The sequence below is a fragment of the Hippocampus zosterae genome, chromosome 16 (assembly GCF_025434085.1).
Source record: "Hippocampus zosterae strain Florida chromosome 16, ASM2543408v3, whole genome shotgun sequence".
NCBI lineage: Eukaryota > Metazoa > Chordata > Actinopteri > Syngnathiformes > Syngnathidae > Hippocampus > Hippocampus zosterae.
In genome coordinates, this window is record NC_067466.1 from 2,739,976 (window position 1) to 2,812,064 (window position 72,089).

The 72,089-nt window shown below is 40.9% G+C and overlaps 1 protein-coding gene across 1 annotated transcript; it reads right to left on the bottom strand.

Annotated features, from left to right (window-relative positions):
• Positions 1 to 693: 693 nt before the first annotated feature.
• LOC127588493 (gamma-aminobutyric acid receptor subunit pi-like) lies at positions 694 to 11,776 on the bottom strand. Its single transcript, XM_052047231.1, has 3 exons — positions 11,518 to 11,776; positions 3,297 to 3,487; positions 694 to 2,607 (listed from the first exon to the last, which is right to left on the bottom strand). The coding sequence occupies exons 1-3, from the start codon at positions 11,759 to 11,761 to the stop codon at positions 2,242 to 2,244; spliced, it is 801 nt and encodes a 266-aa protein (XP_051903191.1). The 5' UTR covers positions 11,762 to 11,776; the 3' UTR covers positions 694 to 2,241.
• Between the last annotated feature and the right edge of the window lie 60,313 nt (positions 11,777 to 72,089).

Consider the following 72,089-nt stretch of genomic DNA (forward strand, 5'->3'; position numbering starts at 1 on the left):
TTGATGCCTGCCTAAAAAAAGCACTTATCTTAAATCATATGACCATCTTTACTATGACAAAGAGTTAAGAATCTTCCGTAGTTTCTCTTCTGTCACTGTGGCTCAATACATAAGCATCAATTTCCAATCCTTTTCACGCGATAACTGTCCATTTTAAGAGAGAGGTGCTCTATATATAAAACCTGACCGAGTTAAATCATTTCTGTGATCTGTGATCCGTTTCAATCTCTCACTGTTTGCCTGCTTCCACGGGACACAGTTCCGTCCAATACTGTTGCAATTCTGAGGCTGAAGATGAGAACGGATCCCGAAAGAACCCTACCTTTTGGAATGAGATACAGCGACAATCAAAGCATCGGGTTTTTGTTTTTCTCCCCCCCATATTTAACCCAAGCAAACCAAGCAAAGCATGCACGCAGGGAGAACAAAGGTTATAAATGAAATTATTTGTTAGCGTTATCATCAGAAAAGGAGGGCTGAGTCAGTCTATTTAAAACTCATTCAGTACGAGCCAATTCAGGACCAAGTCTGAAAAGACGTTTAAAAACGTCTTTGGGAGTGAATGAGTTAAAACAGAGAAACAATGCAGCCGAAATAGTTTCTGAAGGCAATGAAGTTATATACCCACTTCATTCATCTCAATGCACATCATGGAAGAAACTTGCCATCTGAATAAATCAACTCATTTCCAGTCTATGTGAGAGCATATTATAGCGGTATAGAACACAACAACAAAATTAACAGGCAGATTTGCCCCATTGTCTGACATAGGAGCTGTCACGTTAATCTGCAGACCGACAGCATGCCGCCATGGTACTTGAGAATGCACTTTTAAATCTGATTATAATCTTTGGTCGACATATTCAGCCCATGGCCATCATAAATGTTGCTTCCTCGGACAAAGGTAGCAAACAGACTGTACAACAAACCGTACCGTCTAGGTTGTGGTCTACGTATGTGTCATTCAAACACATCACCTTGTCAAATGCATTGACAGTAAGTTTGAACTGAATAGTACCGGTAGTTTGCTTAAATGAAAACATTTCCATCTTGCATCTGTTCTTTTTCTACTCCTTCTTTCTGCTTTTCTCTAACTCTAGTGTGCTTTTTCCAGACTTGTTGGCGTAAGCAGTTATTAAATGTCATGTAGTATTTCTATATTTCAGTGTAAACTTATTTTACAGCGACCTCCTGATATAGTCCAGAAGATTCCATCATTTTGGAGCTGTTAAGAAGGTAAAGAGCATTGCCAGTAATAACATCTTCCAAAAACAGATCAATGGAAATGACATTTTCGACTCAGCTCTAAATAGCTGAAAAATTGAAATGACATATCTGGCGAAGATAAGCACTTCAGTACTAACCTACACCAACATCTGATAACATCACATGACCGTATTTTAAAAGAAATATTCCAGTAAGACAGCCAGCCAGAGTTGGTTAGCTGATAAGAAAGCATAGGCTTGGTGTGCTGTCTAAGGAATGTGAATTGTGACACCGAACAAAAACGGGTGAATGAATGGTGTAATTTTCTGATTTCGTTACAATCTGAACTATTCATAGCAGCCCCATTAAATGATGTATTTATCTGCTGTAATTTAGGTAGTATTGAGAGTTTTTGTGTAAAAGACAATTACATAAACTGTTTGTGATATTTCCCGGAACTGAAGTTTCCATCATGTTATTCTTTTGCATTGGGTCTTTTTCTTTTTTTCTTTTTATTTTATTTCTGCCACTGCCTATTCATATTAGCCAATTGTACTGAAGATGTGAACATTCAGGCAGAAAAGAACAATTAATAAAATATCACTTGGAAAAAGTCAGACAACGAGTAAGCCCATTCGCCCGTGCACAGCACCCCTGGATGTTTTGGCCAGCATAAATTACAGCTCCATCTTCTGTGTGTTCGCCACTTACAAGCTGAACGAGACACAATTACAATAAATGAGCTACAGTGGGAAATATGCAAACGGAATGGTTTTCATCTTTGGAAGCAATTACTCCTCTTCATGTCGAGCTTTGTAGTCTACCAGACCTCACCAGTCAGCATTAAGTATGCTAAAAGAGTGACGTTGAATTACAATAATGACACTTTTTTTTTTCTTCCTGAAAAACAATCTTTCTCATTCTCATTATGCTGCTGCTTAGAAATAGTAAAAACCCACCTCAGAACCACACCTAAGTCACACTTATTGTACATTGAGTGAAATAAACTCCCTGTCTAAATACTAGGGATAAATGCTAAAAGTACAAATAATACGTCCAATAAAGAAGATTAACAAGGACAAATGACAAAGGGAAAGTGACTCTTGAGTAGTTGTCTATGTGGTGTGGATTTTTTATGTGACAGCAGCTTATGAAACTGAGAAGTTTGCGAAAGGTGGCCAGAGCAATGAAACACCAGTTGGTGGGTTCTGGAGGAGAAGCCTCGGGCTTGGGCTCGCTGCCTGTCTGGCTGGATGGATCGACTGCCAATTCGCTGGTGGCGGGAGCAGCGGCGGGACCTGCGTCAGGTTCCTTGCGTCTCTTGGCCCTGTCACAGGGGCTGGAGATGGTGGTGACGATGCCGTTTATTTCGTCATCAAAGTTATGCAATTGGTGGCCATACTGTAGCAAAGTAAATGAGAATGTTAGCTGCGCTTGAAACAACAATAACACATATCATTGTTGATAACATTATCTTATTGATTAAGTGACGGGCTGACTAACTAACGACTGGTGTACTTTAATGGGAAATACTCTAGATATACAGTACTACAATATATTTTATGTTGCCCCACTACAATCTCAACACAGCATTCTTATTAATATTGCATTTGTAGGATGTGAATTAAGCATTAAAATCCACCCTCTTTTATCCATCTCAGGAGCGGCCATTTTGTCATTCGACTGAAAATGACATCACCGTTGCTCAAATGACCAAACCCAGAAAAGTGTGAGCCACAGTTGGTCGTTAATTGATCCCTGATCAACTCTGATGTGATTTTAAGTCAATGCCCGCCCCCTGAGATGGATAAAAACAGGTGCATTTCATAGCTTAATTCGTATTACACAGATCCAATATTAATCAGAATGCCGTGTTTATTCGAGTGGAGGCGCATAGAACAATATTAAAATAAAGAATATTTTTGCCTCGCTTCCTTTTAGGATTTGGTTTGTGAGTAAATAGATACAGTACCTAAAAATGAAAAAAAAAACCAACGCTCAAGCACAGTATCGAAAAACATCTTAATGATCGGTGAACAAAGAGCAACGACCACAACAATGGAAACAGAATAATAACAGGAGTGTCTCACCACCAGCATATGCGGGTCGCTGTAAGTGAGGGTGCAGAAATGAGCCACAGCATACTCAATGAGGGCTCCAAAAATAAAGCTGAAGCAGATTCCTAAGTACACATCAATCGCCTTGATGAAACAGTTGGCATTCGGAAGCGACGTGCGAGCTCCCATCATCAGAGTGGTCATGGTCAGTACTGTGGTCACTCCTGCCATGGAACACATACACGGACAAATGACAAAGGGAACACATTCTTTAATAAACAAGGTAAGCTAGAAACATTGTGGAAGGACGAGCCCCGCATTCCAAGCATGTGTGCAATGTCTTGAGCCAGAAGCCTGAATTCCCGTTCCCTTGAGATCAAGATTTTTTTCGAAATACAATGGCAGTGGACCAGTACAATGGAGGTGGATTACTTGAGCCCACAGGATCTTTTATTTTAAAAATGATCAATCTAGCTTGTCTCTGTGTCACTTGAACATGTTTGCCTCTTTGCCACAATGTCTTTGCCTGGTAAATTAAATCCATGATCTAAGCTTCCTTAAAATGAAGAAAATAATGAAGAAACAAATGTTTCTGGACAACTTTGAAAAAAGGACAATGTCAGAAAAAGAGACAGTAAAACACTGTTACTCCCAACCACTGGTCGTTCTAGACAATTTTGCCTCGGGTGGTGAGGGGGGAGCAGAAGGTTCAGTTAGGAGGGCGGATATTATAACATGCACACACGCACACACGCACACACACACACACACACACACACACACACAAAAACAACAAAATCTCATATTGTTAAATTGTCCCCCGCCCACAGTCTACACACTCCGCCAACACTTCCTCACCTCGCAATTGCCAGTTCCGTGTTGATATATTTTCCACTTCATTCTTGCTTTCACTGATGAAAAATCAAATAGAACAACAATCAATCCTTCTGACTTGACATCAGTCAGATCATGTCACAGGTGACCAGTGTTGCTTGACTTGTCTTGTGCTTGAATGTTTGCACAGCTTCACATTTGACAGGTTTGCTTTGACTGATAAAATAAATAAATCTATCTATCTATCTATCTATCTATCTATCTATCTATCTATCTATCTATCTATCTATCTATCTATCTATCTATCTATCTATCTATCTATCTGTCTATCTGTCTATCTGTCTATCTATCTATATATATATATATATTATATATATATATTATATATGTATATTATATATATATACACATATGTCAAACGATTACAATATTTAATCTAATTAAAAATGCAACTGTCATAATTAACTCGAATGAACTAAAAAATTAATCGTGATTACTTACACATTTTTTATCGTTCCTGAATTTCCTTTTACATTTTTGTCCTATTTTCCCCCCCATTTTAATGCTCTCATCAACATGGAATCATGAATCAGTTTTCTACGTGCCAAATGCAAATATTTACTGAAATAACAATTTCGATTTTCAATTTTACATGAACATTTTTCACTTTGTGCAGTTATTCACACAATCTCTCACACAATATTACTGTCCATCAATAACGGTGAAAAAAATATTTTGTCACACAACAGCTGTTTTAACAGCTTTTTTAATGAAATCAAAACAGAGCAATATAATATTATAAAGTGCACATCTAAGGCACACTAGTACTCAGCCTAAAGTGTATTTAAACCATGGTTGCATACTTCATTTTTCTCAAGTTTGCTTTCAACACAGCAGTCTGTTTCTTGTTTGTTGAAGAATAACAAGACACCGGACACTAGTGTTCATTATGTGCCGCTGTATTGGAAACTGCCGGCCATACAAACAAGCACACGCACTTCCCCCGTGCTGCAAGGGCAAACCATTCTGAAAGGGGGTGGGAGATTTCACTCCCCTTAGCACAGTCAGGCTATGTTGATTGTGTTGGTCCTTCTTGCGCGGAAGTCTCTCTACGGTTTTGTGTAGACCTCATTTCGAATGACTACACTTGGTTCGATGACAACACTGGAGACATTTTACTTTCGCTAGGTCGCTACCACTGCAGCGCACTGTCACTGTGAGACGAACACAGAGAAGCTCCACCCGCTCTATTTATATGGACACAGAACACTTTAACCTTCCACACAAAATAGTTCCAAACAACTAACAATCGCGTTAGTGGCATACATCGTATACCTGTACGATACAGAGAGAGAGAGAGAAGAACAGATAACTTTGGTCTTGTCAGTGGAGCAATATGGCAACTTTTTAAAAGTAAACTTTCCATTCATAAACTCTTTAAGTATCCGTTTTCGGTGTCTCGCACTGCCGTGGCTGGCAAAACGGACATGGGCGTGGACTTCTGCAGCGCGCTTGTTGTTTTGTTTCTGGTGTATTTATAGAGCAACGTAACATCCGCTTGTGACGTGTGCCGCGTTAATCTCGCGAGAAAAATTTTAATCCCGTTAAAATTCATTTAAATTAATGCCAATAAAAACGCGCTAAACTGACAGCTCTAATATATATATATATATATATATATATATATATATATATATATATATATATATATATATATATAGCTGGATAGCTCAGTTGGTAAGGCATCGGTTTGGCATACGGGAGACGGTGGTTCGAATCCCGCTTGGGGCAAAAATGAGCACATAACACCATCCAGTGTGGGTCCTTGGGCAAGATCCTTCACGCTAAAGCCTACCTCATACAATGATGAGAGACAATAAAACGAATGACATGCCGGCTCAGACGTCGCCCGGCCAAACAAGGTCTGCGTCAGGTGCTGGGGGACCAGAGCACCTTGATGAAAAATGGGCTACTGGAACAAAGCGGAGATGGGCGAGATGCGATAACATGGCTCTGTTGGAATGCTACTACTCAAGCAACCCTAGTCAGTGGGGTTAAATGCAGAGAATGTGGGCTAAATGGTTACTTCGAAACCCACAGTCACGGTTGACCAAGAAACAACTAGTAGCTCAGTGTTCCAACATCCACAAACGGCAACTGCTGTCACAACTTGAGATTGATGAGGTACAACGCAGGTTCCATGGTGAAGGGCCCCAGGCTTTCAGATCAGAGGAGGAGGTCATACAAGAGATTGGGAGGCAAGCCCCAATGAATGCAGATGATGAGATTGGGTGGCCAGCCCCAATGAATGAAATGCTGAGCGAGGCAGCAACTGACCTGAAAGCGAAGATCATGGCGAGAATGAAAGCTGGGCAACCTAGAAACCGATTACAACGACTATGTGAAGTACCATCTGAAAGTCTCATAGAAAGTGTGAATGCAGCACTGAGGGCGATCCCTACCGTAACGATCACAGAAACCAATGAGCTGATATACGCTTCAGCATCAGTGATCCTGGAGACTCTGGGCTATAAGAGCAACCATGAGATACGTTACCCACCATGGAAAAGACGGTTGGAGGCTAAGATCAAGGCGGCCCGGAAAGATGTGAGTCAATTGACGGAGGCCCAGAGAGGTGTGATGAAAAGGCCGATTCCCGAGAAGTACATCCAGATGACCATACCTGAAGCACTCGAAACTGCCAAACAAAGGCTCCAAGCCTTGTCCAGTCGCCTAAAGCGGTACACAAAAGAGAATGAAGCCAGACGAATAAACAGGCTGTTCGCAACACAACCTGCGAAAGTGTACGCTCAGTGGCAGGGTCCTAACAACAGAGCTGACCCACCAAGACTGGAAACTGAAAGGTACTGGAAAGGCATATGGGAGAAGGAGGTTGCACATAACAGCAGTGCACAATGGCTGGTGACCCTGAGAGAGGAGCACAGCAACCTGCCTGAACAGAACCCAGTTACCATAACAGTGGCAGACATACAGGAACGAGTCTCAGATATGAAGAACTGGACAGCACCAGGCCCGGACATGGTCCACACCTACTGGCTAAAGAAACTCACAGCACTCCATGAGCGCCTAGCAGTACAAATGAACCAGCTGCTGAGTGATGGGACTCACCCAGAATGGCTAACCGAAGGGCGAAAAATCCTGATCATGAAGGATCCCTCGAAGGGTGCAGCCCCATCCAACTATCGGCCAATAACCTGTCTCTCCACAACATGGAAGCTCATGTCAGGAATCATCGCGGCTAAGATAAGTGGACACGTGGATCAATACATGAGCGAAGCGCAGAAGGGCATTGGTAGAGATACCAGAGGAGCCAAACATCAGCTCCTGGTTGACAGAACAGTCGCACAAGACTGCAGGTCCCGACGTACCAACCTGTGCACAGCCTGGATTGATTACAAGAAAGCCTATGACTCGATGCCACATACATGGATCACTGAATGCTTGGAGTTGTATAAGGTGAACAGGACCCTAAGAGCCTTCGTTGCGAACTCGATGAGAATGTGGAAAACCACACTTGAAGCCAATGGCAAGCCACTTACCCAAGTGTCCATCAAATGTGGCATATACCAAGGTGATGCACTCTCCCCACTGCTGTTCTGCATAGGACTGAACCCCCTAAGCCAAGTAATCACCAAGACAGGCTATGGATACCGCCTCAGAAATGGAGCTACAATCAGTCACCTCCTCTACATGGATGACATAAAGCTGTATGCTAAGAGCGAAAGGGACATAGATTCACTGATCCACACAACCAGGATCTACAGCAGCGACATCGGGATGTCATTCGGGCTTGAGAAATGTAGTCGGATGGTGACTAAGAGAGGAAAGGTAGTCTGCACTGATGGGGTCTCACTCCCTAAAGGAACAATAGCAGACATTGAGGACAGCTACAAGTACCTTGGTATACCACAAGCCAATGGCAACCTCGAACTGGCAACAAGGAAAGCGGCTACGGCCAAATACTTCCAGCGAGTGAGGCAAGTCCTAAGAAGCCAGCTCAATGGCAAGAATAAGACCCGGGCAATAAACAGCTATGCCCTGCCAGTGATCAGATACCATGCAGGAATAATAAGGTGGCCAAAGGAAGAGATTCAGACCACGGACGTTAAGACCCGAAAGCTCCTAACCATGCATGGAGGGTTCCATCCCAAATCCAGCACCCTGAGACTGTACGCAAGCCGAAAGGAAGGAGGCCGGGGACTAGTGAGTGTGAGAGCCACTGTCCAGGATGAAACATCCAAGCTCCATGAATACATCAAGGAGAAGGCTCCAACGGATGACGTACTCAGAGAATGTTTCAGACAATGGGGAACAGAAGATGAGGCGCTGGAAGAGGGACCATCATGGGAGGACAAGCCCCTACACGGGATGTACCACCGGACCATAACTGAAGTGGCTGATCTCAAGAAGTCCTATCAGTGGCTAGAGAGGGCTGGCCTGAAGGACAGCACAGAGGCGCTCATCCTGGCTGCTCAGGAACAGGCCTTGAGCACCAGAGCCATCGAGGCCCAGATATACCACACCAGACAAGACCCAAGGTGTAGGTTGTGCAAAGAGGCACCTGAGACGATCCAACACATAACTGCAGGGTGTAAGATGCTGGCAGGGAAAGCCTACATGGAACGCCATAACCAGGTGGCTGGCATAGTCTACCGAAACATCTGTGCGGAGTATGGACTGGAAACCCCAAGGTCAAAATGGGAAACACCTCCGAAGGTGGTGGAGAATGACAGAGCGAAGATCCTGTGGGACTTCCAGATCCAGACTGACAAGATGGTAATGGCGAACCAACCAGATATCGTGATCATAGATAAAGGGCAGAGGAAAGCCGTTGTAGTGGATGTAGCTGTCCCTAGTGATGGAAACATCAGGAAGAAGGAACATGAGAAACTCGAGAAATACCAAGGGCTCAGAGAAGAGCTGGAGAGAGCCTGGAAGGTAAAGGTGACAGTCGTGCCTGTGGTGGTCGGAGCACTCGGGGCAGTGACCCCCAAACTAGATGAGTGGTTGCAACAGATCCCAGGAACAACATCGGACATCTCAGTCCAGAAATGTGCAGTGCTGGGAACAGCAACGATACTGCGCAGAACCCTCAAGCTTCCTGGCCTCTGGTAGAGGACCCGAGCTGAATGAGGGACGGACACCACCCGAGGGGTGAGATGAGGATTTTTATATATATATATATATATATATATATATATATATATATAAATGGATTTCTCGAAATATGTGGTGCATTTGGGCAATCATGAACATCACGGTCCGAATCTTGTTGCACTTCAAACAAACAGACTGAGAGCTCTTGGCAAGGATGTGGTCTAAAAGATGTGCATGACAACGACCAGAGTGGTGTCACGATGTCCGGAAGGTTCCAGATAGAATTGGACTCTACAAATATAAACTCAGATGAAGATTGCAACAAAAAAATATTTATTTACAGAAAAATGGGGCGATGCAGAAAGGTCAAAATCATGACGTTGGTCGACAAAACAGGATAAAACACACACACACACGCACGCACACACACACACACACACACACACACACACACACACACACACACACACACACACACACACACACGCACACACACACACACACACACACACACACACACACACACACTTCTAATTCAGGTTTCATTTTCTGCTTTCCATGGCATATTTTATGCATGTCATGTGATGTTGAGCAGTAAACCAGTCTGTGTAGGCTATGCAATAACAATTTTCACAGAGGGATCTCGCAATTATTTTGCTAGTCAATTAGTCACTGATAATATCTGTAATAAGTTGACAAATCAGATGAGATGTAAACTGCAGCATATCGCACCAGCTGCCGTTACATAACCATCATTTGCTGAGAGCCCGAATTCTTTTCGGTATCCATCCCTCCATTATCTGAAATACTTATCCTCACGAGGTAGCTATCTTCGGGCAGTTGGTGGTGTACACCCTGAACTTGTTGACAGACAATCGCAAGGCTCACAGAAACAACCACCGATTTATACTCATAAACAGACAGAGTGTTCCATTAACCTACCACACATGTCTTCGGGATGTCAGGGAAAACAAGAGCAACCAGAGAAAATCCACGCTGGCACAGGAAGAACATGCAAACTCCACACTGGAAGGCCAGAGCTTGGAATCAAACCCTGGACCTCTGTGCTGGGAGGTGGACATGCTAACCGGTTGAGCACCTTAATGCCATTCTTTAAGGTACCGGTATGTACAAACTAAAAATTAAGATGATACGACATTCAACTTAAATAAAACTTTGGATCATGGACCAGGATTCCTGAAATGTTGGTGCTATTTAAAATCAAAGGTGATACTGTGGCCTGAAAACATTTTTAGGGATAACGGTTTAGTGAATTATAACATGGAGCCAAAACTACTGTATACACTATGCACATTTGTCCTTTGAATATTATGAAATTAATGATAAATACATCAATAAAATCTTGCAAACATAGTTCACTCTTCTCAGGTATCAAGCATTTTTTTTACATGTGTAAGACAGTGAAATCATGAGTAAAACGTGCAATAAGCATGTGCTAAGGAAAATTAAAATAATCATATGTACTGGTTTTTATTTTGTGTTTTACGTGACCTTAATTCATTCAAAACATTTTGCTTTGCTTCATAGGATGTATAATTTAAAGGCATCGCTAGACTCGCAAAGCATCACGGGGCCTTCTTTCCTCACCCCCAGCGCATCTGCAAATGTGTTTACCAAAAGCAGACGAGATTTTAGCTGAGCTAAAAGGAGGTTTATTGTGCAGGACAGGTCATGCGATGTGATTTTATTGATTTGATTGAGGCGCAGGCAGACAAATGCGTCTGCGACGGATTTCATTCATAAATATGAGACCAGCGTGGGACAATCTCTCTGAATCTTATAGAAATCAATTCATTGAATGAATTACAAATATTAGCATCTTCAAAATATTTCCACACTGTCAAGCACGGCGTACTCGGGTGTATGCTGACTGCCTTGATTTTAAGGAAAATGAGGAATGCCTTCACGATTGGCCGAGAACAGGCTCATTTCACAACGACATGCTACAGCACAAAAGCACTATGTTGCTCCCAATTCGAGCAAGATGCCAAAAGAAAGAAAAGTCCACCCATGTGCAGTTTGAATCTGCTTTGTGCTAGACTTGCACTGTGAATGAAAATAGGACCCTTGGTTTTATGTAATTGTTCTAAATTGTTTGCATTGTGTAAAATGAAATGTGTTGTTGTGATGCTGTACATAATTCTAAGACATGGTTACATGCTTCTCTGCTTATAATTGAAAAATGGTGTACTTTCCTCATGTGTTGTATTGTTATGCATAATATATAATATGCTTGGCATATTGTGTTTTTACACATTCATTACTTCTGACTGGTACATACCTATACAAATTCGTGCTGGAACAGAGGACAGCGAAATCCAGAAGGAGACCCAAGAAAGAACCACCAATAGGCTTGATGGGACATATGTCTCCAGGATGAAGTACAGAATGCTCCTCTTCAGCTCAAAGTGGAAGACCAGCTTGGGGTAGTGACCTTTTAGACAAAAGGCAGCAAGCATGCCAATCTCCTTAGCAAATACATTGAATATAACAATTGAGTACCTCTGGGCGAGCAGCAGCTTCATCTTTATGAAGGGCTTATGTGTTTGTTATTTATTAGGGTGTTTACATGGAAAACACATCTCTACTTACAACATTTTCTAGTTAAAACATTTCTTCCAGAACCAATTTTGTAAGAGGTACCATATATATACATATATACTAGCTGGTTCGCCACCCTCCGGGCGGCTCATCAGCTAGTTCCTTCGGAGGGCTGGTAAGGTGGGCCTTCGGCCCACAAAAGTGTTGTTGCTTGGTTCAACTTTTTGTTCATCTCGCGCAGCGGTGCGGTGAAGTAGGTACGTTTTGAAAAGGGACAGACGGAAGGACAGACCGCGTGCGGGACGACGCGCAATATATATATATATATATATATTTATATATATAATGATAATTAAGTAGTCCCAGGGACTTGCTGATCAGAAAAGTATGAGTCCCGTTATGCATTTAGAGAGTCCCAAATTTCGAATTCTGAAATGGTCTACTTATTCAATTGCATATGATAATAACAGAAGCAACAACAATATACATCGATAATAGGTTTATTCCTTATAAACAAACAAGCTGGTGTGCCGCCCTCTGGGCGGCGCATCAGCTAGTTCCTGCGGAAGGCTGGTAAGGTGGGCCTTCGGCCCACAAAAGTGTTGTTGCTTGGTTCAACTTTTTGTTCATCTTCATTGCTTATCGCGAAAATAAAGAGATGTTTAGCTCTACTAAATAACTAACAATTTTATTGCAATGCTTGTGGGTAGACAACATTTTTTCGCTAAGATGCCCGCGCGATCGTAGTGAGCCACTGCCTTCGCTCGTAAGCCTCAAAATGATCTTACTAGTGAACTAGTGGGCGTTTTGTGGCTTACATCTTCACTAGTAAGCCTCAAAATGATCTTACCAGTGAACTAGTGGGCATTTTGCGGCTTACATGTCAACTAGTAAGCCTCAAAATGATCTTACTAGTGAACGAGTGGGCGTCACAATGACCTTACTTGTGAACTAGTGAGCGTTTTGTGGCTTACATGTTCACTAGTAAGCATCAAAATGATCTTACTAGTGAACTAGTGGGCGTTTTGTGGCTTACATGTTCACGAGTAAGCGTCAAAATGATCTTACTAGTGAACTAGTGGGCGTTTTGCGGCTTGCATGTCAACTAGTAAGCGTCAAAATGATCTTACTAGTGAACTAGTGGGCGTTTTGTGGCTTACATCTTCACTAGTAAGCCTCAAAATGATCTTACTAGAGAACTAGTGGGCATTTTGTGGCTTACATGTCAACTAGTAAACCTCAAAATGATCTTACTAGTGAACTCGTGGGCACATTTATGGCCTTACATGTTCACTAGTAAGCCTCAAAATGATCTTACCAGTGAACTAGTGGGCATTTTGCGGCTTACATGTCAACTAGTAAGCCTCAAAATGATCTTACTAGTGAACTAATGGGGGTTTTCCGGCTTACATGTCAACTAGTAAGCCTCAGAATGATCTTACGAGTGAGCTAGTGGGCGTTTTGCAGCTTACATGTTCACTAGTAAGCGTCACAATGACCTTACTTGTGAACTAGTGAGCGTTTTGTGGCTTACATGTTCACTAGTAAGCGTCAAAATGATCTTAATAGTGAACTAGTGGGCGTTTTGTGGCTTACATCTTCACTAGTAAGCCTCAAAATGATCTTACTAGAGAACTAGTGGGCATTTTGTGGCTTACATGTCAACTAGTAAGCCTCAAAATGATCTTACTAGTGAACTAGTGGGCACATTTATGGCCTTACATGTTCACTAGTAAGCGTCAAAATGATCTTACTAGTGAACTAGTGGGCACGTTTATGGCCTTAGATGTTCACTAGTAAGCGTGAAAATGATCTTACTAGTGAACTAGTGGGCGTTTTGCGGCTTACATGTCAACTAGTAAGCCTCAAAATGATCTTACGAGTGAGCTAGTGGGCGTTTTGCGGCTTACATGTTCACTAGTAAGCGTCACAATGACCTTACTTGTGAACTAGTGAGCGTTTTGTGGCTTACATGTTCACTAGTAAGCATCAAAATGATCTTACTAGTGAACTAGTGGGCGTTTTGTGGCTTACATGTTCACTAGTAAGCCTCAAAATGATCTTACTAGTGAACTAGTGGGCGTTTTGTGGCTTACATGTCAAATAGCAAGCCTCAAAATGATCTTACTAGTGAACTAATGGGCACATTTATGGCCTTACATGTTCACTAGTAAGCCTCAAAATGATCTTACCAGTGAACTAGTGGGCATTTTGCGGCTTACGTGTCAACTAGTAAGCCTGAAAACGATCTTACTAGTGAACTAGTGGCTTCTTTTGTGGCTTACATGTTCACTAGTAAGCGTCACAATGACCTTACTTGTGAACTAGTGAGTGTTTTGTGGCTTACATGTTCACTAGTAGGCGTCAAAATGATCTTACCAGTGAACTAGTGGGCGTTTTGTGGCTTACATCTTCACTAGTAAGCCTCAAAATGATCTTACTAGAGAACTAGTGGGCATTTTGTGGCTTACATGTCAACTAGTAAGCCTCAAAATGATCTTACTAGTGAATTAGTGGGCACATTTATGGCCTTACATGTTCACTAGTAAGCGTCAAAATGATCTTACTAGTGAACTAGTGGGCACATTTATGGCCTTACATGTTCACTAGTAAGCCTCAAAATGATCTTACTAGTGAACTAGTGGGCGTTTTGTGGCTTACATGTTCACGAGTAAGCGTCAAAATGATCTTACTAGTGAACTAGTGGGCGTTTTGCGGCTTGCATGTCACCTAGTAACCGTCAAAATGATCTTACTAGTGAACTAGTGGGCGTTTTGTGGCTTACATCTTCACTAGTAAGCCTCAAAATGATCGTACTAGAGAACTAGTGGGCATTTTGTGGCTTACATGTCAACTAGTAAACCTCAAAATGATCTTACTAGTGAACTCGTGGGCACATTTATGGCCTTACATGTTCACTAGTAAGCGTCAAAATGATCTTACTAGTGAACTACTGGGCACGTTTATGGCCTTAGATGTTCACTAGTAAGCGTGAAAATGATCTTACTAGTGAACTAGTGGGCGTTTTGCGGCTTACATGTCAACTAGTAAGCCTCAGAATGATCTTACGAGTGAGCTAGTGGGCGTTTTGCGGCTTACATGTTCACTAGTAAGCGTCACAATGACCTTACTTGTGAACTAGTGAGCGTTTTGTGGCTTACATGTTCACTAGTAAGCATCAAAATGATATTACTAGTGAACTAGTGGGCGTTTTGTGGCTTACATGTTCACTAGTAAGCCTCAAAATGATCTTACTAGTGAACTAGTGGGCGTTTTGTGGCTTACATGTCAAATAGCAAGCCTCAAAATGATCTTACTAGTGAACTAATGGGCACATTTATTGCCTTACGTGTTCACTAGTAAGCGTCAAAATGATCTTACTAGTAAACTAGTGGGCGTTTTGTGGCTTACATCTTCACTCGTAAGCCTCAAAATGATCTTACTAGTGAACTAGTGGGCGTTTTGTGGCTTACATGTCAACTAGTAAGCCTCAAAATGATCTTACTAGTGAACTAGTGGGCACATTTATGGCCTTACATGTTCACTAGTAAGCCTCAAAATGATCTTACCAGTGAACTAGTGGGCATTTTGCGGCTTACATGTCAACTAGTAAGCCTCAAAATGATCTTACTAGTGAACTAGTGGGCACATTTATGGCCTTACATGTTCACTAGTAAGCGTCAAAATGATCTTACTAGTGAACTAGTGGGCGTTTTGTGGCTTACATGTCAAATAGCAAGCCTCAAAATGATCTTACTAGTGAACTAGTGGGCACATTTATCGCCTTACATGTTCACTAGTAAGCGTCAAAATGATCTTACTAGTGAACTAGTGGGCACGTTTATGGCCTTAGATGTTCACTAGTAAGCGTGAAAATGATCTTACTAGTGAACTAGTGGGCGTTTTGCGGCTTACATGTCAACTAGTAAGCCTAAAATGATCTTACGAGTGAGCTAGTGGGCGTTTTGCGGCTTACATGTCAACTAGTAAGCCTAAAATGATCTTACTAGTGAACTACTGGCTTCTTTTGTGGCTTACATGTTCACTAGTAAGCGTCACAATGACCTTACTTGTGAACTAGTGAGCGTTTTGTGGCTTACATGTTCACTAGTAAGCCTCAAAATGATCTTACGAGTGAGCTAGTGGGCGTTTTGCGGCTTACATGTTCACTACTAAGCGTCACAATGACCTTACTTGTGAACTACTGTGCGTTTTGTGGCTTACATGTTCACTAGTAAGCGTCAAAATAATCTTACTAGTGAACTAGTGGGCGTTTTGTGGCTTACATGTTCACTAGTAAGCCTCAAAACGATCTTACTAGTGAACTAGTGGGCGTTTTGTGGCTTACATGTTCACGAGTAAGCGTCAAGATGATCTTACTAGTGAACTAGTGGGCGTTTTGCGGCTTGCATGTCAACTAGTAAGCCTCAAAATGATCTAACGAGTGAACTAGTGGGCGTTTTGAGGCTTACATGTCAACAAGTAAGCCTCAAAATGATCTTACTAATGAACTAGTGGGCGTTTTGTGGCTTACATGTTCACTAGTAAGCCTCAAAATGATCTTACCAGTGAACTAGTGGGCATTATGCGGCTTACATGTCAACTAGTAAGCCTAAAATGATCTTACGAGTGAGCTAGTGGGCGTTTTGCGGCTTACATGTCAACTAGTAAGCCTAAAATGATCTTACTAGTGAACTAGTGGCTTCTTTTGTGGCTTACATGTTCACTAGTAAGCGTCACAATGACCTTACTTGTGAACTAGTGAGCGTTTTGTGGCTTACATGTTCACTAGTAAGCCTCAAAATGATCTTACGAGTGAGCTAGTGGGCGTTTTGCGGCTTACATGTTCACTACTAAGCGTCACAATGACCTTACTTGTGAACTACTGTGCGTTTTGTGGCTTAAATGTTCACTAGTAAGCGTCAAAATAATCTTACTAGTGAACTAGTGGGCGTTTTGTGGCTTACATGTTCACTAGTAAGCCTCAAAACGATCTTACTAGTGAACTAGTGGGCGTTTTGTGGCTTACATGTTCACGAGTAAGCGTCAAGATGATCTTACTAGTGAACTCGTGGGCGTTTTGCGGCTTGCATGTCAACTAGTAAGCCTCAAAATGATCTAACGAGTGAACTAGTGGGCGTTTTGCGGCTTACATGTCAACAAGTAAGCCTCAAAATGATCTTACTAATGAACTAGTGGGCGTTTTGTGGCTTACATGTTCACTAGTAAGCCTCAAAATGATCTTACCAGTGAACTAGTGGGCATTATGCGGCTTACATGTCAACTAGTAAGCCTCAAAATGATCTTACTAGTGAACTAGTGGGCACATTTATGGCCTTACATGTTCACAAGTAAGCCTCAAAATGATCTTACCAGTGAACTAGTGGGCATTTTGCGGCTTACATGTCAACTAGTAAGCCTCAAAATGATCTTACTAGTGAACTAGTGGGCACATTTATGGCCTTACATGTTCACTAGTAAGCCTCAAAATGATCTTACTAGTGAACTAGTGGCTTCTTTTGTGGCTTACATGTTCACTAGTAAGCGTCACAATGACCTTACTTGTGAACTAGTGAGTGTTTTGTGGCTTACATGTTCACTAGTAGGCGTCAAAATGATCTTACTAGTGAACTAGTGGGCGTTTTGTGGCTTACATCTTCACTAGTAAGCCTCAAAATGATCTTACTAGAGAACTAGTGGGCATTTTGTGGCTTACATGTCAACTAGTAAGCCTCAAAATGATCTTACTAGTGGGCACATTTATGGCCTTACATGTTCACTAGTAAGCCTCAAAATGATCTTACTAGTGAACTAGTGGGCGTTTTGTGGCTTACATGTTCACGAGTAAGCGTCAAAATGATCTTACTCGTGAACTAGTGGGCGTTTTGCGGCTTGCATGTCAACTACTAACCGTCAAAATGATCTTACTAGTGAACTAGTGGGCGTTTTGTGGCTTACATCTTCACTAGTAAGCCTCAAAATGATCTTACTAGAGAACTAGTGGGCATTTTGTGGCTTACATGTCAACTAGTAAGCCTCAAAATGATCTTACTAGTGAATTAGTGGGCACATTTATGGCCTTACATGTTCACTAGTAAGCGTCAAAATGATCTTACTAGTGAACTAGTGGGCGTTTTGTGGCTTACATGTTCACGAGTAAGCGTCAAAATGATCTTACTCGTGAACTAGTGGGCGTTTTGCGGCTTGCATGTCAACTACTAACCGTCAAAATGATCTTACTAGTGAACTAGTGGGCGTTTTGTGGCTTACATCTTCACTAGTAAGCCTCAAAATGATCTTACTAGAGAACTAGTGGGCATTTTGTGGCTTACATGTCAACTAGTAAGCCTCAAAATGATCTTACTAGTGAATTAGTGGGCACATTTATGGCCTTACATGTTCACTAGTAAGCGTCAAAATGATCTTACTAGTGAACTAGTGGGCACATTTATGGCCTTACATGTTCACTAGTAAGCCTCAAAATGATCTTACTAGTGAACTAGTGGGCGTTTTGTGGCTTACATGTTCACGAGTAAGCGTCAAAATGATCTTACTCGTGAACTAGTGGGCGTTTTGCGGCTTGCATGTCAACTACTAACCGTCAAAATGATCTTACTAGTGAACTAGTGGGCGTTTTGTGGCTTACATCTTCACTAGTAAGCCTCAAAATGATCTTACTAGAGAACTAGTGGGCATTTTGTGGCTTACATGTCAACTAGTAAACCTCAAAATGATCTTACTAGTGAACTCGTGGGCACATTTATGGCCTTACATGTTCACTAGTAAGCGTCAGAATGATCTTACTAGTGAACTACTGGGCACGTTTATGGCCTTAGATGTTCACTAGTAAGCGTGAAAATGATCTTACTAGTGAACTAGTGGGCGTTTTGCGGCTTACATGTCAACTAGTAAGCCTCAGAATGATCTTACGAGTGAGCTCGTGGGCGTTTTGCGGCTTACATGTTCACTAGTAAGCGTCACAATGACCTTACTTGTGAACTAGTGAGCGTTTTGTGGTTTACATGTTCACTAGTAAGCATCAAAATGATATTACTAGTGAACTAGTGGGCGTTTTGTGGCTTACATGTTCACTAGTAAGCCTCAAAATGATCTTACTAGTGAACTAGTGGGCGTTTTGTGGCTTACATGTCAAATAGCAAGCCTCAAAATGATCTTACTAGTGAACTAATGGGCACATTTATTGCCTTACGTGTTCACTAGTAAGCGTCAAAATGATCTTACTAGTAAACTAGTGGGCGATTTGTGGCTTACATCTTCACTCGTAAGCCTCAAAATGATCTTACTAGTGAACTAGTGGGCGTTTTGTGGCTTACATGTCAACTAGTAAGCCTCAAAATGATCTTACTAGTGAACTAGTGGGCACATTTATGGGCTTACATGTTCACTAGTAAGCCTCAAAATGATCTTACCAGTGAACTAGTGGGCATTTTGCGGCTTACATGTCAACTAGTAAGCCTCAAAATGATCTTACTAGTGAACTAGTGGGCGTTTTGTGGCTTACATGTTCACTAGTAAGCCTCAAAATGATCTTACTAGTGAACTAGTGGGCGTTTTGTGTCTTACATGTCAAATAGCAAGCCTCAAAATGATCTTATTAGTGAACTAGTGGGCGTTTTGCGGCTTGCATGTCAACTAGTAAGCGTCAAAATGATCTTAATAGTGAACTAGTGGGCGTTTTGTGGCTTACATGTTCACTAGTAAGCCTCAAAATGATCTTACTAGAGAACTAGTGGGCGTTTTGTGTCTTACATGTCAAATAGCAAGCCTCAAAATGATCTTACTAGTGAACTAGTGGGCGTTTTGCGGCTTGCATGTCAACTAGTAAGCGTCAAAATGATCTTAATAGTGAACTAGTGGGCGTTTTGTGGCTTACATCTTCACTAGTAAGCCTCAAAATGATCTTACTTGAGAACTAGTGGGCATTTTGTGGCTTACATGTCAACTAGTAAGCCTCAAAATGATCTTACTAGTGAACTAGTGGGCACATTTATGGCCTTACATGTTCACTAGTAAGCGTCAAAATGATCTTACTAGTGAACTAGTGTGCACGTTTATGGCCTTAGATGTTCACTAGTAAGCGTGAAAATGATCTTACTAGTGAACTAGTGGGCGTTTTGCGGCTTACATGTCAACTAGTAAGCCTCAAAATGATCTTACGAGTCAGCTAGTGGGCGTTTTGCGGCTTACATGTTCACTACTAAGCGTCACAATGACCTTACTTGTGAACTACTGTGCGTTTTGTGGCTTACATGTTCACTAGTAAGCGTCAAAATAATCTTACTAGTGAACTAGTGGGCGTTTTGTGGCTTACATGTCAAATAGCAAGCCTCAAAATGATCTTACTAGTGAACTAATGGGCACATTTATTGCCTTACGTGTTCACTAGTAAGCGTCAAAATGATCTTACTAGTAAACTAGTGGGCATTTTGCGGCTTACATGTCAACTAGTAAGCCTCAAAATGATCTTACTAGTGAACTAGTGGGCGTTTTGTGGCTTACATGTTCACTAGTAAGCCTCAAAATGATCTTACTAGTGAACTAGTGGGCGTTTTGTGTCTTACATGTCAAATAGCAAGCCTCAAAATGATCTTACTAGTGAACTAATGGGCACATTTATGGCCTTACGTGTTCACTAGTAAGAGTCAAAATGATCTTACTAGTAAACTAGTGGGCACATTTAGGGCCTTACATGTTCACTAGTAAGCCTCAAAATGATCTTACTAGTGAACTAGTGGGCGTTTTGTGGCTTACATGTTCACGGGTAAGCGTCAAAATGATCTTACTAGTGAACTAGTGGGCGTTTTGTGGCTTACATGTTCACTAGTAAGCGTCACAATGACCTTACTTGTGAACTAGTGAGCGTTTTGTGGCTTACATGTTCACTAGTAAGCATCAAAATGATCTTACTAGTGAACTAGTGGGCGTTTTGTGGCTTACATGTTCACTAGTAAGCCTCAAAATGATCTTACTAGTGAACTAGTGGGCGTTTTGTGGCTTACATGTTCACGAGTAAGCATCAAAATGATCTTACTAGTGAACTAGTGGGCGTTTTGCGGCTTGCATGTCAACTAGTAAGCGTCAAAATGATCTTAATAGTGAACTAGTGGGCGTTTTGTGGCTTACATCTTCACTAGTAAGCCTCAAAATGATCTTACTAGAGAACTAGTGGGCATTTTGTGGCTTACATGTCAACTAGTAAGCCTCAAAATGATCTTACTAGTGAACTAGTGGGCACATTTATGGCCTTACATGTTCACTAGTAAGCGTCAAAATGATCTTACTAGTTAAATAGTGGGCACGTTTATGGCCTTAGATGTTCACTAGTAAGCGTGAAAATGATCTTACTAGTGAACTAGTGGGCGTTTTGCGGCTTACATGTCAACTAGTAAGCCTCAAAATGATCTTACGAGTGAGCTAGTGGGCGTTTTGCGGCTTACATGTTCACTAGTAAGCGTCACAATGACCTTACTTGTGAACTAGTGAGCGTTTTGTGGCTTACATGTTCACTAGTAAGCATCAAAATGATCTTACTAGTGAACTAGTGGGCGTTTTGTGGCTTACATGTTCACTAGTAAGCCTCAAAATGATCTTACTAGTGAACTCGTGGGCGTTTTGTGGCTTACATGTCAAATAGCAAGCCTCAAAATGATCTTACTAGTGAACTAATGGGCACATTTATGGCCTTACATGTTCACTAGTAAGCCTCAAAATGATCTTACCAGTGAACTAGTGGGCATTTTGCGGCTTACGTGTCAACTAGTAAGCCTGAAAACGATCTTACTAGTGAACTAGTGGCTTCTTTTGTGGCTTACATGTTCACTAGTAAGCGTCACAATGACCTTACTTGTGAACTAGTGAGTGTTTTGTGGCTTACATGTTCACTAGTAGGCGTCAAAATGATCTTACCAGTGAACTAGTGGGCGTTTTGTGGCTTACATCTTCACTAGTAAGCCTCAAAATGATCTTACTAGAGAACTAGTGGGCATTTTGTGGCTTACATGTCAACTAGTAAGCCTCAAAATGATCTTACTAGTGAATTAGTGGGCACATTTATGGCCTTACATGTTCACTAGTAAGCGTCAAAATGATCTTACTAGTGAACTAGTGGGCACATTTATGGCCTTACATGTTCACTAGTAAGCCTCAAAATGATCTTACTAGTGAACTAGTGGGCGTTTTGTGGCTTACATGTTCACGAGTAAGCGTCAAAATGATCTTACTAGTGAACTAGTGGGCGTTTTGCGGCTTGCATGTCAACTAGTAACCGTCAAAATGATCTTACTAGTGAACTAGTGGGCGTTTTGTGGCTTACATCTTCACTAGTAAGCCTCAAAATGATCTTACTAGAGAACTAGTGGGCATTTTGTGGCTTACATGTCAACTAGTAAACCTCAAAATGATCTTACTATTGAACTCGTGGGCACATTTATGGCCTTACATGTTCACTAGTAAGCGTCAAAATGATCTTACTAGTGAACTACTGGGCACGTTTATGGCCTTAGATGTTCACTAGTAAGCGTGAAAATGATCTTACTAGTGAACTAGTGGGCGTTTTGCGGCTTACATGTCAACTAGTAAGCCTCAGAATGATCTTACGAGTGAGCTAGTGGGCGTTTTGCGGCTTACATGTTCACTAGTAAGCGTCACAATGACCTTACTTGTGAACTAGTGAGCGTTTTGTGGCTTACATGTTCACTAGTAAGCATCAAAATGATATTACTAGTGAACTAGTGGGCGTTTTGTGGCTTACATGTTCACTAGTAAGCCTCAAAATGATCTTACTAGTGAACTAGTGGGCGTTTTGTGGCTTACATGTCAAATAGCAAGCCTCAAAATGATCTTACTAGTGAACTAATGGGCACATTTATTGCCTTACGTGTTCACTAGTAAGCGTCAAAATGATCTTACTAGTAAACCAGTGGGCGTTTTGTGGCTTACATCTTCACTCGTAAGCCTCAAAATGATCTTACTAGTGAACTAGTGGGCGTTTTGTGGCTTACATGTCAACGAGTAAGCCTCAAAATGATCTTACTAGTGAACTAGTGGGCACATTTATGGCCTTACATGTTCACTAGTAAGCCTCAAAATGATCTTACCAGTGAACTAGTGGGCATTTTGCGGCTTACATGTCAACTAGTAAGCCTCAAAATGATCTTACTAGTGAACTAGTGGGCGTTTTGTGGCTTACATGTTCACTAGTAAGCCTCAAAATGATCTTACTAGTGAACTAGTGGGCGTTTTGTGTCTTACATGTCAAATAGCAAGCCTCAAAATGATCTTACTAGTGAACTAGTGGGCGTTTTGCGGCTTGCATGTCAACTAGTAAGCGTCAAAATGATCTTAATAGTGAACTAGTGGGCGTTTTGTGGCTTACATCTTCACTAGTAAGCCTCAAAATGATCTTACTAGAGAACTAGTGGGCATTTTGTGGCTTACATGTCAACTAGTAAGCCTCAAAATGATCTTACTAGTGAACTAGTGGGCACATTTATGGCCTTACATGTTCACTAGTAAGCGTCAAAATGATCTTACTAGTGAACTAGTGGGCACGTTTATGGCCTTAGATGTTCACTAGTAAGCGTGAAAATGATCTTACTAGTGAACTAGTGGGCGTTTTGCGGCTTACATGTCAACTAGTAAGCCTCAAAATGATCTTACGAGTGAGCTAGTGGGCGTTTTGCGGCTTACATGTTCACTAGTAAGCGTCACAATGACCTTACTTGTGAACTAGTGAGCGTTTTGTGGCTTACATGTTCACTAGTAAGCATCAAAATGATCTTACTAGTGAACTAGTGGGCGTTTTGTGGCTTACATGTTCAATAGTAAGCCTCAAAATGATCTTACTAGTGAACTAGTGGGCGTTTTGTGGCTTACATGTCAAATAGCAAGCCTCAAAATGATCTTACTAGTGAACTAATGGGCACATTTATGGCCTTACATGTTCACTAGTAAGCCTCAAAATGATCTTACCAGTGAACTAGTGGGCATTTTGCGGCTTACGTGTCAACTAGTAAGCCTGAAAACGATCTTACTAGTGAACTAATGGCTTCTTTTGTGGCTTACATGTTCACTAGTAAGCGTCACAATGACCTTACTTGTGAACTAGTGAGTGTTTTGTGGCTTACATGTTCACTAGTAGGCGTCAAAATGATCTTACCAGTGAACTAGTGGGCGTTTTGTGGCTTACATCTTCACTAGTAAGCCTCAAAATGATCTTACTAGAGAACTAGTGGGCATTTTGTGGCTTACATGTCAACTAGTAAGCCTCAAAATGATCTTACTAGTGAATTAGTGGGCACATTTATGGCCTTACATGTTCACTAGTAAGCGTCAAAATGATCTTACTAGTGAACTAGTGGGCACATTTATGGCCTTACATGTTCACTAGTAAGCCTCAAAATGATCTTACTCGTGAACTAGTGGGCGTTTTGTGGCTTACATGTTCACGAGTAAGCGTCAAAATGATCTTACTCGTGAACTAGTGGGCGTTTTGTGGCTTACATCTTCACTAGTAAGCCTCAAAATGATCTTACTAGAGAACTAGTGGACATTTTGTGGCTTACATGTCAACTAGTAAACCTCAAAATGATCTTACTAGTGAACTCGTGGGCACATTTATGGCCTTACATGTTCACTAGTAAGCGTCAAAATGATCTTACTAGTGAACTACTGGGCACGTTTATGGCCTTAGATGTTCACTAGTAAGCGTGAAAATGATCTTACTAGTGAACTAGTGGGCGTTTTGCGGCTTACATGTCAACTAGTAAGCCTCAGAATGATCTTACGAGTGAGCTAGTGGGCGTTTTGCGGCTTACATGTTCACTAGTAAGCGTCACAATGACCTTACTTGTGAACTAGTGAGCGTTTTGTGGCTTACATGTTCACTAGTAAGCATCAAAATGATATTACTAGTGAACTAGTGGGCGTTTTGTGGCTTACATGTTCACTAGTAAGCCTCAAAATGATCTTACTAGTGAACTAGTGGGCGTTTTGTGGCTTACATGTCAAATAGCAAGCCTCAAAATGATCTTACTAGTGAACTAATGGGCACATTTATTGCCTTACGTGTTCACTAGTAAGCGTCAAAATGATCTTACTAGTAAACTAGTGGGCGTTTTGTGGCTTACATCTTCACTCGTAAGCCTCAAAATGATCTTACTAGTGAACTAGTGGGCGTTTTGTGGCTTACATGTCAACTAGTAAGCCTCAAAATGATCTTACTAGTGAACTAGTGGGCACATTTATGGCCTTACATGTTCACTAGTAAGCCTCAAAATGATCTTACCAGTGAACTAGTGGGCGTTTTGTGGCTTACATGTTCACTAGTAAGCCTCAAAATGATCTTACTAGTGAACTAGTGGGCGTTTTGTGGCTTACATGTCAAATAGCAAGCCTCAAAATGATCTTACTAGTGAACTAATGGGCACATTTATGGCCTTACGTGTTCACTAGTAAGCGTCAAAATGATCTTACTAGTAAACTAGTGGGCACATTTAGGGCCTTACATGTTCACTAGTAAGCCTCAAAATGATCTTACCAGTGAACTAGTGGGCGTTTTGTGGCTTACATGTTCACTAGTAAGCCTCAAAATGATCTTACTAGTGAACTAGTGGGCATTTTGCGGCTTACATGTCAACTAGTAAGCCTCAAAATGATCTTACTAGTGAACTAGTGGGCGTTTTGTGGCTTACATGTTCACTAGTAAGCCTCAAAATGATCTTACTAGTGAACTAGTGGGCGTTTTGTGGCTTACATGTCAAATAGCAAGCCTCAAAATGATCTTACTAGTGAACTAATGGGCACATTTATGGCCTTACGTGTTCACTAGTAAGCGTCAAAATGATCTTACTAGTAAACTAGTGGGCACATTTAGGGCCTTACATGTTCACTAGTAAGCCTCAAAATGATCTTACTAGTGAACTAGTGGGCGTTTTGTGGCTTACATGTTCACGGGTAAGCGTCAAAATGATCTTACTAGTGAACTAGTGGGCGTTTTGTGGCTTACATCTTCACTAGTAAGCCTCAAAATGATCTTACTAGAGAACTAGTGGGCATTTTGTGGCTTACATGTCAACTAGTAAACCTCAAAATGATCTTACTAGTGAACTCGTGGGCACATTTATGGCCTTACATGTTCACTAGTAAGCGTCAAAATGATCTTACTAGTGAACTACTGGGCACGTTTATGGCCTTAGATGTTCACTAGTAAGCGTGAAAATGATCTTACTAGTGAACTAGTGGGCGTTTTGCGGCTTACATGTCAACTAGTAAGCCTCAGAATGATCTTACGAGTGAGCTAGTGGGCGTTTTGCGGCTTACATGTTCACTAGTAAGCGTCACAATGACCTTACTTGTGAACTAGTGAGCGTTTTGTGGCTTACATGTTCACTAGTAAGCATCAAAATGATATTACTAGTGAACTAGTGGGCGTTTTGTGGCTTACATGTTCACTAGTAAGCGTCAAAATGATCTTACTAGTAAACTAGTGGGCGTTTTGTGGCTTACATCTTCACTTGTAAGCCTCAAAATGATCTTACTAGTGAACTCGTGGGCGTTTTGTGGCTTACATGTCAACTAGTAAGCCTCAAAAAAATCTTACTAGTGAACTAGTGGGCACATTTATGGCCTTACATGTTCACTAGTAAGCCTCAAAATGATCTTACCAGTGAACTAGTGGGCATTTTGCGGCTTACATGTCAACTAGTAAGCCTCAAAATGATCTTACTAGTGAACTAGTGGGCGTTTTGTGGCTTACATGTTCACTAGTAAGCCTCAAAATGATCTTACTAGTGAACTAGTGGGCGTTTTGTGGCTTACATGTTCACGAGTAAGCATCAAAATGATCTTACTAGTGAACTAGTGGGCGTTTTGCGGCTTGCATGTCAACTAGTAAGCGTCAAAATGATCTTAATAGTGAACTAGTGGGCGTTTTGTGGCTTACATCTTCACTAGTAAGCCTCAAAATGATCTTACTAGAGAACTAGTGGGCATTTTGTGGCTTACATGTCAACTAGTAAGCCTCAAAATGATCTTACTAGTGAACTAGTGGGCACATTTATGGCCTTACATGTTCACTAGTAAGCGTCAAAATGATCTTACTAGTGAAATAGTGGGCACGTTTATGGCCTTAGATGTTCACTAGTAAGCGTGAAAATGATCTTACTAGTGAACTAGTGGGCGTTTTGCGGCTTACATGTCAACTAGTAAGCCTCAAAATGATCTTACAAGTGAGCTAGTGGGCGTTTTGCGGCTTACATGTTCACTAGTAAGCGTCACAATGACCTTACTTGTGAACTAGTGAGTGTTTTGTGGCTTACATGTTCACTAGTAGGCGTCAAAATGATCTTACCAGTGAACTAGGGGGCGTTTTGTGGCTTACATCTTCACTAGTAAGCCTCAAAATGATCTTACTAGAGAACTAGTGGGCATTTTGTGGCTTACATGTCAACTAGTAAGCCTCAAAATGATCTTACTAGTGAACTAGTGGGCACATTTATGGCCTTACATGTTCACTAGTAAGCGTCAAAATGATCTTACTAGTGAACTAGTGGGCACATTTATGGCCTTACATGTTCACTAGTAAGCCTCAAAATGATCTTACTAGTGAACTAGTGGGCGTTTTGTGGCTACATGTTCACGAGTAAGCGTCAAAATGATCTTACTAGTGAACTAGTGGGCGTTTTGCGGCTTGCATGTCAACTAGTAACCGTCAAAATGATCTTACTAGTGAACTAGTGGGCGTTTTGTGGCTTACATCTTCACTAGTAAGCCTCAAAATGATCTTACTAGAGAACTAGTGGGCATTTTGTGGCTTACATGTCAACTAGTAAACCTCAAAATGATCATACTATTGAACTTTTGGGCACATTTATGGCCTTACATGTTCACTAGTAAGCGTCAAAATGATCTTACTAGTGAACTACTGGGCACGTTTATGGCCTTAGATGTTCACTAGTAAGCGTGAAAATGATCTTACTAGTGAACTAGTGGGCGTTTTGCGGCTTACATGTCAACTAGTAAGCCTCAGAATGATCTTACGAGTGAGCTAGTGGGCGTTTTGCGGCTTACATGTTCACTAGTAAGCGTCACAATGACCTTACTTGTGAACTAGTGAGCGTTTTGTGGCTTACATGTTCACTAGTAAGCATCAAAATGATATTACTAGTGAACTAGTGGGCGTTTTGTGGCTTACATGTTCACTAGTAAGCCTCAAAATGATCTTACTAGTGAACTAGTGGGCGTTTTGTGGCTTACATGTCAAATAGCAAGCCTCAAAATGATCTTACTAGTGAACTAATGGGCACATTTATTGCCTTACGTGTTCACTAGTAAGCGTCAAAATGATCTTACTAGTAAACCAGTGGGCGTTTTGTGGCTTACATCTTCACTCGTAAGCCTCAAAATGATCTTACTAGTGAACTAGTGGGCGTTTTGTGGCTTACATGTCAACTAGTAAGCCTCAAAATGATCTTACTTTTGAACTAGTGGGCACATTTATGGCCTTACATGTTCACTAGTAAGCCTCAAAATGATCTTACCAGTGAACTAGTGGGCATTTTGCGGCTTACATGTCAACTAGTAAGCCTCAAAATGATCTTACTAGTGAACTAGTGGGCGTTTTGTGGCTTACATGTTCACTAGTAAGCCTCAAAATGATCTTACTAGTGAACTAGTGGGCGTTTTGTGTCTTACATGTCAAATAGCAAGCCTCAAAATGATCTTACTAGTGAACTAGTGGGCGTTTTGCGGCTTGCATGTCAACTAGTAAGCGTCAAAATGATCTTAATAGTGAACTAGTGGGCGTTTTGTGGCTTACATCTTCACTAGTAAGCCTCAAAATGATCTTACTAGAGAACTAGTGGGCATTTTGTGGCTTACATGTCAACTAGTAAGCCTCAAAATGATCTTACTAGTGAACTAGTGGGCACATTTATGGCCTTACATGTTCACTAGTAAGCGTCAAAATGATCTTACTAGTGAACTAGTGGGCACGTTTATGGCCTTAGATGTTCACTAGTGAGCGTGAAAATGATCTTACTAGTGAACTAGTGGGCGTTTTGCGGCTTACATGTCAACTAGTAAGCCTCAAAATGATCTTACGAGTGAGCTAGTGGGCGTTTTGCGGCTTACATGTTCACTAGTAAGCGTCACAATGACCTTACTTGTGAACTAGTGAGCGTTTTGTGGCTTACATGTTCACTAGTAAGCATCAAAATGATCTTACTAGTGAACTAGTGGGCGTTTTGTGGCTTACATGTTCACTAGTAAGCCTCAAAATGATCTTACTAGTGAACTAGTGGGCGTTTTGTGGCTTACATGTCAAATAGCAAGCCTCAAAATGATCTTACTAGTGAACTAATGGGCACATTTATGGCCTTACATGTTCACTAGTAAGCCTCAAAATGATCTTACCAGTGAACTAGTGGGCATTTTGCGGCTTACGTGTCAACTAGTAAGCCTGAAAACGATCTTACTAGTGAACTAGTGGCTTCTTTTGTGGCTTACATGTTCACTAGTAGGCGTCAAAATGATCTTACCAGTGAACTAGTGGGCGTTTTGTGGCTTACATGTTCACTAGTAAGCATCAAAATGATATTACTAGTGAACTAGTGGGCGTTTTGTGGCTTACATGTTCACTAGTAAGCCTCAAAATGATCTTACTAGTGAACTAGTGGGCGTTTTGTGGCTTACATGTCAAATAGCAAGCCTCAAAATGATCTTACTAGTGAACTAATGGGCACATTTATTGCCTTACGTGTTCACTAGTAAGCGTCAAAATGATCTTACTAGTAAACTAGTGGGCGATTTGTGGCTTACATCTTCACTCGTAAGCCTCAAAATGATCTTACTAGTGAACTAGTGGGCGTTTTGTGGCTTACATGTCAACTAGTAAGCCTCAAAATGATCTTACTAGTGAACTAGTGGGCACATTTATGGGCTTACATGTTCACTAGTAAGCCTCAAAATGATCTTACCAGTGAACTAGTGGGCATTTTGCGGCTTACATGTCAACTAGTAAGCCTCAAAATGATCTTACTAGTGAACTAGTGGGCGTTTTGTGGCTTACATGTTCACTAGTAAGCCTCAAAATGATCTTACTAGTGAACTAGTGGGCGTTTTGTGTCTTACATGTCAAATAGCAAGCCTCAAAATGATCTTATTAGTGAACTAGTGGGCGTTTTGCGGCTTGCATGTCAACTAGTAAGCGTCAAAATGATCTTAATAGTGAACTAGTGGGCGTTTTGTGGCTTACATGTTCACTAGTAAGCCTCAAAATGATCTTACTAGAGAACTAGTGGGCGTTTTGTGTCTTACATGTCAAATAGCAAGCCTCAAAATGATCTTACTAGTGAACTAGTGGGCGTTTTGCGGCTTGCATGTCAACTAGTAAGCGTCAAAATGATCTTAATAGTGAACTAGTGGGCGTTTTGTGGCTTACATCTTCACTAGTAAGCCTCAAAATGATCTTACTAGAGAACTAGTGGGCATTTTGTGGCTTACATGTCAACTAGTAAGCCTCAAAATGATCTTACTAGTGAACTAGTGGGCACATTTATGGCCTTACATGTTCACTAGTAAGCGTCAAAATGATCTTACTAGTGAACTAGTGGGCACGTTTATGGCCTTAGATGTTCACTAGTAAGCGTGAAAATGATCTTACTAGTGAACTAGTGGGCGTTTTGCGGCTTACATGTCAACTAGTAAGCCTCAAAATGATCTTACGAGTCAGCTAGTGGGCGTTTTGCGGCTTACATGTTCACTACTAAGCGTCACAATGACCTTACTTGTGAACTACTGTGCGTTTTGTGGCTTACATGTTCACTAGTAAGCGTCAAAATAATCTTACTAGTGAACTAGTGGGCGTTTTGTGGCTTACATGTCAAATAGCAAGCCTCAAAATGATCTTACTAGTGAACTAATGGGCACATTTATTGCCTTACGTGTTCACTAGTAAGCGTCAAAATGATCTTACTAGTAAACTAGTGGGCATTTTGCGGCTTACATGTCAACTAGTAAGCCTCAAAATGATCTTACTGGTGAACTAGTGGGCGTTTTGTGGCTTACATGTTCACTAGTAAGCCTCAAAATGATCTTACTAGTGAACTAGTGGGCGTTTTGTGTCTTACATGTCAAATAGCAAGCCTCAAAATGATCTTACTAGTGAACTAATGGGCACATTTATGGCCTTACGTGTTCACTAGTAAGAGTCAAAATGATCTTACTAGTGAACTAGTGGGCGTTTTGTGGCTTACATGTTCACTAGTAAGCGTCACAATGACCTTACTTGTGAACTAGTGAGCGTTTTGTGGCTTACATGTTCACTAGTAAGCATCAAAATGATCTTACTAGTGAACTAGTGGGCGTTTTGTGGCTTACATGTTCACTAGTAAGCCTCAAAATGATCTTACTAGTGAACTAGTGGGCGTTTTGTGGCTTACATGTTCACGAGTAAGCATCAAAATGATCTTACTAGTGAACTAGTGGGCGTTTTGCGGCTTGCATGTCAACTAGTAAGCGTCAAAATGATCTTAATAGTGAACTAGTGGGCGTTTTGTGGCTTACATCTTCACTAGTAAGCCTCAAAATGATCTTACTAGAGAACTAGTGGGCATTTTGTGGCTTACATGTCAACTAGTAAGCCTCAAAATGATCTTACTAGTGAACTAGTGGGCACATTTATGGCCTTACATGTTCACTAGTAAGCGTCAAAATGATCTTACTAGTTAAATAGTGGGCACGTTTATGGCCTTAGATGTTCACTAGTAAGCGTGAAAATGATCTTACTAGTGAACTAGTGGGCGTTTTGCGGCTTACATGTCAACTAGTAAGCCTCAAAATGATCTTACGAGTGAGCTAGTGGGCGTTTTGCGGCTTACATGTTCACTAGTAAGCGTCACAATGACATTACTTGTGAACTAGTGAGCGTTTTGTGGCTTACATGTTCACTAGTAAGCATCAAAATGATCTTACTAGTGAACTAGTGGGCGTTTTGTGGCTTACATGTTCACTAGTAAGCCTCAAAATGATCTTACTAGTGAACTCGTGGGCGTTTTGTGGCTTACATGTCAAATAGCAAGCCTCAAAATGATCTTACTAGTGAACTAATGGGCACATTTATGGCCTTACATGTTCACTAGTAAGCCTCAAAATGATCTTACCAGTGAACTAGTGGGCATTTTGCGGCTTACGTGTCAACTAGTAAGCCTGAAAACGATCTTACTAGTGAACTAGTGGCTTCTTTTGTGGCTTACATGTTCACTAGTAAGCGTCACAATGACCTTACTTGTGAACTAGTGAGTGTTTTGTGGCTTACATGTTCACTAGTAGGCGTCAAAATGATCTTACCAGTGAACTAGTGGGCGTTTTGTGGCTTACATCTTCACTAGTAAGCCTCAAAATGATCTTACTAGAGAACTAGTGGGCATTTTGTGGCTTACATGTCAACTAGTAAGCCTCAAAATGATCTTACTAGTGAATTAGTGGGCACATTTATGGCCTTACATGTTCACTAGTAAGCGTCAAAATGATCTTACTAGTGAACTAGTGGGCACATTTATGGCCTTACATGTTCACTAGTAAGCCTCAAAATGATCTTACTAGTGAACTAGTGGGCGTTTTGTGGCTTACATGTTCACGAGTAAGCGTCAAAATGATCTTACTAGTGAACTAGTGTGCGTTTTGCGGCTTGCATGTCAACTAGTAACCGTCAAAATGATCTTACTAGTGAACTAGTGGGCGTTTTGTGGCTTACATCTTCACTAGTAAGCCTCAAAATGATCTTACTAGACTACTAGTGGGCATTTTGTGGCTTACATGTCAACTAGTAAACCTCAAAATGATCTTACTATTGAACTCGTGGGCACATTTATGGCCTTACATGTTCACTAGTAAGCGTCAAAATGATCTTACTAGTGAACTACTGGGCACGTTTATGGCCTTAGATGTTCACTAGTAAGCGTGAAAATGATCTTACTAGTGAACTAGTGGGCGTTTTGCGGCTTACATGTCAACTAGTAAGCCTCAGAATGATCTTACGAGTGAGCTAGTGGGCGTTTTGCGGCTTACATGTTCACTAGTAAGCGTCACAATGACCTTACTTGTGAACTAGTGAGCGTTTTGTGGCTTACATGTTCACTAGTAAGCATCAAAATGATATTACTAGTGAACTAGTGGGCGTTTTGTGGCTTACATGTTCACTAGTAAGCCTCAAAATGATCTTACTAGTGAACTAGTGGGCGTTTTGTGGCTTACATGTCAAATAGCAAGCCTCAAAATGATCTTACTAGTGAACTAATGGGCACATTTATGGCCTTACGTGTTCACTAGTAAGAGTCAAAATGATCTTACTAGTGAACTAGTGGGCGTTTTGTGGCTTACATGTTCACTAGTAAGCGTCACAATGACCTTACTTGTGAACTAGTGAGCGTTTTGTGGCTTACATGTTCACTAGTAAGCATCAAAATGATCTTACTAGTGAACTAGTGGGCGTTTTGTGGCTTACATGTTCACTAGTAAGCCTCAAAATGATCTTACTAGTGAACTAGTGGGCGTTTTGTGGCTTACATGTTCACGAGTAAGCATCAAAATGATCTTACTAGTGAACTAGTGGGCGTTTTGCGGCTTGCATGTCAACTAGTAAGCGTCAAAATGATCTTAATAGTGAACTAGTGGGCGTTTTGTGGCTTACATCTTCACTAGTAAGCCTCAAAATGATCTTACTAGAGAACTAGTGGGCATTTTGTGGCTTACATGTCAACTAGTAAGCCTCAAAATCATCTTACTAGTGAACTAGTGGGCACATTTATGGCCTTACATGTTCACTAGTAAGCGTCAAAATGATCTTACTAGTTAAATAGTGGGCACGTTTATGGCCTTAGATGTTCACTAGTAAGCGTGAAAATGATCTTACTAGTGAACTAGTGGGCGTTTTGCGGCTTACATGTCAACTAGTAAGCCTCAAAATGATCTTACGAGTGAGCTAGTGGGCGTTTTGCGGCTTACATGTTCACTAGTAAGCGTCACAATGACATTACTTGTGAACTAGTGAGCGTTTTGTGGCTTACATGTTCACTAGTAAGCATCAAAATGATCTTACTAGTGAACTAGTGGGCGTTTTGTGGCTTACATGTTCACTAGTAAGCCTCAAAATGATCTTACTAGTGAACTCGTGGGCGTTTTGTGGCTTACATGTCAAATAGCAAGCCTCAAAATGATCTTACTAGTGAACTAATGGGCACATTTATGGCCTTACATGTTCACTAGTAAGCCTCAAAATGATCTTACCAGTGAACTAGTGGGCATTTTGCGGCTTACGTGTCAACTAGTAAGCCTGAAAACGATCTTACTAGTGAACTAGTGGCTTCTTTTGTGGCTTACATGTTCACTAGTAAGCGTCACAATGACCTTACTTGTGAACTAGTGAGTGTTTTGTGGCTTACATGTTCACTAGTAGGCGTCAAAATGATCTTACCAGTGAACTAGTGGGCGTTTTGTGGCTTACATCTTCACTAGTAAGCCTCAAAATGATCTTACTAGAGAACTAGTGGGCATTTTGTGGCTTACATGTCAACTAGTAAGCCTCAAAATGATCTTACTAGTGAATTAGTGGGCACATTTATGGCCTTACATGTTCACTAGTAAGCGTCAAAATGATCTTACTAGTGAACTAGTGGGCACATTTATGGCCTTACATGTTCACTAGTAAGCCTCAAAATGATCTTACTAGTGAACTAGTGGGCGTTTTGTGGCTTACATGTTCACGAGTAAGCGTCAAAATGATCTTACTAGTGAACTAGTGTGCGTTTTGCGGCTTGCATGTCAACTAGTAACCGTCAAAATGATCTTACTAGTGAACTAGTGGGCGTTTTGTGGCTTACATCTTCACTAGTAAGCCTCAAAATGATCTTACTAGACTACTAGTGGGCATTTTGTGGCTTACATGTCAACTAGTAAACCTCAAAATGATCTTACTATTGAACTCGTGGGCACATTTATGGCCTTACATGTTCACTAGTAAGCGTCAAAATGATCTTACTAGTGAACTACTGGGCACGTTTATGGCCTTAGATGTTCACTAGTAAGCGTGAAAATGATCTTACTAGTGAACTAGTGGGCGTTTTGCGGCTTACATGTCAACTAGTAAGCCTCAGAATGATCTTACGAGTGAGCTAGTGGGCGTTTTGCGGCTTACATGTTCACTAGTAAGCGTCACAATGACCTTACTTGTGAACTAGTGAGCGTTTTGTGGCTTACATGTTCACTAGTAAGCATCAAAATGATATTACTAGTGAACTAGTGGGCGTTTTGTGGCTTACATGTTCACTAGTAAGCCTCAAAATGATCTTACTAGTGAACTAGTGGGCGTTTTGTGGCTTACATGTCAAATAGCAAGCCTCAAAATGATCTTACTAGTGAACTAATGGGCACATTTATTGCCTTACGTGTTCACTAGTAAGCGTCAAAATGATCTTACTAGTAAACCAGTGGGCGTTTTGTGGCTTACATCTTCACTCGTAAGCCTCAAAATGATCTTACTAGTGAACTAGTGGGCGTTTTGTGGCTTACATGTCAACGAGTAAGCCTCAAAATGATCTTACTAGTGAACTAGTGGGCACATTTATGGCCTTACATGTTCACTAGTAAGCCTCAAAATGATCTTACCAGTGAACTAGTGGGCATTTTGCGGCTTACATGTCAACTAGTAAGCCTCAAAATGATCTTACTAGTGAACTAGTGGGCGTTTTGTGGCTTACATGTTCACTAGTAAGCCTCAAAATGATCTTACTAGTGAACTAGTGGGCGTTTTGTGTCTTACATGTCAAATAGCAAGCCTCAAAATGATCTTACTAGTGAACTAGTGGGCGTTTTGCGGCTTGCATGTCAACTAGTAAGCGTCAAAATGATCTTAATAGTGAACTAGTGGGCGTTTTGTGGCTTACATCTTCACTAGTAAGCCTCAAAATGATCTTACTAGAGAACTAGTGGGCATTTTGTGGCTTACATGTCAACTAGTAAGCCTCAAAATGATCTTACTAGTGAACTAGTGGGCACATTTATGGCCTTACATGTTCACTAGTAAGCGTCAAAATGATCTTACTAGTGAACTAGTGGGCACGTTTATGGCCTTAGATGTTCACTAGTAAGCGTGAAAATGATCTTACTAGTGAACTAGTGGGCGTTTTGCGGCTTACATGTCAACTAGTAAGCCTCAAAATGATCTTACGAGTGAGCTAGTGGGCGTTTTGCGGCTTACATGTTCACTAGTAAGCGTCACAATGACCTTACTTGTGAACTAGTGAGCGTTTTGTGGCTTACATGTTCACTAGTAAGCATCAAAATGATCTTACTAGTGAACTAGTGGGCGTTTTGTGGCTTACATGTTCAATAGTAAGCCTCAAAATGATCTTACTAGTGAACTAGTGGGCGTTTTGTGGCTTACATGTCAAATAGCAAGCCTCAAAATGATCTTACTAGTGAACTAATGGGCACATTTATGGCCTTACATGTTCACTAGTAAGCCTCAAAATGATCTTACCAGTGAACTAGTGGGCATTTTGCGGCTTACGTGTCAACTAGTAAGCCTGAAAACGATCTTACTAGTGAACTAATGGCTTCTTTTGTGGCTTACATGTTCACTAGTAAGCGTCACAATGACCTTACTTGTGAACTAGTGAGTGTTTTGTGGCTTACATGTTCACTAGTAGGCGTCAAAATGATCTTACCAGTGAACTAGTGGGCGTTTTGTGGCTTACATCTTCACTAGTAAGCCTCAAAATGATCTTACTAGAGAACTAGTGGGCATTTTGTGGCTTACATGTCAAATAGTAAGCCTCAAAATGATCTTACTAGTGAATTAGTGGGCACATTTATGGCCTTACATGTTCACTAGTAAGCGTCAAAATGATCTTACTAGTGAACTAGTGGGCACATTTATGGCCTTACATGTTCACTAGTAAGCCTCAAAATGATCTTACTCGTGAACTAGTGGGCGTTTTGTGGCTTACATGTTCACGAGTAAGCATCAAAATGATCTTACTAGTGAACTAGTGGGCGTTTTGCGGCTTGCATGACAACTAGTAACCGTCAAAATGATCTTACTCGTGAACTAGTGGGCGTTTTGTGGCTTACATCTTCACTAGTAAGCCTCAAAATGATCTTACTAGAGAACTAGTGGACATTTTGTGGCTTACATGTCAACTAGTAAACCTCAAAATGATCTTACTAGTGAACTCGTGGGCACATTTATGGCCTTACATGTTCACTAGTAAGCGTCAAAATGATCTTACTAGTGAACTACTGGGCACGTTTATGGCCTTAGATGTTCACTAGTAAGCGTGAAAATGATCTTACTAGTGAACTAGTGGGCGTTTTGCGGCTTACATGTCAACTAGTAAGCCTCAGAATGATCTTACGAGTGAGCTAGTGGGCGTTTTGCGGCTTACATGTTCACTAGTAAGCGTCACAATGACCTTACTTGTGAACTAGTGAGCGTTTTGTGGCTTACATGTTCACTAGTAAGCATCAAAATGATATTACTAGTGAACTAGTGGGCGTTTTGTGGCTTACATGTTCACTAGTAAGCCTCAAAATGATCTTACTAGTGAACTAGTGGGCGTCTTGTGGCTTACATGTCAAATAGCAAGCCTCAAAATGATCTTACTAGTGAACTAATGGGCACATTTATTGCCTTACGTGTTCACTAGTAAGCGTCAAAATGATCTTACTAGTAAACTAGTGGGTGTTTTGTGGCTTACATCTTCACTCGTAAGCCTCAAAATGATCTTACTAGTGAACTAGTGGGCGTTTTGTGGCTTACATGTCAACTAGTAAGCCTCAAAATGATCTTACTAGTGAACTAGTGGGCACATTTATGGCCTTACATGTTCACTAGTAAGCCTCAAAATGATCTTACCAGTGAACTAGTGGGCGTTTTGTGGCTTACATGTTCACTAGTAAGCCTCAAAATGATCTTACTAGTGAACTAGTGGGCGTTTTGTGGCTTACATGTCAAATAGCAAGCCTCAAAATGATCTTACTAGTGAACTAATGGGCACATTTATGGCCTTACGTGTTCACTAGTAAGCGTCAAAATGATCTTACTAGTAAACTAGTGGGCACATTTAGGGCCTTACATGTTCACTAGTAAGCCTCAAAATGATCTTACCAGTGAACTAGTGGGCGTTTTGTGGCTTACATGTTCACTAGTAAGCCTCAAAATGATCTTACTAGTGAACTAGTGGGCATTTTGCGGCTTACATGTCAACTAGTAAGCCTCAAAATGATCTTACTAGTGAACTAGTGGGCGTTTTGTGGCTTACATGTTCACTAGTAAGTCTCAAAATGATCTTACTAGTGAACTAGTGGGCGTTTTGTGGCTTACATGTCAAATAGCAAGCCTCAAAATGATCTTACTAGTGAACTAATGGGCACATTTATGGCCTTACGTGTTCACTAGTAAGCGTAAAAATGATCTTACTAGTAAACTAGTGGGCACATTTAGGGCCTTACATGTTCACTAGTAAGCCTCAAAATGATCTTACTAGTGAACTAGTGGGCGTTTTGTGGCTTACATGTTCACGGGTAAGCGTCAAAATGATCTTACTAGTGAACTAGTGGGCGTTTTGTGGCTTACATCTTCACTAGTAAGCCTCAAAATGATCTTACTAGAGAACTAGTGGGCATTTTGTGGCTTACATGTCAACTAGTAAACCTCAAAATGATCTTACTAGTGAACTCGTGGGCACATTTATGGCCTTACATGTTCACTAGTAAGCGTCAAAATGATCTTACTAGTGAACTACTGGGCACGTTTATGGCCTTAGATGTTCACTAGTAAGCGTGAAAATGATCTTACTAGTGAACTAGTGGGCGTTTTGCGGCTTACATGTCAACTAGTAAGCCTCAGAATGATCTTACGAGTGAGCTAGTGGGCGTTTTGCGGCTTACATGTTCACTAGTAAGCGTCACAATGACCTTACTTGTGAACTAGTGAGCGTTTTGTGGCTTACATGTTCACTAGTAAGCATCAAAATGATATTACTAGTGAACTAGTGGGCGTTTTGTGGCTTACATGTTCACTAGTAAGCCTCAAAATGTTCTTACTAGTGAACTATTGGGCGTTTTGTGGCTTACATGTCAAATAGCAAGCCTCAAAATGATCTTACTAGTGAACTAATGGGCACATTTATTGCCTTACGTGTTCACTAGTAAGCGTCAAAATGATCTTACTAGTAAACTAGTGGGCGTTTTGTGGCTTACATCTTCACTCGTAAGCCTCAAAATGATCTTACTAGTGAACTCGTGGGCGTTTTGTGGCTTACATGTCAACTAGTAAGCCTCAAAAAAATCTTACTAGTGAACTAGTGGGCACATTTATGGCCTTACATGTTCACTAGTAAGCCTCAAAATGATCTTACCAGTGAACTAGTGGGCATTTTGCGGCTTACATGTCAACTAGTAAGCCTCAAAATGATCTTACTAGTGAACTAGTGGGCGTTTTGTGGCTTACATGTTCACTAGTAAGCCTCAAAATGATCTTACTAGTGAACTAGTGGGCGTTTTGTGGCTTACATGTTCACGAGTAAGCATCAAAATGATCTTACTAGTGAACTAGTGGGCGTTTTGCGGCTTGCATGTCAACTAGTAAGCGTCAAAATGATCTTAATAGTGAACTAGTGGGCGTTTTGTGGCTTACATCTTCACTAGTAAGCCTCAAAATGATCTTACTAGAGAACTAGTGGGCATTTTGTGGCTTACATGTCAACTAGTAAGCCTCAAAATGATCTTACTAGTGAACTAGTGGGCACATTTATGGCCTTACATGTTCACTAGTAAGCGTCAAAATGATCTTACTAGTGAAATAGTGGGCACGTTTATGGCCTTAGATGTTCACTAGTAAGCGTGAAAATGATCTTACTAGTGAACTAGTGGGCGTTTTGCGGCTTACATGTCAACTAGTAAGCCTCAAAATGATCTTACAAGTGAGCTAGTGGGCGTTTTGCGGCTTACATGTTCACTAGTAAGCGTCACAATGACCTTACTTGTGAACTAGTGAGTGTTTTGTGGCTTACATGTTCACTAGTAGGCGTCAAAATGATCTTACCAGTGAACTAGGGGGCGTTTTGTGGCTTACATCTTCACTAGTAAGCCTCAAAATGATCTTACTAGAGAACTAGTGGGCATTTTGTGGCTTACATGTCAACTAGTAAGCCTCAAAATGATCTTACTAGTGAACTAGTGGGCACATTTATGGCCTTACATGTTCACTAGTAAGCGTCAAAATGATCTTACTAGTGAACTAGTGGGCACATTTATGGCCTTACATGTTCACTAGTAAGCCTCAAAATGATCTTACTAGTGAACTAGTGGGCGTTTTGTGGCTACATGTTCACGAGTAAGCGTCAAAATGATCTTACTAGTGAACTAGTGGGCGTTTTGCGGCTTGCATGTCAACTAGTAACCGTCAAAATGATCTTACTAGTGAACTAGTGGGCGTTTTGTGGCTTACATCTTCACTAGTAAGCCTCAAAATGATCTTACTAGAGAACTAGTGGGCATTTTGTGGCTTACATGTCAACTAGTAAACCTCAAAATGATCATACTATTGAACTTTTGGGCACATTTATGGCCTTACATGTTCACTAGTAAGCGTCAAAATGATCTTACTAGTGAACTACTGGGCACGTTTATGGCCTTAGATGTTCACTAGTAAGCGTGAAAATGATCTTACTAGTGAACTAGTGGGCGTTTTGCGGCTTACATGTCAACTAGTAAGCCTCAGAATGATCTTACGAGTGAGCTAGTGGGCGTTTTGCGGCTTACATGTTCACTAGTAAGCGTCACAATGACCTTACTTGTGAACTAGTGAGCGTTTTGTGGCTTACATGTTCACTAGTAAGCATCAAAATGATATTACTAGTGAACTAGTGGGCGTTTTGTGGCTTACATGTTCACTAGTAAGCCTCAAAATGATCTTACTAGTGAACTAGTGGGCGTTTTGTGGCTTACATGTCAAATAGCAAGCCTCAAAATGATCTTACTAGTGAACTAATGGGCACATTTATTGCCTTACGTGTTCACTAGTAAGCGTCAAAATGATCTTACTAGTAAACCAGTGGGCGTTTTGTGGCTTACATCTTCACTCGTAAGCCTCAAAATGATCTTACTAGTGAACTAGTGGGCGTTTTGTGGCTTACATGTCAACTAGTAAGCCTCAAAATGATCTTACTAGTGAACTAGTGGGCACATTTATGGCCTTACATGTTCACTAGTAAGCCTCAAAATGATCTTACCAGTGAACTAGTGGGCATTTTGCGGCTTACATGTCAACTAGTAAGCCTCAAAATGATCTTACTAGTGAACTAGTGGGCGTTTTGTGGCTTACATGTTCACTAGTAAGCCTCAAAATGATCTTACTAGTGAACTAGTGGGCGTTTTGTGTCTTACATGTCAAATAGCAAGCCTCAAAATGATCTTACTAGTGAACTAGTGGGCGTTTTGCGGCTTGCATGTCAACTAGTAAGCGTCAAAATGATCTTAATAGTGAACTAGTGGGCGTTTTGTGGCTTACATCTTCACTAGTAAGCCTCAAAATGATCTTACTAGAGAACTAGTGGGCATTTTGTGGCTTACATGTCAACTAGTAAGCCTCAAAATGATCTTACTAGTGAACTAGTGGGCACATTTATGGCCTTACATGTTCACTAGTAAGCGTCAAAATGATCTTACTAGTGAACTAGTGGGCACGTTTATGGCCTTAGATGTTCACTAGTGAGCGTGAAAATGATCTTACTAGTGAACTAGTGGGCGTTTTGCGGCTTACATGTCAACTAGTAAGCCTCAAAATGATCTTACGAGTGAGCTAGTGGGCGTTTTGCGGCTTACATGTTCACTAGTAAGCGTCACAATGACCTTACTTGTGAACTAGTGAGCGTTTTGTGGCTTACATGTTCACTAGTAAGCATCAAAATGATCTTACTAGTGAACTAGTGGGCGTTTTGTGGCTTACATGTTCACTAGTAAGCCTCAAAATGATCTTACTAGTGAACTAGTGGGCGTTTTGTGGCTTACATGTCAAATAGCAAGCCTCAAAATGATCTTACTAGTGAACTAATGGGCACATTTATGGCCTTACATGTTCACTAGTAAGCCTCAAAATGATCTTACCAGTGAACTAGTGGGCATTTTGCGGCTTACGTGTCAACTAGTAAGCCTGAAAACGATCTTACTAGTGAACTAGTGGCTTCTTTTGTGGCTTACATGTTCACTAGTAGGCGTCAAAATGATCTTACCAGTGAACTAGTGGGCGTTTTGTGGCTTACATCTTCACTAGTAAGCCTCCAAATGATCTTACTAGAGAACTAGTGGGCATTTTGTGGCTTACATGTCAACTAGTAAGCCTCAAAATGATCTTACTAGTGAATTAGTGGGCACATTTATGGCCTTACATGTTCACTAGTAAGCGTCAAAATGATCTTACTAGTGAACTAGTGGGCACATTAATGGCCTTACATGTTCACTAGTAAGCCTCAAAATGATCTTACTAGTGAACTAGTGGGCGTTTTGTGGCTTACATGTTCACGAGTAAGCGTCAAAATGATCTTACTAGTGAACTAGTGGGCGTTTTGCGGCTTGCATGTCAACTAGTAACCGTCAAAATGATCTTACTAGTGAACTAGTGGGCGTTTTGTGGCTTACATCTTCACTAGTAAGCCTCAAAATGATCTTACTAGAGAACTAGTGGGCATTTTGTGGCTTACATGTCAACTAGTAAACCTCAAAATGATCTTACTAGTGAACTCGTGGACACATTTATGGCCTTACATGTTCACTAGTAAGCGTCAAAATGATCTTACTAGTGAACTACTGGGCACGTTTATGGCCTTAGATGTTCACTAGTAAGCGTGAAAATGATCTTACTAGTGAACTAGTGGGCGTTTTGCGGCTTACATGTCAACTAGTAAGCCTCAGAATGATCTTACGAGTGAGCTAGTGGGCGTTTTGCGGCTTACATGTTCACTAGTAAGCGTCACAATGACCTTACTTGTGAACTAGTGAGCGTTTTGTGGCTTACATGTTCACTAATAAGCATCAAAATGATATTACTAGTGAACTAGTGGGCGTTTTGTGGCTTACATGTTCACTAGTAAGCCTCAAAATGATCTTACTAGTGAACTAGTGGGCGTTTTGTGGCTTACATGTCAAATAGCAAGCCTCAAAATGATCTTACTAGTGAACTAATGGGCACATTTATTGCCTTACGTGTTCACTAGTAAGCGTCAAAATGATCTTACTAGTAAATCAGTGGGCGTTTTGTGGCTTACATCTTCACTCGTAAGCCTCAAAATGATCTTACTAGTGAACTAGTGGGCGTTTTGTGGCTTACATGTCAACTAGTAAGCCTCAAAATGATCTTACTAGTGAACTAGTGGGCACATTTATGGCCTTACATGTTCACTAGTAAGCCTCAAAATGATCTTACCAGTGAACTAGTGGGCATTTTGCGGCTTACATGTCAACTATTAAGCCTCAAAATGATCTTACTAGTGAACTAGTGGGCGTTTTGTGGCTTACATGTTCACGAGTAAGCCTCAAAATGATCTTACTAGTGAACTAGTGGGCGTTTTGTGTCTTACATGTCAAATAGCAAGCCTCAAAATGATCTTACTAGTGAACTAGTGGGCGTTTTGCGGCTTGCATGTCAACTAGTAAGCGTCAAAATGATCTTAATAGTGAACTAGTGGGCGTTTTGTGGCTTACATCTTCACTAGTAAGCCTCAAAATGATCTTACTAGAGAACTAGTGGGCATTTTGTGGCTTACATGTCAACTAGTAAGCCTCAAAATGATCTTACTAGTGAACTAGTGGGCACATTTATGGCCTTACATGTTCACTAGTAAGCGTCAAAATGATCTTACTAGTGAACTAGTGGGCACGTTTATGGCCTTAGATGTTCACTAGTAAGCGTGAAAATGATCTTACTAGTGAACTAGTGGGCGTTTTGCGGCTTACATGTCAACTAGTAAGCCTCAAAATGATCTTACGAGTGAGCTAGTGGGCGTTTTGCGGCTTACATGTTCACTAGTAAGCGTCACAATGACCTTACTTGTGAACTAGTGAGCGTTTTGTGGCTTACATGTTCACTAGTAAGCATCAAAATAATCTTACTAGTGAACTAGTGGGCGTTTTGTGGCTTACATGTTCAATAGTAAGCCTCAAAATGATCTTACTAGTGAACTAGTGGGCGTTTTGTGGCTTACATGTCAAATAGCAAGCCTCAAAATGATCTTACTAGTGAACTAATGGGCACATTTATGGCCTTACATGTTCACTAGTAAGCCTCAAAATGATCTTACCAGTGAACTAGTGGGCATTTTGCGGCTTACGTGTCAACTAGTAAGCCTGAAAACGATCTTACTAGTGAACTAATGGCTTCTTTTGTGGCTTACATGTTCACTAGTAAGCGTCACAATGACCTTACTTGTGAACTAGTGAGTGTTTTGTGGCTTACATGTTCACTAGTAGGCGTCAAAATGATCTTACCAGTGAACTAGTGGGCGTTTTGTGGCTTACATCTTCACTAGTAAGCCTCAAAATGATCTTACTAGAGAACTAGTGGGCATTTTGTGGCTTACATGTCAACTAGTAAGCCTCAAAATGATCTTACTAGTGAATTAGTGGGCACATTTATGGCCTTACATGTTCACTAGTAAGCGTCAAAATGATCTTACTAGTGAACTAGTGGGCACATTTATGGCCTTACATGTTCACTAGTAAGCCTCAAAATGATCTTACTAGTGAACTAGTGGGCGTTTGTGGCTTACATGTTCACGAGTAAGCGTCAAAATGATCTTACTAGTGAACTAGTGGGCGTTTTGCGGCTTGCATGACAACTAGTAACCGTCAAAATGATCTTACTCGTGAACTAGTGGGCGTTTTGTGGCTTACATCTTCACTAGTAAGCCTCAAAATGATCTTACTAGAGAACTAGTGGACATTTTGTGGCTTACATGTCAACTAGTAAACCTCAAAATGATCTTACTAGTGAACTCGTGGGCACATTTATGGCCTTACATGTTCACTAGTAAGCGTCAAAATGATCTTACTAGTGAACTACTGGGCACGTTTATGGCCTTAGATGTTCACTAGTAAGCGTGAAAATGATCTTACTAGTGAACTAGTGGGCGTTTTGCGGCTTACATGTCAACTAGTAAGCCTCAAAATGATCTTACGAGTGAGCTAGTGGGCGTTTTGCGGCTTACATGTTCACTAGTAAGCGTCACAATGACCTTACTTGTGAACTAGTGAGCGTTTTGTGGCTTACATGTTCACTAGTAAGCATCAAAATGATATTACTAGTGAACTAGTGGGCGTTTTGTGGCTTACATGTTCACTAGTAAGCCTCAAAATGATCTTACTAGTGAACTAGTGGGCGTTTTGTGGCTTACATGTCAAATAGCAAGCCTCAAAATGATCTTACTAGTGAACTAATGGGCACATTTATTGCCTCACGTGTTCACTAGTAAGCGTCAAAATGATCTTACTAGTAAACTAGTGGGCGTTTTGTGGCTTACATGTCAACTAGTAAGCCTCAAAATGATCTTACTAGTGAACTAGTGGGCACATTTATGGCCTTACATGTTCACTAGTAAGCCTCAAAATGATCTTACCAGTGAACTAGTGGGCATTTTGCGGCTTACATGTCAACTAGTAAGCCTCAAAATGATCTTACTAGTGAACTAGTGGGCGTTTTGTGGCTTACATGTTCACTAGTAAGCCTCAAAATGATCTTACTAGTGAACTAGTGGGCGTTTTGTGGCTTACATGTTCACGAGTAAGCATCAAAATGATCTTACTAGTGAACTAGTGGGCGTTTTGCGGCTTGCATGTCAACTAGTAAGCGTCAAAATGATCTTAATAGTGAACTAGTGGGCGTTTTGTGGCTTACATCTTCACTAGTAAGCCTCAAAATGATCTTACTAGAGAACTAGTGGGCATTTTGTGGCTTACATGTCAACTAGTAAGCCTCAAAATGATCTTACTAGTGAACTAGTGGGCACATTTATGGCCTTACATGTTCACTAGTAAGCGTCAAAATGATCTTACTAGTGAAATAGTGGGCACGTTTATGGCCTTAGATGTTCACTAGTAAGCGTGAAAATGATCTTACTAGTGAACTAGTGGGCGTTTTGCGGCTTACATGTCAACTAGTAAGCCTCAAAATGATCTTACGAGTGAGCTAGTGGGCGTTTTGCGGCTTACATGTTCACTAGTAAGCGTCACAATGACCTTACTTGTGAACTAGTGAGCGTTTTGTGGCTTACATGTTCACTAGTAAGCATCAAAATGATCTTACTAGTGAACTAGTGGGCGTTTTGTGGCTTACATGTTCACTAGTAAGCCTCAAAATGATCTTACTAGTGAACTCGTGGGCGTTTTGTGGCTTACATGTCAAATAGCAAGCCTCAAAATGATCTTACTAGTGAACTAATGGGCACATTTATGGCCTTACATGTTCACTAGTAAGCCTCAAAATGATCTTACCAGTGAACTAGTGGGCATTTTGCGGCTTACGTGTCAACTAGTAAGCCTGAAAACGATCTTACTAGTGAACTAGTGGCTTCTTTTGTGGCTTACATGTTCACTAGTAAGCGTCACAATGACCTTACTTGTGAACTAGTGAGTGTTTTGTGGCTTACATGTTCACTAGTAGGCGTCAAAATGATCTTACCAGTGAACTAGGGGGCGTTTTGTGGCTTACATCTTCACTAGTAAGCCTCAAAATGATCTTACTAGAGAACTAGTGGGCATTTTGTGGCTTACATGTCAACTAGTAAGCCTCAAAATGATCTTACTAGTGAATTAGTGGGCACATTTATGGCCTTACATGTTCACTAGTAAGCGTCAAAATGATCTTACTAGTGAACTAGTGGGCACATTTATGGCCTTACATGTTCACTAGTAAGCCTCAAAATGATCTTACTAGTGAACTAGTGGGCGTTTTGTGGCTTAAATGTTCACGAGTAAGCGTCAAAATGATCTTACTAGTGAACTAGTGGGCGTTTTGCGGCTTGCATGTCAACTAGTAACCGTCAAAATGATCTTACTAGTGAACTAGTGGGCGTTTTGTGGCTTACATCTTCACTAGTAAGCCTCAAAATGATCTTACTAGAGAACTAGTGGGCATTTTGTGGCTTACATGTCAACTAGTAAACCTCAAAATGATCTTACTATTGAACTCGTGGGCACATTTATGGCCTTACATGTTCACTAGTAAGCGTCAAAATGATCTTACTAGTGAACTACTGGGCACGTTTATGGCCTTAGATGTTCACTAGTAAGCGTTACTAGTGAACTAGTGGGCGTTTTGTGGCTTACATGTTCACGAGTAAGCCTCAAAATGATCTTACTAGTGAACTAGTGGGCACATTTATGGCCTTACATGTTCACTAGTAAGCCTCAAAATGATCTTACCAGTGAACTAGTGGGCATTTTGCGGCTTACATGTCAACTAGTAAGCCTCAAAATGATCTTACTAGTGAACTAGTGGGCGTTTTGTGGCTTACATGTTCACTAGTAAGCCTCAAAATGATCTTACTAGTGAACTAGTGGGCGTTTTGTGTCTTACATGTCAAATAGCAAGCCTCAAAATGATCTTACTAGTGAACTAGTGGGCGTTTTGCGGCTTGCATGTCAACTAGTAAGCGTCAAAATGATCTTAATAGTGAACTAGTGGGCGTTTTGTGGCTTACATCTTCACTAGTAAGCCTCAAAATGATCTTACTAGAGAACTAGTGGGCATTTTGTGGCTTACATGTCAACTAGTAAGCCTCAAAATGATCTTACTAGTGAACTAGTGGGCACATTTATGGCCTTACATGTTCACTAGTAAGCGTCAAAATGATCTTACTAGTGAACTAGTGGGCACGTTTATGGCCTTAGATGTTCACTAGTAAGCGTGAAAATGATCTTACTAGTGAACTAGTGGGCGTTTTGCGGCTTACATGTCAACTAGTAAGACTCAAAATGATCTTACGAGTGAGCTAGTGGGCGTTTTGCGGCTTACATATTCACTATTAAGCGTCACAATGACCTTACTTGTGAACTAGTGAGCGTTTTGTGGCTTACATGTTCACTAGTAAGCATCAAAATGATCTTACTAGTGAACTAGTGGGCGTTTTGTGGCTTACATGTTCAATAGTAAGCCTCAAAATGATCTTACTAGTGAACTAGTGGGCGTTTTGTGGCTTACATGTCAAATAGCAAGCCTCAAAATGATCTTACTAGTGAACTAATGGGCACATTTATGGCCTTACATGTTCACTAGTAAGCCTCAAAACGATCTTACCAGTGAACTAGTGGGCATTTTGCGGCTTACGTGTCAACTAGTAAGCCTGAAAACGATCTTACTAGTGAACTAATGGCTTCTTTTGTGGCTTACATGTTCACTAGTAAGCGTCACAATGACCTTACTTGTGAACTAGTGAGTGTTTTGTGGCTTACATGTTCACTAGTAGGCGTCAAAATGATCTTACCAGTGAACTAGTGGGCGTTTTGTGGCTTACATCTTCACTAGTAAGCCTCAAAATGATCTTACTAGAGAACTAGTGGGCATTTTGTGGCTTACATGTCAACTAGTAAGCCTCAAAATGATCTTACTAGTGAATTAGTGGGCACATTTATGGCCTTTCATGTTCACTAGTAAGCGTCAAAATGATCTTACTAGTGAACTAGTGGGCACATTTATGGCCTTACATGTTCACTAGTAAGCCTCAAAATGATCTTACTAGTGAACTAGTGGGCGTTTTGTGGCTTACATGTTCACGAGTAAGCGTCAAAATGATCTTACTAGTGAACTAGTGGGCGTTTTGCGGCTTGCATGACAACTCGTAACCGTCAAAATGATCTTACTCGTGAACTAGTGGGCGTTTTGTGGCTTACATCTTCACTAGTAAGCCTCAAAATGATCTTACTAGAGAACTAGTGGACATTTTGTGGCTTACATGTCAACTAGTAAACCTCAAAATGATCTTACTAGTGAACTCGTGGGCACATTTATGGCCTTACATGTTCACTAGTAAGCGTCAAAATGATCTTACTAGTGAACTACTGGGCACGTTTATGGCCTTAGATGTTCACTAGTAAGCGTGAAAATGATCTTACTAGTGAACTAGTGGGCGTTTTGCGGCTTACATGTCAACTAGTAAGCCTCAGAATGATCTTACGAGTGAGCTAGTGGGCGTTTTGCGGCTTACATGTTCACTAGTAAGCGTCACAATGACCTTACTTGTGAACTAGTGAGCGTTTTGTGGCTTACATGTTCACTAGTAAGCATCAAAATGATATTACTAGTGAACTAGTGGGCGTTTTGTGGCTTACATGTTCACTAGTAAGCCTCAAAATGATCTTACTAGTGAACTAGTGGGCGTTTTGTGGCTTACATGTCAAATAGCAAGCCTCAAAATGATCTTACTAGTGAACTAATGGGCACATTTATTGCCTTACGTGTTCACTAGTAAGCGTCAAAATGATCTTACTAGTAAACTAGTGGGCGTTTTGTGGCTTACATCTTCACTCGTAAGCCTCAAAATGATCTTACTAGTGAACTAGTGGGCGTTTTGTGGCTTACATGTCAACTAGTAAGCCTCAAAATGATCTTACTAGTGAACTAGTGGGCACATTTATGGCCTTACATGTTCACTAGTAAGCCTCAAAATGATCTTACCAGTGAACTAGTGGGCGTTTTGTGGCTTACATGTTCACTAGTAAGCCTCAAAATGATCTTACTAGTGAACTAGTGGGCGTTTTGTGGCTTACATGTCAAATAGCAAGCCTCAAAATGATCTTACTAGTGAACTAATGGGCACATTTATGGCCTTACGTGTTCACTAGTAAGCGTCAAAATGATCTTACTAGTAAACTAGTGGGCACATTTAGGGCCTTACATGTTCACTAGTAAGCCTCAAAATGATCTTACCAGTGAACTAGTGGGCGTTTTGTGGCTTACATGTTCACTAGTAAGCCTCAAAATGATCTTACTAGTGAACTAGTGGGCATTTTGTGGCTTACATGTTCACTAGTAAGCCTCAAAATGATCTTACTAGTGAACTAGTGGGCGTTTTGTGGCTTACATGTCAAATAGCAAGCCTCAAAATGATCTTACTAGTGAACTAATGGGCACATTTATGGCCTTACGTGTTCACTAGTAAGCGTCAAAATGATCTTACTAGTAAACTAGTGGGCACATTTAGGGCCTTACATGTTCACTAGTAAGCCTCAAAATGATCTTACTAGTGAACTAGTGGGCGTTTTGTGGCTTACATGTTCACGGGTAAGCGTCAAAATGATCTTACTAGTGAACTAGTGGGCGTTTTGTGGCTTACATCTTCACTAGTAAGCCTCAAAATGATCTTACTAGAGAACTAGTGGGCATTTTGTGGCTTACATGTCAACTAGTAAACCTCAAAATGATCTTACTAGTGAACTCGTGGGCACATTTATGGCCTTACATGTTCACTAGTAAGCGTCAAAATGATCTTACTAGTGAACTACTGGGCACGTTTATGGCCTTAGATGTTCACTAGTAAGCGTGAAAATGATCTTACTAGTGAACTAGTGGGCGTTTTGCGGCTTACATGTCAACTAGTAAGCCTCAGAATGATCTTACGAGTGAGCTAGTGGGCGTTTTGCGGCTTACATGTTCACTAGTAAGCGTCACAATGACCTTACTTGTGAACTAGTGAGCGTTTTGTGGCTTACATGTTCACTAGTAAGCATCAAAATGATATTACTAGTGAACTAGTGGGCGTTTTGTGGCTTACATGTTCACTAGTAAGCCTCAAAATGATCTTACTAGTGAACTAGTGGGCGTTTTGTGGCTTACATGTCAAATAGCAAGCCTCAAAATGATCTTACTAGTGAACTAATGGGCACATTTATTGCCTTACGTGTTCACTAGTAAGCGTCAAAATGATCTTACTAGTAAATCAGTGGGCGTTTTGTGGCTTACATCTTCACTCGTAAGCCTCAAAATGATCTTACTAGTGAACTAGTGGGCGTTTTGTGGCTTACATGTCAACTAGTAAGCCTCAAAATGATCTTACTAGTGAACTAGTGGGCACATTTATGGCCTTACATGTTCACTAGTAAGCCTCAAAATGATCTTACCAGTGAACTAGTGGGCATTTTGCGGCTTACATGTCAACTAGTAAGCCTCAAAATGATCTTACTAGTGAACTAGTGGGCGTTTTGTGGCTTACATGTTCACGAGTAAGCCTCAAAATGATCTTACTAGTGAACTAGTGGGCGTTTTGTGTCTTACATGTCAAATAGCAAGCCTCAAAATGATCTTACTAGTGAACTAGTGGGCGTTTTGCGGCTTGCATGTCAACTAGTAAGCGTCAAAATGATCTTAATAGTGAACTAGTGGGCGTTTTGTGGCTTACATCTTCACTAGTAAGCCTCAAAATGATCTTACTAGAGAACTAGTGGGCATTTTGTGGCTTACATGTCAACTAGTAAGCCTCAAAATGATCTTACTAGTGAACTAGTGGGCACATTTATGGCCTTACATGTTCACTAGTAAGCGTCAAAATGATCTTACTAGTGAACTAGTGGGCACGTTTATGGCCTTAGATGTTCACTAGTAAGCGTGAAAATGATCTTACTAGTGAACTAGTGGGCGTTTTGCGGCTTACATGTCAACTAGTAAGCCTCAAAATGATCTTACGAGTGAGCTAGTGGGCGTTTTGCGGCTTACATGTTCACTAGTAAGCGTCACAATGACCTTACTTGTGAACTAGTGAGCGTTTTGTGGCTTACATGTTCACTAGTAAGCATCAAAATGATCTTACTAGTGAACTAGTGGGCGTTTTGTGGCTTACATGTTCAATAGTAAGCCTCAAAATGATCTTACTAGTGAACTAGTGGGCGTTTTGTGGCTTACATGTCAAATAGCAAGCCTCAAAATGATCTTACTAGTGAACTAATGGGCACATTTATGGCCTTACATGTTCACTAGTAAGCCTCAAAATGATCTTACCAGTGAACTAGTGGGCATTTTGCGGCTTACGTGTCAACTAGTAAGCCTGAAAACGATCTTACTAGTGAACTAATGGCTTCTTTTGTGGCTTACATGTTCACTAGTAAGCGTCACAATGACCTTACTTGTGAACTAGTGAGTGTTTTGTGGCTTACATGTTCACTAGTAGGCGTCAAAATGATCTTAGCAGTGAACTAGTGGGCGTTTTGTGGCTTACATCTTCACTAGTAAGCCTCAAAATGATCTTACTAGAGAACTAGTGGGCATTTTGTGGCTTACATGTCAACTAGTAAGCCTCAAAATGATCTTACTAGTGAATTAGTGGGCACATTTATGGCCTTACATGTTCACTAGTAAGCGTCAAAATGATCTTACTAGTGAACTAGTGGGCACATTTATGGCCTTACATGTTCACTAGTAAGCCTCAAAATGATCTTACTAGTGAACTAGTGGGCGTTTTGTGGCTTACATGTTCACGAGTAAGCGTCAAAATGATCTTACTAGTGAACTAGTGGGCGTTTTGCGGCTTGCATGACAACTAGTAACCGTCAAAATGATCTTACTCGTGAACTAGTGGGCGTTTTGTGGCTTACATCTTCACTAGTAAGCCTCAAAATGATCTTACTAGAGAACTAGTGGACATTTTGTGGCTTACATGTCAACTAGTAAACCTCAAAATGATCTTACTAGTGAACTCGTGGGCACATTTATGGCCTTACATGTTCACTAGTAAGCGTCAAAATGATCTTACTAGTGAACTACTGGGCACGTTTATGGCCTTAGATGTTCACTAGTAAGCGTGAAAATGATCTTACTAGTGAACTAGTGGGCGTTTTGCGGCTTACATGTCAACTAGTAAGCCTCAGAATGATCTTACGAGTGAGCTAGTGGGCGTTTTGCGGCTTACATGTTCACTAGTAAGCGTCACAATGACCTTACTTGTGAACTAGTGAGCGTTTTGTGGCTTACATGTTCACTAGTAAGCATCAAAATGATATTACTAGTGAACTAGTGGGCGTATTGTGGCTTACATGTTCACTAGTAAGCCTCAAAATGATCTTACTAGTGAACTAGTGGGCGTTTTGTGGCTTACATGTCAAATAGCAAGCCTCAAAATGATCTTACTAGTGAACTAATGGGCACATTTATTGCCTCACGTGTTCACTAGTAAGCGTCAAAATGATCTTACTAGTAAACTAGTGGGCGTTTTGTGGCTTACATCTTCACTCGTAAGCCTCAAAATGATCTTACTAGTGAACTAGTGGGCGTTTTGTGGCTTACATGTCAACTAGTAAGCCTCAAAATGATCTTACTAGTGAACTAGTGGGCACATTTATGGCCTTACATGTTCACTAGTAAGCCTCAAAATGAGTGGGCATTTTGCGGCTTACATGTCAACTAGTAAGCCTCAAAATGATCTTACTAGTGAACTAGTGGGCGTTTTGTGGCTTACATGTTCACTAGTAAGCCTCAAAATGATCTTACTAGTGAACTAGTGGGCGTTTTGTGGCTTACATGTTCACGAGTAAGCATCAAAATGATCTTACTAGTGAACTAGTGGGCGTTTTGCGGCTTGCATGTCAACTAGTAAGCGTCAAAATGATCTTAATAGTGAACTAGTGGGCGTTTTGTGGCTTACATCTTCACTAGTAAGCCTCAAAATGATCTTACTAGAGAACTAGTGGGCATTTTGTGGCTTACATGTCAACTAGTAAGCCTCAAAATGATCTTACTAGTGAACTAGTGGGCACATTTATGGCCTTACATGTTCACTAGTAAGCGTCAAAATGATCTTACTAGTGAAATAGTGGGCACGTTTATGGCCTTAGATGTTCACTAGTAAGCGTGAAAATGATCTTACTAGTGAACTAGTGGGCGTTTTGCGGCTTACATGTCAACTAGTAAGCCTCAAAATGATCTTACGAGTGAGCTAGTGGGCGTTTTGCGGCTTACATGTTCACTAGTAAGCGTCACAATGACCTTACTTGTGAACTAGTGAGCGTTTTGTGGCTTACATGTTCACTAGTAAGCATCAAAATGATCTTACTAGTGAACTAGTGGGCGTTTTGTGGCTTACATGTTCACTAGTAAGCCTCAAAATGATCTTACTAGTGAACTCGTGGGCGTTTTGTGGCTTACATGTCAAATAGCAAGCCTCAAAATGATCTTACTAGTGAACTAATGGGCACATTTATGGCCTTACATGTTCACTAGTAAGCCTCAAAATGATCTTACCAGTGAACTAGTGGGCATTTTGCGGCTTACGTGTCAACTAGTAAGCCTGAAAACGATCTTACTAGTGAACTAGTGGCTTCTTTTGTGGCTTACATGTTCACTAGTAAGCGTCACAATGACCTTACTTGTGAACTAGTGAGTGTTTTGTGGCTTACATGTTCACTAGTAGGCGTCAAAATGATCTTACCAGTGAACTAGGGGGCGTTTTGTGGCTTACATCTTCACTAGTAAGCCTCAAAATGATCTTACTAGAGAACTAGTGGGCATTTTGTGGCTTACATGTCAACTAGTAAGCCTCAAAATGATCTTACTAGTGAATTAGTGGGCACATTTATGGCCTTACATGTTCACTAGTAAGCGTCAAAATGATCTTACTAGTGAACTAGTGGGCACATTTATGGCCTTACATGTTCACTAGTAAGCCTCAAAATGATCTTACTAGTGAACTAATGGGCGTTTTGTGGCTTAAATGTTCACGAGTAAGCGTCAAAATGATCTTACTAGTGAACTAGTGGGCGTTTTGCGGCTTGCATGTCAACTAGTAACCGTCAAAATGATCTTACTAGTGAACTAGTGGGCGTTTTGTGGCTTACATCTTCACTAGTAAGCCTCAAAATGATCTTACTAGAGAACTAGTGGGCATTTTGTGGCTTACATGTCAACTAGTAAACCTCAAAATGATCTTACTATTGAACTCGTGGGCACATTTATGGCCTTACATGTTCACTAGTAAGCGTCAAAATGATCTTACTAGTGAACTACTGGGCACGTTTATGGCCTTAGATGTTCACTAGTAAGCGTGAAAATGATCTTACTAGTGAACTAGTGGGCGTTTTGCGGCTTACATGTCAACTAGTAAGCCTCAGAATGATCTTACGAGTGAGCTAGTGGGCGTTTTGCGGCTTACATGTTCACTAGTAAGCGTCACAATGACCTTACTTGTGAACTAGTGAGCGTTTTGTGGCTTACATGTTCACTAGTAAGCATCAAAATGATATTACTAGTGAACTAGTGGGCGTTTTGTGGCTTACATGTTCACTAGTAAGCCTCAAAATGATCTTACTAGTGAACTAGTGGGCGTTTTGTGGCTTACATGTCAAATAGCAAGCCTCAAAATGATCTTACTAGTGAACTAATGGGCACATTTATTGCCTTACGTGTTCACTAGTAAGCGTCAAAATGATCTTACTAGTAAACCAGTGGGCGTTTTGTGGCTTACATGTCAAATAGCAAGCCTCAAAATGATCTTACTAGTGAACTAATGGGCACATTTATGGCCTTACATGTTCACTAGTAAGCCTCGAAATGATCTTACCAGTGAACTAGTGGGCATTTTGCGGCTTACGTGTCAACTAGTAAGCCTGAAAACGATCTTACTAGTGAACTAGTGGCTTCTTTTGTGGCTTACATGTTCACTAGTAAGCGTCACAATGACCTTACTTGTGAACTAGTGAGTGTTTTGTGGCTTACATGTTCACTAGTAGGCGTCAAAATGATCTTACCAGTGAACTAGTGGGCGTTTTGTGGCTTACATCTTCACTAGTAAGCCTCAAAATGATCTTACTAGAGAACTAGTGGGCATTTTGTGGCTTACATGTCAACTAGTAAGCCTCAAAATGATCTTACTAGTGAATTAGTGGGCACATTTATGGCCTTACATGTTCACTAGTAAGCGTCAAAATGATCTTACTAGTGAACTAGTGGGCACATTTATGGCCTTACATGTTCACTAGTAAGCCTCAAAATGATCTTACTAGTGAACTAGTGGGCGTTTTGTGGCTTACATGTTCACGAGTAAGCGTCAAAATGATCTTACTAGTGAACTAGTGGGCGTTTTGCGGCTTGCATGTCAACTAGTAACCGTCAAAATGATCTTACTAGTGAACTAGTGGGCGTTTTGTGGCTTACATCTTCACTAGTAAGCCTCAAAATGATCTTACTAGAGAACTAGTGGGCATTTTGTGGCTTACATGTCAACTAGTAAACCTCAAAATGATCTTACTAGTGAACTCGTGGGCACATTTATGGCCTTACATGTTCACTAGTAAGCGTCAAAATTATCTTACTAGTGAACTACTGGGCACGTTTATGGCCTTAGATGTTCACTAGTAAGCGTGAAAATGATCTTACTAGTGAACTAGTGGGCGTTTTGCGGCTTACATGTCAACTAGTAAGCCTCAGAATGATCTTACGAGTGAGCTAGTGGGCGTTTTGCGGCTTACATGTTCACTAGTAAGCGTCACAATGACCTTACATGTGAACTAGTGAGCGTTTTGTGGCTTACATGTTCACTAGTAAGCATCAAAATGATATTACTAGTGAACTAGTGGGCGTTTTGTGGCTTACATGTTCACTAGTAAGCCTCAAAATGATCTTACTAGTGAACTAGTGGGCGTTTTGTGGCTTACATGTCAAATAGCAAGCCTCAAAATGATCTTACTAGTGAACTAATGGGCACATTTATTGCCTTACGTGTTCACTAGTAAGCGTCAAAATGATCTTACTAGTAAATCAGTGGGCGTTTTGTGGCTTACATCTTCACTCGTAAGCCTCAAAATGATCTTACTAGTGAACTAGTGGGCGTTTTGTGGCTTACATGTCAACTAGTAAGCCTCAAAATGATCTTACTAGTGAACTAGTGGGCACATTTATGGCCTTACATGTTCACTAGTAAGCCTCAAAATGATCTTACCAGTGAACTAGTGGGCATTTTGCGGCTTACATGTCAACTAGTAAGCCTCAAAATGATCTTACTAGTGAACTAGTGGGCGTTTTGTGGCTTACATGTTCACTAGTAAGCCTCAAAATGATCTTACTAGTGAACTAGTGGGCGTTTTGTGTCTTACATGTCAAATAGCAAGCCTCAAAATGATCTTACTAGTGAACTAGTGGGCGTTTTGCGGCTTGCATGTCAACTAGTAAGCGTCAAAATGATCTTAATAGTGAACTAGTGGGCGTTTTGTGGCTTACATCTTCACTAGTAAGCCTCAAAATGATCTTACTAGAGAACTAGTGGGCATTTTGTGGCTTACATGTCAACTAGTAAGCCTCAAAATGATCTTACTAGTGAACTAGTGGGCACATTTATGGCCTTACATGTTCACTAGTAAGCGTCAAAATGATCTTACTAGTGAACTAGTGGGCACGTTTATGGCCTTAGATGTTCACTAGTAAGCGTGAAAATGATCTTACTAGTGAACTAGTGGGCGTTTTGCGGCTTACATGTCAACTAGTAAGCCTCAAAATGATCTTACGAGTGAGCTAGTGGGCGTTTTGCGGCTTACATGTTCACTAGTAAGCGTCACAATGACCTTACTTGTGAACTAGTGAGCGTTTTGTGGCTTACATGTTCACTAGTAAGCATCAAAATGATCTTACTAGTGAACTAGTGGGCGTTTTGTGGCTTACATGTTCAATAGTAAGCCTCAAAATGATCTTACTAGTGAACTAGTGGGCGTTTTGTGGCTTACATGTCAAATAGCAAGCCTCAAAATGATCTTACTAGTGAACTAATGGGCACATTTATGGCCTTACATGTTCACTAGTAAGCCTCAAAATGATCTTACCAGTGAATTAGTGGGCATTTTGCGGCTTACGTGTCAACTAGTAAGCCTGAAAACGATCTTACTAGTGAACTAATGGCTTCTTTTGTGGCTTACATGTTCACTAGTAAGCGTCACAATGACCTTACTTGTGAACTAGTGAGTGTTTTGTGGCTTACATGTTCACTAGTAGGCGTCAAAATGATCTTACCAGTGAACTAGTGGGCGTTTTGTGGCTTACATCTTCACTAGTAAGCCTCAAAATGATCTTACTAGAGAACTAGTGGGCATTTTGTGGCTTACATGTCAACTAGTAAGCCTCAAAATGATCTTACTAGTGAATTAGTGGGCACATTTATGGCCTTACATGTTCACTAGTAAGCGTCAAAATGATCTTACTAGTGAACTAGTGGGCACATTTATGGCCTTACATGTTCACTAGTAAGCCTCAAAATGATCTTACTAGTGAACTAGTGGGCGTTTTGTGGCTTACATGTTCACGAGTAAGCGTCAAAATGATCTTACTAGTGAACTAGTGGGCGTTTTGCGGCTTGCATGACAACTAGTAACCGTCAAAATGATCTTACTCGTGAACTAGTGGGCGTTTTGTGGCTTACATCTTCACTAGTAAGCCTCAAAATGATCTTACTAGAGAACTAGTGGACATTTTGTGGCTTACATGTCAACTAGTAAACCTCAAAATGATCTTACTAGTGAACTCGTGGGCACATTTATGGCCTTACATGTTCACTAGTAAGCGTCAAAATGATCTTACTAGTGAACTACTGGGCACGTTTATGGCCTTAGATGTTCACTAGTAAGCGTGAAAATGATCTTACTAGTGAACTAGTGGGCGTTTTGCGGCTTACATGTCAACTAGTAAGCCTCAGAATGATCTTACGAGTGAGCTAGTGGGCGTTTTGCGGCTTACATGTTCACTAGTAAGCGTCACAATGACCTTACTTGTGAACTAGTGAGCGTTTTGTGGCTTACATGTTCACTAGTAAGCATCAAAATGATATTACTAGTGAACTAGTGGGCGTTTTGTGGCTTACATGTTCACTAGTAAGCCTCAAAATGATCTTACTAGTGAACTAGTGGGCGTTTTGTGGCTTACATGTCAAATAGCAAGCCTCAAAATGATCTTACTAGTGAACTAATGGGCACATTTATTGCCTTACGTGTTCACTAGTAAGCGTCAAAATGATCTTACTAGTAAACTAGTGGGCGTTTTGTGGCTTACATCTTCACTCGTAAGCCTCAAAATGATCTTACTAGTGAACTAGTGGGCGTTTTGTGGCTTACATGTCAACTAGTAAGCCTCAAAATGATCTTACTAGTGAACTAGTGGGCACATTTATGGCCTTACATGTTCACTAGTAAGCCTCAAAATGATCTTACCAGTGAACTAGTGGGCGTTTTGTGGCTTACATGTTCACTAGTAAGCCTCAAAATGATCTTACTAGTGAACTAGTGGGCGTTTTGTGGCTTACATGTCAAATAGCAAGCCTCAAAATGATCTTACTAGTGAACTAATGGGCACATTTATGGCCTTACGTGTTCACTAGTAAGCGTCAAAATGATCTTACTAGTAAACTAGTGGGCACATTTAGGGCCTTACATGTTCACTAGTAAGCCTCAAAATGATCTTACCAGTGAACTAGTGGGCGTTTTGTGGCTTACATGTTCACTAGTAAGCCTCAAAATGATCTTACTAGTGAACTAGTGGGCATTTTGCGGCTTACATGTCAACTAGTAAGCCTCAAAATGATCTTACTAGTGAACTAGTGGGCGTTTTGTGGCTTACATGTTCACTAGTAAGCCTCAAAATGATCTTACTAGTGAACTAGTGGGCGTTTTGTGGCTTACATGTCAAATAGCAAGCCTCAAAATGATCTTACTAGTGAACTAATGGGCACATTTATGGCCTTACGTGTTCACTAGTAAGCGTCAAAATGATCTTACTAGTAAACTAGTGGGCACATTTAGGGCCTTACATGTTCACTAGTAAGCCTCAAAATGATCTTACTAGTGAACTAGTGGGCGTTTTGTGGCTTACATGTTCACGGGTAAGCGTCAAAATGATCTTACTAGTGAACTAGTGGGCGTTTTGTGGCTTACATCTTCACTTGTAAGCCTCAAAATGATCTTACTAGAGAACTAGTGGGCATTTTGTGGCTTACATGTCAACTAGTAAACCTCAAAATGATCTTACTAGTGAACTCGTGGGCACATTTATGGCCTTACATGTTCACTAGTAAGCGTCAAAATGATCTTACTAGTGAACTACTGGGCAGGTTTATGGCCTTAGATGTTCACTAGTAAGCGTGAAAATGATCTTACTAGTGAACTAGTGGGCGTTTTGCGGCTTACATGTCAACTAGTAAGCCTCAGAATGATCTTACGAGTGAGCTAGTGGGCGTTTTGCGGCTTACATGTTCACTAGTAAGCGTCACAATGACCTTACTTGTGAACAGTGAGCGTTTTGTGGCTTACATGTTCACTAGTAAGCATCAAAATGATATTACTAGTGAACTAGTGGGCGTTTTGTGGCTTACATGTTCACTAGTAAGCCTCAAAATGATCTTACTAGTGAACTAGTGGGCGTTTTGTGGCTTACATGTCAAATAGCAAGCCTCAAAATGATCTTACTAGTGAACTAATGGGCACATTTATTGCCTTACGTGTTCACTAGTAAGCGTCAAAATGATCTTACTAGTAAACTAGTGGGCGTTTTGTGGCTTACATCTTCACTCGTAAGCCTCAAAATGATCTTACTAGTGAACTCGTGGGCGTTTTGTGGCTTACATGTCAACTAGTAAGCCTCAAAATGATCTTACTAGTGAACTAGTGGGCACATTTATGGCCTTACATGTTCACTAGTAAGCCTCAAAATGATCTTACCAGTGAACTAGTGGGCATTTTGCGGCTTACATGTCAACTAGTAAGCCTCAAAATGATCTTACTAGTGAACTAGTGGGCGTTTTGTGGCTTACATGTTCACTAGTAAGCCTCAAAATGATCTTACTAGTGAACTAGTGGGCGTTTTGTGGCTTACATGTCAAATAGCAAGCCTCAAAATGATCTTACTAGTGAACTAATGGGCACATTTATGGCCTTACGTGTTCACTAGTAAGCGTCAAAATGATCTTACTAGTAAACTAGTGGGCACATTTAGGGCCTTACATGTTCACTAGTAAGCCTCAAAATGATCTTACTAGTGAACTAGTGGGCGTTTTGTGGCTTACATGTTCACGGGTAAGCGTCAAAATGATCTTACTAGTGAACTAGTGGGCGTTTTGTGGCTTACATGTTCACTAGTAAGCGTCACAATGACCTTACTTGTGAACTAGTGAGCGTTTTGTGGCTTGCATGTTCACTAGTAAGCATCAAAATGATCTTACTAGTGAACTAGTGGGCGTTTTGTGGCTTACATGTTCACTAGTAAGCCTCAAAATGATCTTACTAGTGAACTAGTGGGCGTTTTGTGGCTTACATGTCAAATAGCAAGCCTCAAAATGATCTTACTAGTGAACTAATGGGCACATTTATGGCCTTACGTGTTCACTAGTAAGCGTCAAAATGATCTTACTAGTGAACTAGTGGGCGTTTTGTGGCTTACATGTTCACTAGTCAGCCTCAAAATGATCTTACTAGTGAACTAGTGGGCGTTTTGTGGCTTACATGTCAAATAGCAAGCCTCAAAATGATCTTACTAGTGAACTAGTGGGCACATTTATGGCCTTACATGTTCACTAGTAAGCCTCAAAATGATCTTACCAGTGAACTAGTGGGCATTTTGCGGCTTACATGTCAACTAGTAAGCCTCAAAATGATCTTACTAGTGAACTAGTGGGCATTTTGTGGCTTACATGTCAACTAGTAAGCCTCAAAATGATCTTACTAGTGAACTGGTGGGCACATTTATGGCCTTACGTGTTCACTAGTAAGCGTCAAAATTATCTTACTAGTAAACTAGTGGGCGTTTTGTGGCTTACATCTTCACTCGTAAGCCTCAAAATGATCTTACTAGTGAACTAGTGGGCCTTTTGTGGCTTACGTGTCAACTAGTAAGCCTCAAAATGATCTTACTAGTGAACTAGTGGGCACATTTATGGCCTTACATGTTCACTAGTAAGCCTCAAAATGATCTTACCAGTGAACTAGTGGGCATTTTGCGGCTTACATGTCAACTAGTAAGCCTCAAAATGATCTTACTAGTGTACTAGTGGGCATTTTGTGGCTTACATGTTCACTAGTAAGCGTCACAATGACCTTACTTGTGAACTAGTGAGCGATTTGTGGCTTACATATTCACTAGTAAGCATCAAAATGATCTTACTAGTGAACTAGTGGGCGTTTTGTGGCTTACATGTTCACTAGTAAGCCTCAAAATGATCTTACTAGTGAACTAGTGGGCGTTTTGTGGCTTACATGTCAAATAGCAAGCCTCAAAATGATCTTACTAGTGAACTAATGGGCACATTTATGGCCTTACATGTTCACTAGTAAGCCTCAAAATGATCTTACCAGTGAACTAGTGGGCATTTTGCGGCTTACATGTCAACTAGTAAGCCTCAAAATGATCTTACTAGTGAACTAGTGGGCATTTTGTGGCTTACATGTTCACCAGTAAGCGTCACAATGACCTTACTTGTGAACTAGTGAGCGATTTGTGGCTTACATATTCACTAGTAAGCCTCAAAATGATCTTACCAGTGAACTAGTGGGCATTTTGCGGCTTACATGTCAACTAGTAAGCCTCAAAATGATCTTACTAGTGAACTAGTGGGCACATTTATGGCCTTACATGTTTACTAGTAAGCCTCAAAATGATCTTACCAGTGAACTAGTGGGCATTTTGCGGCTTACATGTCAACTAGTAAGCCTCAAAACGATCTTACTAGTGAACTAGTGGCTTCTTTTGTGGCTTACATGTTCACTAGTAAGCGTCACAATGACCTTACTTGTGAACTAGTGAGTGTTTTGTGGCTTACATGTTCACTAGTAGGCGTCAAAATGATCTTACTAGTGAACTAGTGGGCGTTTTGTGGCTTACATCTTCACTAGTAAGTCTCAAAATGATCTTACTAGAGAACTAGTGGGCATTTTGTGGCTTACATGTCAACTAGTAAGCCTCAAAATGATCTTACTAGTGAATTAGTGGGCACATTTATGGCCTTACATGTTCACTAGTAAGCCTCAAAATGATCTTACTAGTGAACTAGTGGGCGTTTTGTGGCTTACATGTTCACGAGTAAGCGTCAAAATGATCTTACTAGTGAACTAGTGGGCGTTTTGCGGCTTGCATGTCAACTAGTAAGCGTCAAAATGATCTTACTAGTGAACTAGTGGGCGTTTTGTGGCTTACATCTTCACTAGTAAGCCTCAAAATGATCTTACTAGAGAACTAGTGGGCATTTTGTGGCTTACATGTCAACTAGTAAGCCTCAAAATGATCTTACTAGTGAACTAGTGGGCACATTTATGGCCTTACATGTTCACTAGTAAGCGTCAAAATGATCTTACTAGTGAACTAGTGGGCACGTTTATGGCCTTAGATGTTCACTAGTAAGCATGAAAATGATCTTACTAGTGAACTAGTGGGCGTTTTGCGGCTTACATGTCAACTAGTAAGCCTAAAATGATCTTACGAGTGAGCTAGTGGGCGTTTTGCGGCTTACATGTTCACTAGTAAGCGTCACAATGACCTTACTTGTGAACTAGTGAGCGTTTTGTGGCTTACATGTTCACGAGTAAGCCTCAAAATGATCTTACTAGTGAACTAGTGGGCACATTTATGGCCTTACATGTTCACTAGTAAGCCTCAAAATGATCTTACTAGTGAACTAGTGGGCATTTTGCGGCTTACATGTCAACTAGTAAGCCTCAAAATGATCTTACTAGTGAACTAGTGGGCACATTTATGGCCTTACATGTTCACGAGTAAGCGTCAAAATGATCTTACTAGTGAACTAGTGGGCGTTTTGCGGCTTGCATGTCAACTAGTAAGCGTCAAAATGATCTTACTAGTGAACTAGTGGGCGTTTTGTGGCTTACATCTTCACTAGTAAGCCTCAGAATGATCTTACTAGAGAACTAGTGGGCATTTTGTGTCTTACATGTCAACTAGTAAGCCTCAAAATGATCTTACTAGTGAACTAGTGGGCACATTTATGGCCTTACATGTTCACTAGTAAGCGTCAAAATGATCTTACTAGTGAACTAGTGGGCACGTTTATGGCCTTAGATGTTCACTAGTAAGCGTGAAAATGATCTTACTAGTGACCTAGTGGGCGTTTTGCGGCTTACATGTCAACTAGTAAGCCTCAAAATGATCTTACGAGTGAGCTAGTGGGCGTTTTGCGGCTTACATGTTCACTACTCAGCGTCACAATGACCTTACTTGTGAACTACTGTGCGTTTTGTGGCTTACATGTTCACTAGTAAGCGTCAAAATAATCTTACTAGTGAACTAGTGGGCGTTTTGTGGCTTACATGTCAAATAGCAAGCCTCAAAATGATCTTACTAGTGAACTAATGGGCACATTTATGGCCTTACGTGTTCACTAGTAAGCGTCAAAATGATCTTACTAGTAAACTAGTGGGCGTTTTGTGGCTTACATCTTCACTCGTAAGCCTCAAAATGATCTTACTAGTGAACTAGTGGGCGTTTTGTGGCTTACATGTCAACTAGTAAGCCTCAAAATGATCTTACTAGTGAACTAGTGGGCACATTTATGGCCTTACATGTTCACTAGTAAGCCTCAAAATGATCTTACCAGTGAACTAGTGGGCATTTTGCGGCTTACATGTCAACTAGTAAGCCTCAAAATGATCTTACTAGTGAACTAGTGGGCATTTTGTGGCTTACATGTCAACTAGTAAGCCTCAAAATGATCTTACTAGTGAACTAGTGGGCACATTTATGGCCTTACATGTTCACTAGTAAGCCTCAAAACGATCTTACTAGTGAACTAGTGGGCGTTTTGTGGCTTACATGTTCACGAGTAAGCGTCAAGATGATCTTACTAGTGAACTAGTGGGCGTTTTGCGGCTTGCATGTCAACTAGTAAGCCTCAAAATGATCTAACGAGTGAACTAGTGGGCGTTTTGCGGCTTACATGTCAACAAGTAAGCCTCAAAATGATCTTACTAATGAACTAGTGGGCGTTTTGTGGCTTACATGTTCACTAGTAAGCGTCAAAATGACCTTACTAGTGAATTGGTGAGCGTTTTGTGGCTTAAATGTCAACTACTAAGCCTCAAAATGATCTTACTAGTGAACTAGTGGGCGTTTTGTGGCTTACATGTTCACTAGTAAGCCTAAAAATGATCTTACTAGTGAACTAGTGGGCACATTTATGGCCTTACGTGTTCACTAGTACGCGTCAAAATGATCTTACTTGTGAACTAGTGGGCGTTTTGCGGCTTGCATGTCAACTAGTAAGCCTCAAAATGATCTTACGAGTAAACTAGTGGGCGTTTTGCGGCTTACATGTCAACAAGTAAGCCTCAAAATGACCTTACTAGTTAACTAGTGAGTGTTTTGTGGCTTACATGTTCACTAGTAGGCGTCAAAATGATCTTACTAGTGAACTAGTGAGCGTTTTGTGGCTTACATGTTCACTAGTAAGCCTCAAAATGATCTTACTAGAGAACTAGTGGGCGTTTTGTGGCTTACATGTCAAATAGCAAGCCTCAAAATGATCTCACTAGTGAATTAGTGGGCACATTTATGGCCTTACGTGTTTACTAGTAAGCGTCAAAATGATCTTACTAGTAAACTAGTGGGCACATTTATGGCCTTACATGTTCACTAGTAAGCCTCAAAATGATGTTACCAGTGAACTAGTGGGCATTTTGCGGCTTACATGTCAACTAGTAAGCCTCAAAATGATCTTACTATAGAACTAGTGGGCATTTTGTGGCTTACATGTCAACTAGTTAGCCTCAAAATGATCTTACTAGTGAACTAGTGGGCACATTTATGGCCTTACATGTTCACTTGTAAGCCTCAAAATGATCTTACTAGTGAACTAGTGGGCGTTTTGTGGCTTACATGTTCACGAGTAAGGGTCAAAATGATCTAACTAGTGAACTCGTGGGCGTTTTGCGGCTTGCATGTCAACTAGTAAGCCTCAAAATTATCTTACGAGTGAACTAGTGGGCGTTTTGCGGCTTACATGTCAACAAGTAAGCCTCAAAATGATCTTACTAATGAACTAGTGGGCGTTTTGTGGCTTACATGTTCACTAGTAAGCGTCAAAATGACCTTACTAGTGAACTAGTGGGCGTTTTGTGGCTTACATGTCAACTAGGAAGCCTCAAAATGATCTTACTAGTGAACTAGTGGGCGTTTTGTGGCTTACATGTTCACGAGTAAGCGTCAAAATGATCTTACTAGTGAACTAGTGGGCGTTTTGCGGCTTGCATGTCAACTAGTAAGCGTCAAAATGATCTTACTAGTGAACTAGTGGGCGTTTTGTGGCTTACATCCTCACTAGTAAGCCTCAAAATGATCTTACTAGAGAACTAGTGGGCATTTTGTGGCTTACATGTCAACTAGTAAGCCTCAAAATGATCTTACTAGTGAACTAGTGGGCACATTTATGGCCTTACATGTTCACTAGTAAGCGTCAAAATGATCTTACTAGTGAACTAGTGGGCACGTTTATGGCCTTAGATGTTCACTAGTAAGCGTGAAAATGATCTTACTAGTGAACTAGTGGGCGTTTTGCGGCTTACATGTCAACTAGTAAGCCTAAAATGATCTTACGAGTGAGCTAGTGGGCGTTTTGCGGCTTACATGTTCACTAGTAAGCGTCACAATGACCTTACTTGTGAACTAGTGAGCGTTTTGTGGCTTACATGTTCACTAGTAAGCATCAAAATGATCTTACTAGTGAACTACTGGGCGTTTTGTGGCTTACATGTTCACTAGTAAGCCTCAAAATGATCTTACTAGTGAACTAGTGGGCGTTTTGTGGCTTACATGTCAAATAGCAAGCCTCAAAATGATCTTACTAGTGAACTAATGGGCACATTTATGGCCTTACGTGTTCACTAGTAAGCGTCAAAATGATCTTACTAGTAAACTAGTGGGCGTTTTGTGGCTTACATCTTCACTCGTAAGCCTCAAAATGATCTTACTAGTGAACTAGTGGGCGTTTTGTGGCTTACATGTTCACGAGTAAGCGTCAAAATGATCTTACTAGTGAACTAGTGGGCGTTTTGCGGCTTGCATGTCAACTAGTAAGCGTCAAAATGATCTTACTAGTGAACTAGTGGGCGTTTTGTGGCTTACATCTTCACTAGTAAGCCTCAAAATGATCTTACTAGAGAACTAGTGGGCATTTTGTGGCTTACATGTCAACTAGTAAACCTCAAAATGATCTTACTAGTGAACTCGTGGGCACATTTATGGCCTTACATGTTCACTAGTAAGCGTCAAAATGATCTTACTAGTGAACTACTGGGCACGTTTATGGCCTTAGATGTTCACTAGTAAGCGTGAAAATGATCTTACTAGTGAACTAGTGGGCGTTTTGCGGCTTACATGTCAACTAGTAAGCCTCAGAATGATCTTACGAGTGAGCTAGTGGGCGTTTTGCGGCTTACATGTTCACTAGTAAGCGTCACAATGACCTTACTTGTGAACTAGTGAGCGTTTTGTGGCTTACATGTTCACTAGTAAGCATCAAAATGATCTTAGTAGTGAACTAGTGGGCGTTTTGTGGCTTACATGTTCACTAGTAAGCCTCAAAATGATCTTACTAGTGAACTAGTGGGCGTTTTGTGGCTTACATGTCAAATAGCAAGCCTCAAAATGATCTTACTCGTGAACTAATGGGCACATTTATTGCCTTACGTGTTCACTAGTAAGCCTCAAAATGATCTTACCAGTGAACTAGTGGGCATTTTGCGGCTTACATGTCAACTAGTAAGCCTCAAAACGATCTTACTAGTGAACTAGTGGCTTCTTTTGTGGCTTACATGTTCACTAGTAAGCGTCACAATGACCTTACTTGTGAACTAGTGAGCGTTTTGTGGCTTACATGTTCACTAGTAAGCGTCAAAATGATCTTACTAGTGAACTCGTGGGCGTTTTGTGGCTTACATGTTCACTAGTAAGCCTCAAAATGATCTTACTAGTGAACTAGTGGGCGTTTTGTGGCTTACATGTCAAATAGCAAGCCTCAAAATGATCTTACCAGTGAACTAGTGGGCATTTTGCGGCTTACATGTCAACTAGTAAGCCTCAAAACGATCTTACTAGTGAACTAGTGGCTTCTTTTGTGGCTTACATGTTCACTAGTAAGCGTCACAATGACCTTACTTGTGAACTAGTGAGCGTTTTGTGGCTTACATGTTCACTAGTAAGCGTCAAAATGATCTTACTAGTGAACTCGTGGGCGTTTTGTGGCTTACATGTTCACTAGTAAGCCTCAAAATGATCTTACTAGTAAACTAGTGGGCGTTTTGTGGCTTACATCTTCACTCGTAAGCCTCAAAATGATCTTACTAGTGAACTAGTGGGCGTTTTGTGGCTTACATGTTCACGAGTAAGCGTCAAGATGATCTTACTAGTGAACTAGTGGGCGTTTTGCGTCTTGCATGTCAACTAGTAAGCCTCAAAATGATCTAACGAGTGAACTAGTGGGCGTTTTGCGGCTTACATGTCAACAAGTAAGCCTCAAAATGATCTTAGTAGTGAACTAGTGGGCGTTTTGTGGCTTACATGTTCACGAGTAAGCGTCAAGATGATCTTACTAGTGAACTAGTGGGCGTTTTGCGGCTTGCATGTCAACTAGTAAGCCTCAAAATGATCTAACGAGTGAACTAGTGGGCGTTTTGCGGCTTACATGTCAACAAGTAAGCCTCAAAATGATCTTACTAATGAACTAGTGGGCGTTTTGTGGCTTACATGTTCACTAGTAAGCGTCAAAATGACCTTACTAGTGAATTGGTGAGCGTTTTGTGGCTTAAATGTCAACTACTAAGCCTCAAAATGATCTTACTAGTGAACTAGTGGGCGTTTTGTGGCTTACATGTTCACTAGTAAGCCTCAAAATGATCTTACTAGTGAACTAGTGGGCACATTTATGGCCTTACGTGTTCACTAGTACGCGTCAAAATGATCTTACTTGTGAACTAGTGGGCGTTTTGCGGCTTGCATGTCAACTAGTAAGCCTCAAAATGATCTTAGTAGTGAACTAGTGGGCGTTTTGTGGCTTAAATGTTCACTAGTAAGTGTCAAAATGACCTTACTAGTTAACTAGTGAGTGTTTTGTGGCTTACATGTTCACTAGTAGGCGTCAAAATGATCTTACTAGTGAACTAGTGAGCGTTTTGTGGCTTACATGTTCACTAGTAAGCCTCAAAATGATCTTACTAGAGAACTAGTGGGCGTTTTGTGGCTTACATGTCAACTAGTTAGCCTCAAAATGATCTTACTAGTGAACTAGTGGGCACATTTATGGCCTTACATGTTCACTTGTAAGCCTCAAAATGATCTTACTAGTGATCTAGTGGGCGTTTTGTGGCTTACATGTTCACGAGTAAGGGTCAAAATGATCTAACTAGTGAACTCGTGGGCGTTTTGCGGCTTGCATGTCAACTAGTAAGCCTCAAAATTATCTTACGAGTGAACTAGTGGGCGTTTTGCGGCTTACATGTCAACAAGTAAGCCTCAAAATGATCTTACTAATGAACTAGTGGGCGTTTTGTGGCTTACATGTTCATTAGTAAGCGTCAAAATGACCTTACTAGTGAACTAGTGGGCGTTTTGTGGCTTACATGTCAACTAGGAAGCCTCAAAATGATCTTACTAGTGAACTAGTGGGCGTTTTGTGGCTTACATGTTCACTAGTAAGTGTCAAAATGACCTTACTAGTTAACTAGTGAGTGTTTTGTGGCTTACATGTTCACTAGTAGGCGTCAAAATGATCTTACTAGTGAACTAGTGGGCGTTTTGTGGCTTACATCTTCACTAGTAAGCCTCAAAATGATCTTACTAGAGAACTAGTGGGCATTTTGTGGCTTACATGTCAACTAGTAAGCCTCAAAATGATCTTACTAGTGAACTAGTGGGCACATTTATGGCCTTACATGTTCACTAGTAAGCGTCAAAATGATCTTACTAGTGAACTAGTGGGCACGTTTATGGCCTTAGATGTTCACTAGTAAGCGTGAAAATGATCTTACTAGTGAACTAGTGGGCGTTTTGCGGCTTACATGTCAACTAGTAAGCCTCAAAATGATCTTACGAGTGAGCTAGTGGGCGTTTTGCGGCTTACATGTTCACTAGTAAGCGTCACAATGACCTTACTTGTGAACTAGTGAGCGTTTTGTGGCTTACATGTTCACTAGTAAGCATCAAAATGATCTTACTAGTGAACTACTGGGCGTTTTGTGGCTTACATGTTCACTAGTAAGCCTCAAAATGATGTTACTAGTGAACTAGTGGGCGTTTTGTGGCTTACATGTCAAATAGCAAGCCTCAAAATGATCTTACTAGTGAACTAATGGGCACATTTATGGCCTTACGTGTTCACTAGTAAGCGTCAAAATGATCTTACTAGTAAACTAGTGGGCACATTTAGGGCCTTACATGTTCACTAGTAAGCCTCAAAATGATCTTACTAGTGAACTAGTGGGCTTTTTGTGGCTTACATGTTCACGGGTAAGCGTCAAAATGATCTTACTAGTGAACTAGTGGGCGTTTTGTGGCTTACATGTCAACAAGTAAGCCTCAAAATGATCTTACGAGTGAGCTAAGGGGCGTTTTCTGGCTTACATGTCAACTAGTAAGCCTCAAAATGATCTTACTAGTGAACTAGTGGGCACATTTATGGCCTTACATGTTCACGAGTAAGCGTCAAAATGATCTTACTAGTGAACTAGTGGGTGTTTTGCGGCTTGCATGTCAACTAGTAAGCGTCAAAATGATCTTACTAGTGAACTAGTGGGCGTTTTGTGGCTTACATCTTCACTAGTAAGCCTCAGAATGATCTTACTAGTGAACTAGTGGGCACGTTTATGGCCTTAGATGTTCACTAGTAAGCGTGAAAATGATCTTACTAGTGAACTAGTGGGCGTTTTGCGGCTTAAATGTCAACTAGTAAGCCTCAAAATGATCTTACGAGTGAGCTAGTGGGCGTTTTCCGGCTTACATGTTCACTAGTAAGCGTCACAATGACCTTACTTGTGAACTACTGAGCGTTTTGTGGCTTACATGTTCACTAGTAAGCGTCAAAATAATCTTACTAGTGAACTAGTGGGCGTTTTGTGGCTTACATGTCAAATAGCAAGCCTCAAAATGATCTTACTAGTGAACTAATGGGCACATTTATGGCCTTACGTGTTCACTAGTAAGCTTCAAAATGATCTTACTAGTAAACTAGTGGGCGTTTTGTGGCTTACATCTTCACTAGTAAGCCTCAAAATGATCTTACTAGAGAACTAGTGGGCATTTTGTGGCTTACATGTCAACTAGTAAGCCTCAAAATGATCTTACTAGTGAATTAGTGGGCACATTTATGGCCTTACATGTTCACTAGTAAGCGTCAAAATGATCTTACTAGTGAACTAGTGGGCACATTTATGGCCTTACATGTTCACTAGTAAGCCTCAAAATGATCTTACTAGTGAACTAGTGGGCGTTTTGTGGCTTACATGTTCACGAGTAAGCGTCAAAATGATCTTACTAGTGAACTAGTGGGCGTTTTGCGGCTTGCATGTCAACTAGTAAGCGTCAAAATGATCTTACTAGTGAACTAGTGGGCGTTTTGTGGCTTACATCTTCACTAGTAAGCCTCAAAATGATCTTACTAGAGAACTAGTGGGCATTTTGTGGCTTACATGTCAACTAGTAAACCTCAAAATGATCTTACTAGTGAACTCGTGGGCACATTTATGGCCTTACATGTTCACTAGTAAGCGTCAAAATGATCTTACTAGTGAACTACTGGGCACGTTTATGGCCTTAGATGTTCACTAGTAAGCGTGAAAATGATCTTACTAGTGAACTAGTGGGCGTTTTGCGGCTTACATGTCAACTAGTAAGCCTCAGAATGATCTTACGAGTGAGCTAGTGGGCGTTTTGCGGCTTACATGTTCACTAGTAAGCGTCACAATGACCTTACTTGTGAACTAGTGAGCGTTTTGTGGCTTACATGTTCACTAGTAAGCATCAAAATGATCTTAGTAGTGAACTAGTGGGCGTTTTGTGGCTTACATGTTCACTAGTAAGCCTCAAAATGATCTTACTAGTGAACTAGTGGGCGTTTTGTGGCTTACATGTCAAATAGCAAGCCTCAAAATGATCTTACTCGTGAACTAATGGGCACATTTATTGCCTTACGTGTTCACTAGTAAGCGTCAAAATGATCTTACTAGTAAACTAGTGGGCGTTTTGTGGCTTACATCTTCACTCGTAAGCCTCAAAATGATCTTACTAGTGAACTAGTGGGC

What these genes read in the sequence shown, in the direction of transcription:
- LOC127588493 (XM_052047231.1), bottom strand. Translation starts at nt 11,761, where the DNA reads ATGAAGCTGCTGCTCGCCCAGAGGTACTCAATTGTTATATTCAATGTA. An exon ending in TCCAGCACGAATTTGTATAG is followed by an intron (nt 3,488 to 11,517) that starts GTATGTACCAGT and finishes GTTCCATGGCAG; the next exon opens with GAGTGACCACAGTACTGACC. An exon ending in GCGACCCGCATATGCTGGTG is followed by an intron (nt 2,608 to 3,296) that starts GTGAGACACTCC and finishes ACTTTGCTACAG; the next exon opens with TATGGCCACCAATTGCATAA.